The sequence below is a fragment of the Cryptomeria japonica genome, chromosome 2, assembly GCF_030272615.1.
Source record: "Cryptomeria japonica chromosome 2, Sugi_1.0, whole genome shotgun sequence".
NCBI lineage: Eukaryota > Viridiplantae > Streptophyta > Pinopsida > Cupressales > Cupressaceae > Cryptomeria > Cryptomeria japonica.
The window spans coordinates 520,039,635-520,111,723 of NC_081406.1; positions in this window are offsets into that span (position 1 = coordinate 520,039,635).

Sequence of the window (72,089 nt, forward strand, 5' to 3'; positions counted from 1 at the left end):
AGGGAAACTAGGTGATGGAATACAACTTCCTACACTGATTTATACAAGAGAGTGACTACAAACATTCTTTATACCATTTAAAAATTATAGATTCAAATGCACATCTAATTAAACATAAATAGATACAATGCATAATAAACTCATATCACAATATATACAAATGGGAAAATATTTCAAGAAAAAGCCCATACTTCAAGCACTCAACTTAATTGTATTAATGAACAAAAATACATAAAAAACAATCTTAGAGTTATTCTCTTTAGGACTCTTCACACTATTACAAGATTCTAAAATAATTTAAACAATATAACAATGTTTCTGAAAATATTCAACTTGTCATACAAAATGAGCTAAGGAACCAAAAAAATTATAGAGATCAAAATGAAGAGGTGGGTTTCCATGGTTTCTAAAACCAACTTCAATGCCTAAGAGGTAAGTTGTGTCAAAAATAACAAATTTTTATTCCCATGACATGTTGCACACAACAACTTCCAAAGCACTAACACTTATCTCATCCAAAATGGTTATCTTGCCTAATATCATGCATGTTCAACATATAAACTTCCATAAATAAGAATAGGTGCCTTCCTTACCTCATACAACTTGTCAAAAGTGAACTTCAACATAAATGTCAAGTGCTAAAATACAACACCAATCCATAATAAAAATTACAAAACAAGACTCTTTACTCAACATAGGGAATTGCCAAATTAATTTTCTCTCCAAAATGGGAATATATGAAAATATCCTCCCAAAATATGGTATATTCCAAAAGGGTTAGCAACTTCCTATAAAATAGGGAATATGCTATCTCACCACCTACCATGTGGCATCCCACCTCACCAAAAGGTCCCACAAAGATGAATGGAAACTTAGAAAGTCAATAACTTAGGATAAATCAATTATGTCATAACTAATCAAAGAAATGAGACTCAGACTTAGCTTGGACTCGGCAAGGCCGACTCAAACTAAGACTCGGGACTCAGAGTCAGACTTGGCTAGACTCGAGAAAGTGAAAAACTCAAGAAATTTAGACATTTTTAAATATTTAAAACTTGTTTCATGCACCCTTTATTTTATACACCTTAAAGACACAATAAAATCATCAAAATCAGCTCATTTGATTGCATACACAAGTATACATCAATCATATAAGCATAAATGCAAATCATAGTTGAAGGAAATAACAAACATATATATATATATATATTGTAAAATGTATACAATATTATAAAACTCATGGAATAAAAAATCCATGTCATCATATGATCATCATCAAATGTTCCATACAAATACCAAAGGTAAATACAACTACAAGCCTATGGCTCAGAGGAACGTGCACCCTCTGGCCCCGACCCCCTGTGAAGGCATCTAAGGTAGGTCCTAGATGATTCAGCAACCATACCTACTCTCTGTGACACCATGTCATGCTCACTAACATCAAGAACATTTGTGTCACTATCTGCTTCTGAATCTCATGTCTCTGCTTGTGTTCTCTACTCCTCCTCTGCCATGGCTATAGCCTCAGCCTCTATATCTACCTGGTCGATCCAATCAGTGTCATCATCATTAAAGACATCCATAGGATTTATCTCAGTGGCCCACTCTGCATCAGGATCAACCTCATCTAGAATGATAGGAGAGATGTCAGCCAATGCATTATTTCTCATTCTTAGGTGGAGGTTGTAGTGAACAAAGACAAGATCATTCATCTTCTCCATGGATAATATTTTGTGCCTCTTGGAGTGTATGTGCTCAAACATACTCCAATTGTGCTCACAACCAGATGCACTACATGGTTGGTTCAAGATGCGAATCGCCAACTTCTAAAGATTTGGTGTCATTGGGCCAAAAAATCTCCACCAATTATCTGAGTTTGAAATGAGAAAAATAAATAAAATCAGTCTCACTCAAAAAATCATATAATAATATACTATAAAACTAAAATTAATCCTTACAATTTATTTTTACCTAGCATCATAGTTGTCCTACTTTCTTTGGCGATAGGATGAGAGAAGGTCTCCCCTTATGCATTTGAAAACAATTGTATCTCTCGAATAAGCTTTGTCTGAGTAGAACCAGCATGTGCCATCTTCTTCATGATTGAGTATAGTCCATTAAGGACCTCCACATCAACCTTGAAAATAGGGCTAAAATGGAATGTCGGATTTAGATAACAGGTTGCTGCATGGATGGGTTGATGAAGTTGATGATGACATCTCCTATCAATGTTCTCCCAAATGGGACCATACTTTCTCTCATCTCCTTCATAGATAGATTTACTGCCCTCCTTTGCCCTATCCATGCACTCATATATGTAGCCCATCACGGGCTTTTCTCCATCCACAACTTGCAATAGAACCACCAAGGGCATAACAAAATGCAAAATTGAAAATATTGTGTAATTCAAAAAAATGAGCAAATAAGAGAATATGATGAATAAGTTATAAAATAAAAAATTAAATTGTAGAATTTATAAAAAAATTTACCTTCACTATCTCATCACAAGGGATCCAAAAGTCTCACTCATAAAAAATGCAGTCTGTCATATCTTTCCCTGCAGGGGTGACAACATAGGATGAGGAAGACCATTCCTCACCAACAATCATACATCTCAAGGCCAACTTACAATGAAGCATGGACTGCAATGTGATGAAGTTGTGGTAAATATTGTGAAACCTAGACGAGCTAACTCCTTCTGCTCTCTGTATTGTCTCATAAGAGACAACACCCATGAATGATTATATACAAATTTGCACACATTTCTCGCCCCTTCTACACATCTCTTGACCCATGGGAGTTTTCCAATATCCTCCAACATGAGGTCAATGAAATGGGTGGCACATGGAGTCCAAACTATAAATGGGTTCCTTTGCATCAATAGTCTACCTGCAACAACATAATTTGTTGCATTCGAATTAATGAAGTTACAAAATATTAATTAATTTGCAAACAAAATTAGTTTGTAATCAAAAGTTTACCTGCAACAACATTATTTGTTGCATTGTCGGTCACCACTTGTACCACATTCTCCTCACCCACCTCATCAATCACCTCCTCTATCTGCTCACATAGGTAGGTTGCATCCTTGCAATGGGTGGAGGCATCAATGGACTTGATGAAAATGGTTTACCCTAAAACAAAAAAATATACCAAGATCAATGATCATTCAATAAATCATTAAATGAAAAATAAAAAATTAATGACTAAATGAAACTAAAAGTAATCAATCACCTACGAAAGAAATGATAAAATTAAGGAGACTTCTATTTCTCCTATCCATCCAACCATCAGTCATGATGGTGCAACCTTTAGTGCTATATATTTGGCATTGTTTACCTAATTCCTTGCTCACATCATTAACCAATTGAGTCAAAATGGGTCCCCTCAAATCAGACTTAGAAGGGGCTTTGAACCCCGCCATGCATATGGTAAGGGCATCAACCATTTCTTACCAATAAGGAGACCTATCACAAATAAATTAAATGAGATAAGTTAAGTATGTACTATGTAATCTGTATGAGAAAAAATAAAATGAAGAATAAAGGTATAAAAATTAAAACAATCAAACATAAAACATTCACCTGGCTATAAAGAATGGAACACTTTCGTAGATCTAAAACCTATCAACTATCATTTTAGTGGCATCATGTACCTCCTTGTTCCAACCCATGCTCTCAAGTGACTGTTGGGACCCAGCAGTAGTGTGAGGTGCAAAAAAGGTATCCAACCTAGATTTACGAATTCTAGGTCCAATGCTAACACTCCCACTACCACTAACAATGCTAGGAACATGAGTAGTGGCACTTGTAGAAGAAGAAGCACTAGAACTAGCAATAGCATGGTGAGTGGGATGATATGGAGGCATGGAAGAAGACCCTCCAATACAACATAAATTTGTCCCACTTCCAATGGCTGCGAGATCATCCTTTTGCTTCTTTTTGTTTTCAATTGCTTCAACCATTACATAGCACTCACATATGGCCTCAATTGTTGCTTCAATGCATCGATTGGAATCATGCCCACACACACGAGCAATATGTTATTTCAATCTATATATGCCTCCATGGAATATTGTTTTACAAAAAAAATACTTTGTTTGCCCCTTTTTTTTCCCCTAGAAAACCCTCATGAAATTTCAAAGCAGGGTCCTTTCTAATTAGGGGTCTAGAATAAGGCATTGTATGATAGTTTTGTGAAACTTGATGCAAATAAGAAAGTGAAGGTTGTTGCAATAAGAGTCATAAGACATTACAAATACAAAAAAAAATTAATACATTCATTCTTTGTTGTGAATTCATTCTCATTGTACATTTTTTTCAAAAATACCAAGGCAGGGTTTGTAAATTTATTTATTTTTAAATGTAGGGTTTGATCAAAATTTCAAACCCTAATTTAAAAAAAAAAAAAATACAAACCCTACATACAACCCTACATAGTAACTGTTAGGCCCAATATGGAAAGCTAGTGTACTGAGAGGGGAGGGGTGAATCAGTACTTCAAATCCTTTTCCCAACAATATCTTTACTGTTATGCATAAACAGAATAGTGCAGTAACATAAAACAAAACTATAATCAATAGATAACATTCATACATGATTCACTCCATAACACAAATATTTTGGTCACGCAGAAACTCTTGGTTAGAGAGAAAAACTGCGGTGGGGATGGCACCCACAACTTCACTACTGCAATAATAAAGAGTGCTCAATTAGAGCTACATTTAGCTAAATCTGATAGCTTACCCTGTTAGGAGTATTAAGATCAGTTAGATCTACCTTACTAAAGGATTTATACAACACTATATAAGTGTAGCACCTGGTTAAAGGATTTACAATTTATAGACTTGGTTAGAGTCTTTTACCCTGTTAAAGGTTTCTCTTACAACTTCAAAATATTACAATATAATAATTACAAATATCTGCAACTTTACATCTGAAATGTTGTAGCAGATTCTATGTGCTCAAAATAAGATTACCTTGCCTATAGCATACCTCGGTAACTCATAAAGTAACTCAGTAAACCCTTCTGTTTACTCTGTTCCTTGACTGTTCTCTGATAACCTTCTCGGTGACCTTTGTGTCTCTGTAACGGTCATAATACTCTGTGATTTCTCATGTATCACATAAGTCTTGCTTCATACACATATGCACACACATTTCTCACATTCACACATGTTTCTAACCCTAAATTCATGTTGTATAAATAGACTTCTTATGTCGGTGATCTGATTCATTGCTTTGATCTTACAAACATGATTTCTCGAATAAATAACCATGCAAAATATTTCATTGGTTAGATGACCTCAAAATTATACAAAATCTGTATGTGCAATTTCCAATGTGATAACGGTTTTGTGTGCCTCGATCTTGTAACACATTTTCATATGTGTGTCCAGGTTCAATGAATCTGGTAACACGTTTCACTCGGTGTATATCAACTCGGTGTATATCTTTACTGCTCGGTAGACATGAAATAACACTCGATAGACAGCTTGGTGTATACTGGGCTTTGTGACTATTTTCCTTCTGTAACCAACTAGGCTGTTCATACCGACTAAATATTTTGGTAGTGGTAACCGACTAGAGTATATAGATTGACTTTGTATATAAAACTAATGGCAATTTGATAAGTAGTAACAAGTAACATACAAAAGCTTTTGGAAAAAAATGTAACTTTCAAAAGAAATGAATAGAAAATGAAATTTTTGCATACAAGAGACAAAAAAAGCTCAAAAAATCAATCTTACCTCTTACAACAAGCTTGAAATGAGCTATGAACTCTTCCTTTCCAACTCTTGATGCACCAAATCAAAGTATAATGCAGCCCCAATGTGATGAATAGATGAAACCTTGAGCTTCCTCCTTGTTGGTTTTTCTTCAATGAAACCTTGTTTCTCTTCACAACTCACTTTTCTCCTCCTATTTTGCCAAATGAATGAAATGAAGTTCACTTTTAGGGGCATAAGATAATAAAGAAAAAAGAAAAAAAAAATTTAAGAATGTGTTTTTTTGTTGCCTTTTTTCATGCCCAACGTGGGTGAGTCTGCACGACGGGACTCACTGAGTTTGGGCAAAATCGTTGAATTTGTGAGTTGGACGAGTTTGCCCCTTGACTTGGCCAAGTCCGAGTCCAAGTTTATTGGACTCGTGGGGGGTTACTCAGACTTGGGCTCGCCGAGTTTGGGTGATTTATGGCAATTTTTGTTTCTTTGCAACTAATGAAATTATTAAAAATATTACGAATATAAGGTTGTGACACCTTAATCCAAACAAACAAAATGCAAGGCGTAATTATGATATGATAATACTGAAGTGATAGTTACAATACCAAGGAGGAATTAAAGGAATTGCATGTTAGGAATAAAGGTAGTAATTGAAAGTGCGGGTTGCTCTCTTTTTTGGATTTGAAAAGTTGGATTGTATTTTTTTCTTTACATCTTCTTCTACATCTTCTTCTAGTTTAAACAAAAAATATTATATCAAGATGCTCTTGTTTTTGGATGGCCAATTATTTTGTGGGAGAGTGAATTGGAAGATATACCCTAAGTTGGAGTCCATACAAATTTATCATGGCTTGTTTACCTAGAACTCCTTCTAGGTTTGAGTTTCATTAGTAGTTATATGTGTTTTGCCATCAATGACAAAGGGGGAGGTTGTTAGAATTATATTTTTGGTTGTCATTGATTTCAAACCCGGTGATCTAGATTGGTCCGAAAATAGTGAGTTAGTGTACAAAGTAAAGGTGTTGTAGAGAAGTAGTATGTATAGGTGTTATAGAGAAGTGATATGTATGTATGAAGGTGTTGCAGAATAGTGAAAGATAGGTATGTATGCATGAAGATGAAGAATATTGTTGATATTTTGGGCTGCAGTTGTTGTAGATATTGTAAATGTGTTTTTAGGAAGGGAGTTGCTCCAGAAATGTGCATTGTTGGTATTTGGATATATTTTCCATGTTGATCTAGTATTGGATTTAGTTGTAGCAATTATTTTGGTACTCTGAGTGTTGTGCTTCGGGCATGTGTTCAGTAATGATGATGTTCGACAGTGAGTGCAATGTTCTACATTCCTTTGCATTTTGTTTTTTGGTGGTGATCTTTTGGAAATACATTATTCATTATATTCATTTCTTTATGTCAAGTTAGATTATGTTTTTGTTCTTCAAAAGCGTGCTTGCAGAAGTTAAAGGATATGTTCATTTTGGGTCTAGCTGACCTTGAATGTTTTTTTGTTCTCATTTTATTTCGGTGCTTGTAGTTTGTAATCTAACAGTATGTGTGTGTGTGTGTGTGTGTGTGTTATGATTTGATTGGTATGGTGTAGAGGTGTGTGAAAGTGTGAGAGTGCAAGTGAGAGTGTTTATGTGTTAAAGAAGAAAGAAGAATTGGTGCGATAGTGATTGGAGAAGGCAGATTGAGTTAGAGTTGCAAAGATTCTTGACCGGATCTATTGCAAGCAGTTGCTTGGATATCTAAGTTTATCAGGAACTAATCCCATGCATGTGTAGATGCCATTTTTCTCAGTTCATTTTTGCCTCTATTTTTTAGCAATGAGACTTCCGGCACTAAGTCATTGTATTCTAGGTAGTGAGCCTTGTAATCTTCATATAACTAACTATATTATCTTGAGAGTTAACCCTCTTTGTGGTTTATCCCATTTGGGTTTTCCACGTATAAAATTATGGTATCTCTCTTGTGGTTGTTTATTTATTTCATTTTAGTTATGTTACATGCATTCCTTTTGGGCTAAGGTTAATTAATAATAAATTAAGTTTTAGAAGTTTAGTTTTAAATTCTTATAAAGGGGAATATTGATTCACCCCCCTCTTAGTATTCCAGTCTGTTCAACAATTGGTATCAGAGCTTGGTCTCTCGTTTCTAGCTTAACCGCTTGAGGTGTTGGAAATTGACACTCATCCGGTGACTTCTGATGCTTGATTCATGGTTTAGGGTTGTCATTGATGGAAAATCTTCTTGAATATTTGATCTGGTGGTTGTGATTTCTCTTATCCGAAAGTAGGAGTTAACTGGTAGCTAGTTAACCAGTAAATTGGGATTATTCCAATGCAGTTTTGGTCTGGAAAGATTTTTGGTGATTGTGGTGATTTTGATGATTGATTTTCTGATCTCGGTGAATGGGAAGTTCCTTAGGAAGCATGTGATTATACTCTTTTGGTCAAGTGCTATGTCTTGTTAGAGATTGAAGCCGACTTGAAGCTAAACGTTACACTTTTTGATAGCCGACTTGGACAAGATTAGTTTTGTTAAGACTAGATATAAGATTGAATTGGCGATTAGTTTTTGGTGTATTACTATTTAGGTGATCCATTTTGGTGTGATTGAGCACAGTTTCATGTGTGCATTTGGTTCATAGATAATCAGGTAGCTGACTGAGATAGAAACAAAGTATTTGTAGAGCGAGTACAATCAAAGATCTAGTGCTTAGCCAAAACTCATTCATGCATTGTCAAATGCTACTTCAGAGTTCATTTCATTGTATTTAATTATTGTAATCAAATTGTAAGTCAATGACACTTCTCTGAGGGTTGTATCCTTTCGAGAAATTATATTTGAACAGTGAGCCTAAATGCAAGTGCATTCCCCATCTACGTAATATTTATGTACTCCTAGCCATAGTATATGAATATTGTGGGTTCCAACCCCACCATGGTTTTTCCCTTTCCGGGTTTCCACGTAAAAATTTTGGTGGTGTGGATCTATGGTTTATTTATTGGTTGATTATGTTCTTTACTATTATACATTGCTAACCAGTGGATAAATAATAAGTTTGTGAATTTGATTTCTGACAGATCATTGATTGACCCCCCCTCTCAGTGATCCTTGATTCTAACAATTGGTATCAGAGTCTAGTTCCTCTGAGGAAGCCTAACTTCTTAAGGAAGATCTAGGAGATTGATTCAATGGATTCTGGTTTTCAGAGATAACTTAGTGTGGCACTTGAGGATCTTGATGCAACTAGAAACGAGATATGTACCTTGAAGAAGAACTTGAATGTTGCTGATGATTTCATAAATGTCTCTAGAGAGAAGAGGAAGGAATTGATGGACAAATTTAAGGAAAAATAAGATCAGATCATGGAATACTAGGATAAAGTTGATGAAGTTAACAAGCTTGAAAGAGAGAATGTTTCTTTGAAGAATGAGATGCATATTGACTAAGGATATTGAGGACCAGAAGAATAATGAAGAAAATCTGGCACAATCATTGAAGAAAAGAGTTGATGATTGCTTCAGGCTTTCCTATGAGAATGATCAATTGAAGCTTGAGTTGACACAGTCAAGGAATAATGGACAAGAACTTGAGAGAGAGATTGCTACCTTAAGAGATGAACTTGCTACTTCTAATGAGTACAAAGACAAATTCAAAGCTAGCTCAGTAAATCTTGATGAGATGTTGGAAATTCAAAGACATGGAAAGGACATGCGAGGACTTGGATTTGAGAAAGGTGAATCCTTCGGATCTGGACAAGGAAATTGATGCAAAACCTGATTAGAAGAAGAGAAAGAATTCTCTAGTAAGACAACCTAATGATCATAAATTTAATGGTAGATGTTTTACTTGCAATAAATTTGGTCATATGGCAAGTCAGTGCAGAAGTAGGATGAACAATGGAATGATGAACAATAACAATATGATGAACAACATGAATAATGTTCCTACCTTTACCGATCAGTGTTTCATATACAACAACTTTGGTCATAAGTCAAATATGTACAGAGCAGTAATGAACAATTTTCAAAACAAGAGATGTTATGCTTATGGGATGTTTGGGCATATCTCTAATCAATGCAGGACAAGACCAAATTAGATGAACTTCAGACCTATGCAAAATAATATTGTTTGTCGAGCATGCAATAAAACTGGTCACATTGCAAAGTACTGCAGAAGAAAGAATAGTGCTCTGGTAGACAAGAAAAAATTAGATGAAAAGGGAAAGGAAAAGGTTGATGAGATTAGAGATCAACATAAGAAGATGTGGGTGAGAAAAGATGAAACCAAGGTAGATGGTGGATTTGTACCTGAATCTGGTGTAGAACCTTCATCCAATAACTATGGCTTTCAACATTAGGGGGAGGCAAACTCACGCAAATCTTGCAGTACCCCTTGATGAGATCTATAGTTGATGGATTACAGATGGCAGGAATTGAATTTCAATTGATATTTGGGATTTAGATGGTTGATTTTGGCATCCGGTAGCTAAACAAGGCATCCAATTGGATATCTGAGGTGCATTTATTTCAAAGTGAAATTAGGGTTTGCAAAGTTAAAAAGGGAAAATACGAGAGCTATTTTTCACTTTGTGAATAGTGTTTTCGAGCTGCAAAGCAAAGTTGACCAAGACTTGTTGGCGATTAGAGAGCTAGAAGTGATCTAGCAAGTGAACTAGGGCATTTGACAGTCAGTTGAGGTATTTCTTGGAGAGCATTTTTGAGTATGAATTTTTGAAAATTTGAAATGGTATCCTCTTCTTCCATTGCTACATCATTGGTTGTTGAGGTCAAAGATAAAACTCATCCTATATTTAAGAAGCATCCTTACAAATCCATGGAGGATGAACCAGTTGGAGCTTTCTCTTTTGTTCTACATGGAGTCTTGCACGTTGATGATATATGGGTGTATATTCACTATGAAATCAAATAGATCGATACTGAAGATATTTTAGATCTCTATACCGATAGTCTCATGGATGAAATTGGTAACCCTAAGCCGAAATATATGTAGTTGCAGAGAAAGGGTTTCACCCAATTCGTGAACTTTGTGTCATTCGAAGAGAAGGAATGGGTAAGATACGTGTTGAGAAGAATTCATCATGAGTTTATATGGCTAGATCAACCCTACAAGATAACTCCAGAGGCAATTAGGGCAGTTACATGCTTGAATCAAACCGGTGACAAGCCAAGGCTACAAAAAGTTACAAACCCTATGGTTAACAAGTTAACTAGTACGGAATTTGATGGAAGATCAATGAGGATTAGTACAATTAAAGATGATGATGTTAAGTTTTCTACAATGGTCATTGGATATAAGGTATATCAGTCTAATCAGCTAAATTCAGTATTTGATAGAGCCATCCATGTAGCTTACCAGATGGTAAAAGAAGATGCACACTATGATCTATGTAGTGTCATGTTGGAGGAGTTAATGATCAATTTGAAGAAAATTAAGCAAACCAAAAAACATGTTTTCTAATATTGTTCCTTGGTTAGTTGTTTGGCACTTTACTTTTTGAATTAGATCCCCAAAATTGGTAGAGTGCAGTGGGTATTTGATAGATAGGTGGCTCAATAGATCAAGTAGGGTCTTGATAGTCTTGGAAACAAAGACAACCAAAAAGCTGATTGTGGGTATTTTTCAAGAATTTTTAGGATAAGATGAAGCAGAGGGTCAGAATCCCTAAGGAGATTGTCAGTAAATGTGAAGGGACAATTTGTTTTATGGTGAACAAGGATGAATGTCTCATGGAGGCAGTTGAACCCCAGATGGTATGGATCATGCCTATGGGCTATGAGGTTGATGCAGGAACTCTAGATGCTTATGCACAACACTTGTTGAATACTCTAGTAGACACACAAGAAGAAAGGTTTGGAACTTGTAAGGAAAAATCCATGAAACTTCACACCAACTTCATTGAACCGGCAAGGAAAAGGAAAATTGCCAAGATGGTGGAGGAAATCATCGTGGAGGAAGGCCACTCTAGGAAGAAAGTAATAGTTGCGGTAGAAAAGGAAAAAAAACAAAAGAATGCATCAGCTCCTGCCAAAACTAAGGTGACAGGATCTTCTCCCGCTCTGGTGAAGACACCTCCAGCTCAGACTGAACCCTCTAGCTCATTAGCTAAGGGAAAGGGTGAACAGAGGAAGAAGCAAAAACCAGAGGGAATATGTGGAAGCTTCCCTGGTGGCATCTAAAACTGAGTCAAATGCATAGATTCAAAAGGCCCCCAAGAAAGGAGAATTTGCAAGAGTAATCTGTGTTGGTGTTATGGATGACTTTGTCATGTGTTGCATTGGTTTTTTCATTGATGTCAGCACTTGTCTTCTTGGAGGTTTACATTATGTTCACTGGTATGTGTTCACCAACAGATTATATTGTTCACCGACAACAATGATAACTTGGAGATCATTTGGTTATGTCTAAGACATGGATTGGAAGTTTGGTTTTGGTGTTTTTCTTATTGGTCTAATCGGGTTGATAGATTTGCCTTTACTAGCAGATAGGCCTAGGTTATGGACCAGTACATGTTATCTATTCTAGATCAGCATGACACATTATGGAGATTGTTTATTGATTGGTTATTGTGGTAAATGTATTGAGCCGACATGATGTATCACATCAAGACTTATTTGTAATTGATTTAATTGTAATATCTTTAGTGAGACAACCTATATATTTGGTCTTAGGTTTTGTATAAATGATTGTAAGATCTTGTTGAAGATCGGGATATAGGATATGGTATTCGGGTATTGAAGAGCGAAAAAAATCATATCCTTGTGTGAATCACGCAAACATTATTCGAAGGTTGAAGGAAGGTTATGAAGGTGTTTTGACACTCATGTTTAGAGCTTAACTGGTACTGAATCCAGCATTGGAGATGCTATTTTGAGCAGTACATTATTGGATTTAACCATCCAATTGTGTAGTCAATGTGACTCCTATTTTGTGATTGAGTAGTGAGCTCTAGGTAGTTGGCCTTTCTGCATGTGCAGACCCCTTTTTATACACATACTATCTACAGCAGTATCATCTGATTGTGGGTAAGGTTTCCCACTATGGTTTTTCCCTTACCGGGTTTCCAAATCAAAATCTATATGTTATGTGTTGTGGATATTTTTTATGTTTTTGTTTAATGCATTAAGTTAAATTGATGCTATATTTGTTAATCTGTTTTACCGACACCTAAGTTTGGTTTACCAACATTGTTTAAATTGAAATAACTTGCGTTTGGATTACAATTTAATGACATCTGGTTCACAATTGATTCACCCCCCCTCTCAGTTGTGCTTACTGGGACCTAACAATTGGTATCAGAGCTAAGTCCTCTTTTTGTAGAAGCCTAACAGCTTGAGGAGATCCTATGGAAACAAATATTTTTAGGAAGGATAGTCTGAAGCTTGATGGAACTAACTATGGCATATGGAAGATCAGAATGGAAACACATCTGAACTGCATTGGAAGAGATATATGGGAGGTTACAAAGAATGGCTATGTTGCTCCTATTCTGAATCAACCTCATCCACCAACATTGGCTAAGGATATGGACAATGATTGCAAATCAAGAGAAGCTCTTCTGAGTGCATTATCAAATTGATCTATTGCTAAAGAAATTTGGGATAAACTAGAGACACTGAATGAAGGAGATACCATTGTCAAAATTGCAAAACTAGAATGTTACTAAGTCAGGCATGAAAATTTGAAAATGGAAGAAGATGAAAGATTTTTTGCATTTATGGAAAGATTTAATGAAATTGTTTTAGGAATACAATGTTGTGGAGGATCCTTAAGTGAAGATGAAATTATGTCTAAAGTTTTAAGAGCATTGCCACTGGCTTACAAAATGAAAGTGGATGCTATTAATGAAATGAGAACAATGCCTAATACTTTGGTTTCTAGAGATACTTTGGTTGGAAAACTTTCAGCATTTGAACTTGAGGAATTTGGTCCTGTTGACTATAAAGACTGATTTAGCTTTCAAAGCATCATCAACATCAACATCATCTGAAAAAACTGATTGGAAAGCACTTTATGCAAAAGAACTTGAAGATATGAGGAGAGAAAATAAAGAACTTGAAGCACTATTTGCAAGGAAAATGCCTAAAGGTCCGGCAGGAAGTAAGTATGAAGGTAAAGCACCTTTCAAATATTTTAATTGCAATAAAGTTGTTCATATGGCATCTAGATGTCCTGATAGACATGCAAGATTAAGGGAGGAAGCAAAAAGATTATATAAGCCTAGCCTTGAATATCAGAGATATACATTCAAGAAAAACAAAGATAAGTCTTGTTACTATACAGATAAAGGTGTTACAGATGACTCATATTAAGGTCCAATAGATAACGGATGGGCTTTTATTGCAATAAAAGAAGATCAACTGGAACCTATTGTCAAATCGGTAGAGCAGGCACTAGCAGCGAAAATTGAAGAAAAAGATGAATGGATTATAGATAGTGGATGCTCGCATCATATGACTGGTGATAAAAGTAAATTCTTATCTTTTCAAGAAATTCATGGAGGTCTAATAAGGTTTGGAGATGATAAAGCTTGTTTAATCAAAGGAAAAGGCACTATATCTTTGGATGGTAAGCATAACACTGACAATGTTTATTATGTAGAAGGTTTAAAGCATAATCTTTTGAGTGTTGGTCAATTAGTGGAAAAAGGATTTTAGTTACAATTCAAGAATGGAAAATGCAAAATCATAAATAGAACTAGATTGGAGATTGCAACCGGTAATCAGACTAAAGGTAATATCTTTCACTTGAATACTAGTGATAAAACATGTTTGATTGCACACATTAATGAAAGTTAGTTATAGCATAAAAGACTTTGTCATGTGAATTTTGATTGCATTATAAATATCAGTTCAACTAAGGTAGTTGGGATTTACCTAAGATTGTGAAACCTCATAATCCGGTATATAAGGAATGTCAAATGGGAAAGTAAGTTAGAACAACATTTAAGAGCATTATTGAGAAATCAAATAGTATTCTTGATTTAATTCATACTGATTTATGTGGTCCTGCAAGAACAAGAAGTCTACAAGGAGATAGATACTTTATGCTAATAAATGATGATGATTCTAGAATGTGTTGGGTTACTTTTCTCAAGGAGAAATCAGAAGCTTTTGGAAGATTCAAGATATTCAAGGCAATGGTAGAGAATGAAACCGACAAGAAAATCAAATGTTTAAGATCAGATCAAGGAGGAGAATTTGCATCAAGGGAATTTAATGCATTCTATGAAGTGAATGGAATCCAAAGACAACTATCAATACACCAGACACCTCAGTAGAATGGAGTTGTGGAAAGAAAGAACAAAACTATTTTGGGTGTAGCAAGAACAATGTTAATGGAAGAAAATATACCTCATGTGTACTGGAGAGAAGCAATGAATACTTCGGTTTATACTTTCAATAGATTTCACATCAAAAGTGAAACCGGTAAGACCCCTTATGAACTATGGTTTGGTCATATTCCTACTCTTGAGTATTTCAGAATATTTGGAAGCAAATGTTATATTAGAAGAGATGAGTATATTGGTAAATTTGATCCTAGAAGTGATGAAGGAATATTCCTTGGTTATTCATCTGAAAGCAAGGCATATAGATGTTACAATAAAAGGTTACAAAAATTCATTGAGAGTAATAATGTGAAGATAGATGAACACTTTAGAGGAGATTCAAGATCTGTTGAACTGACGGTTGAAATGATTATAAATGAACTGACGCAAATTGTACCGATATAGAATGAAGACCCAGTCACAATGGCATCATCAGAAAACTCAACAGTGATTGAAGAACAACAGCCTATGAATGTTAATCAGAACAAACCCAGGTATGTAAGATTGAATCATTTAGAGAATCAAATAATTGGAAACAAGAATCAAGGTGTTATGACTAGAGGAAGACTGAAAAATGAAGAGGTATGTTTAATTTCTCAAGTTGAACCACCATATGTTATTGAAGCATGTAAGGGTGAACATTGGATAAAAGCAATGGAAGATGAATTAGAACAAAACCCTAATTCCATCATCGATTAGGATTGACGATGTCCAAAATGAAATTGAATTGACGATGTCAAAATATGACAAATGAGCATGCACATTGATGCGACAGGATAAGATCGACCAAAATCATGACTGAAGATTGTTATTGACAAGACCAAATTCGATAGCGAGACAAATGAAGAATGCAAAAGAAGGACTCAATGCACGCAAATGATAAAGACCAAGTGCGCAACATAGGAGAAATGTTAATGTGATGCAAAAACCCTAAAATAAGGCAATGCGCAAATGTTAAAGTATGACTCCGCAAGCGTTGACCATTTTTAGACGTCTACATTATATTGCAAATGACCATTTTTAGACATCTAGCATAAGGGTACTAGAAGCGTGATTGATTCGACCTTTTGATTGAAGAAATTCATCCAATTTATAGACAAATTGGAGAAAAGACAATATTAGCATGAATTTGATTTGAATGGAAATTTCAAATCAAGAATGACAAATATGACAAATTATGACAAATTGACACTTTCTATGCGAAATTGATTGATTGATAATTATGACAAACTACTATGTCAAAATTGATTGATTGACAATTATGACAAATTATGACAAATTTGCTATGTCATTCCCATGAAATTAGGAGAAAATTAGGAGAAAATTGAAAATTAGATGAATTAGAAATTAGGAAATTAGAAAATTGATGAAAATTAGAAGATTAGGAAGTAGGAGAAATTAGTAAATTGGAAAATTAGGTAAATTAATTAATAATTTTTCGTTCATTAATTAATTCACAAAAAGGGAGGAATTAGTTAACCAATTAAATAAACATTTAATTGTGACAAGAAAACTTAGGATAAATAAACTATTTAACCTAGAGGGAGAAATGACAAACAAGGTTAAATGAATAAATCATAAAACCCTAGAAGATAAATTAGAAATGCAAGGAAGATAATTGATGTCGATTCGATCATGATTCTGATTAACAAAGGACCAATGCTAACAAACAATTTGATTGATAAATGCACCAATTGATGAGGAACAATGACAAATTGATCCAAATTGACATGATTGAGAAGGATGACGATCGATGACAAATCGATCGCAAGATTGAAAATGACAACGATCGATGACAAATCGATTGCAAAACGACAAGATTGAAAATGACAATGATCGATGACAAATCAATCACAAAATGATAAGATTGATAAGAGGACAAAACCCTAATTCCATCATCGATTAGGATTGACGATGTCCTAAATGAAATCGAATTGACAATGTCAAAATATGACAAATGAGCACGCACATTGATGTGACAGGATAAGATCAACCAAAATCATGACTAAAGATTGTTATTGACAAGACCAAATTCGATAGCGAGACAAATGAAGAATGCAGAAGAAGGACTTGATGCTCACAAATGATAAAGACCAAGTGCGCAACATAGGATAAATGTTAATGCGACGCAAAAAACCCTAAAATAAGGCAATGCACCAATGTTAAAGTATGATTCCGCAAGCGTTGACCATTTTTATACGTCTACATTTTGCCCCTCTTTGAGACAATGTGATTCTAAGCGTTGTTTCAAAGAACAATACTGAAAATGCCCCAGACAATAACAATGACATATGCATGCCCCCTCAAGGAATTGGCCAGAAATATCTAGAAAAGAGGCCAATTGATCGATAAGAATGATAGAAAATGATAGGATCGAACGGACTGCCAAGACTGATGGAAGAAATGTTAGTAAGAAGAAATTAGACAGAGGACAGTTAGAGATGAAGGAAAACTTGCTTTCACAAATGCACATAAGTAGGCGAGAACCTTTATTTAATGTAGCAAAGCGGATGCAGAGCATCATGGCATTGAAGGCCAGAGCTAGAATGGAACCCCTTTTGCAAAAGATAGACACATCGCACACAAGGAATGAGTGAAGCATCCTAGGGTGCATACATCAAGGGTCGAGGTATGTGCAGTGTTCACAAAGAGAACATACTTATCACAGACACCCAATGATATAGTTGCCCCAGTTTGTGACAAACATTCCACAAACAACAAACACAACCAAAAAAAAGGAAAGGGACCATGAACCATCCCGGTCACTCTAAATCACTCAGTGACATCATCGAGCAACATAGGAACATGATCAAAGCCAAAGATAAATCAGTAAAAAGATAAGACGCACAAATTCAACCAAGTCAAACAAACATTTTGATCGTCATTGTCAAAAGTGAAAAACAGGAATGATCATGATGTCTAGTTTCAGGGAATGCGGTACCTCGTCTAAGATAGGACACAGTCTAGTTTCAAGTATACTACACCCTGTCTAAGACCCATGATAATAGTGACAAGGACAAATGATATTGATGTTGATTGATTGATACGACAATTGTGATCAGTTTGAATGTCTGGTTTGATTGAAAAAGTTCATCTGTTAACGCATGATTTCATTAAAGCACAATGTGTGATTGCGTGTCGTTGGAGGGATGCTCAGTGATCTGTCTTATGCACAAAGGGGATATTTTTTGTTTTGCTTTTCGATTTTTTACAATTTTTTTGTGTTCATTTTATTAGGACTTTATTTGATGTTTAGGGATTTTTTTAGGACATTTTTTCAGTTTTTTTGATTTTTTGCAGGACATTTTTCAATTTTTATGATTTTTTTCAGGACATTATTTGATTTTTAGGGATTTTTTTAGAACATTTTATGATTTTTTTAGGGATTTTTTTTTCAGGACATTATTTGAATGTTTTTGAATTATTTTAGGACATTTTTCAAATTTTTATGATTTTGCCCCCAGTGTCTAGCAAGGAAAGGAATATGACAGGTGAATAAATAGGCTTGCTAAAATGTTGGTGGATAGAGGGAAGACAAAGGCCTTTTTATTATGGAGACCATGCAGATGCAATTTTCAATGGCTATTGCATGATGGGACAAGAGACTGGATATGACAATGTAAAGCAGGAAGATGGCATGAGGGACATGTCAAGAGGTTTTTGAATCCATATTTAAATTTTGCATCCTTACATCAGATCAAGATCAAGGAATGAAAAAGAGTGTATGGATAGTGATAAGATATAGATAGGATAAGCAAGACCAAGAATGGATAAGGGACATGGACTGAAGGTCGGGGTAGGCTAAGGGATAGTGGTAGAAAGTTGCAATAAGCTAGGGAATATGGATGAAAAGTTATAATAAGCAAATGGATAAAGACCAAAAGCTATGATGGACTAAAAGCTGCAAACAAGATGCATGATGCTCATGACGATCCTCAACCTTGTCAAGATCAAAGGTGGAAAGAGGAAATGGACCTGAGGGACAATAGGATAATGGAGGAGTACGACATGGGTTCGATAGAATAATGGAACAATGAAGGACAAAAGGATATGATAGGATAAAACCTGTCCCCAAGTATGGTATGCAATAAGTTCATAGATTACGCATGATGCTTGTTTGTCAGGTTTTCATCATGGTACTTTCCTAAGGTGCCTGTTTGCCAGGTTTTCACCAGTGGACAAATTATTTTTGCTTTACTTTTTTTTTTCTTTTTCTTTTTTTTTTAATGTATTTTGACTTTTTCAATAGAAGATGGACACATGATAGGGGATGGAAGAAGGACTCAAGCATCTTTTTTTTTTGGATAGTAGCCTTGAAAAAAATGGACCATGACCTTTAAAAGTATGCTCAAAGACGTTGGTAGGATAAGGACATGGAAAAAAGATGAAATTAAGACAAGGATTTATGCAAAGGATGGGATCAAAGGGATCGAAAGATGAAAAATATGCATTGGATAATGGATAGGGTATTGGAAGAATTGGGCTTTAGTGGATAGAAATGTTGGCAAGATCAACATTGGCACACACCTTGAGGGGTGATGGACTGATGGAGGAAAGATGTATTTTGGATATTGAGATTTGGATGGAGGAATAGCTTGGGATTTTGGGATATAAGGGCCCAAAATGGATGAAGAAGGTGATGAAGGAATAGATTTGAGAGGTTTGGATGGAGGAATAGCAATTTTAGATGCCAATTTTGATGTTTCTTTAGGCTTTTGTGCTTCAAGGAGCCACTTAGGGATCCACATGGTTTTTTATTTTTCATGCTTTTGTGGTTCCTTGGAGTGCATTGCCAACACAAGGGATTTAGGAACCCATATATATTTTGACTTTGCTTCATTTTGCTCAGTGGGCCTTTGTGGCCTTTTGGATATTTCTTTTTCTTTATAGATCATATTGTTCTTTGTTTTGACATGTCGATTATATTGGACATGTTGATCCTTGAATACATGTGGATTGCTAGACTTATGACTTTTATACTTGGCATCCAAATTTCTTGGAGGGGGAAATGAATGCATGGATGGATATGAATGAAATGGAGTTCTTTTGGATTGATGAAATTTACTCAAGGATGTGTGCCTTTGCTGACCTTGCATAGAGGACAAAGGGATATAAGGACCTAAGATGGATGGAAGGTATGATGGGGAAGGTGTATGTTTTGATTTTGATGGAGGGATACCAACGTCTTGAGAGTGAGTTGTGTAGACATGACCCTTAACATTTTCTCTAATATGGAGGGGTTCTTTCTCATGAAGGTCTACCCATTTGCCTTTATGAATATTTTGACTTGTAGGATACTCTTTTCTTTGGGAAGAAGATGCGAGTCCATTATGAGGTGGATATGATATGAGAGAAATAATGAGATCTTGAAGTAGATCAGATTTTACCATAGAGGAAGAACCCATTGTTAATGTCAGGGGTTCATGAACATCTTGCACCATGTTAGAATCATGAGGAGGATTAGGATCATGAGGGGGACTAGGATTGTGTAGTGGACATGGTTCAATGACAGGTTCTTCAAGAGATGGAATGGGAGAAATAATGGGATCATCAAAAGAAATACGATCTTGGAGTGTATATGGAGCATTAAGACAAAGAGATGGAGGAACAAAAGGATTTTGTGGAGGATTTAAAGGAATAATTTGATCTTGACAAGGAGGAAGATCATTGGAATCCTCTTTAAAGGTGGTTTGCTCTTGACTTTTAATGGGATCATCAGAAAGGATGGAAGGGATATCTTGATCTTTCTTAGGAAGTGGAATGTCAATGGGATTTGAAAGGACATTGTGTTCTTGGATAGAATTGACAAGAATAAGTGAATCATTGCGAGTGTCTAGGGAAATGGGATCCTGGTCAACAATTGGATGGGATGATAAGGTTTCAGGATCTTAATCTTGATCTGTTTCAAGACACATTTCTTCATGCTCTAAATTATCCTCTTGACATGGGGTTGGACTTTGAATATGCATGGGGGATTCTGACAAGGGATCAATGTTTTGGCATGAAGGAAATACACTTTGAACATTTGTGATGGATTCTGGCAAGGAATCAATGCTTGAACATGAGGAAGAGGGACTTCGAATGTGGTCCTCTAAAATAGGTAATGGCAATAAAGTGCATGGTGGCATTGGGTCTTGTATTTCTGAAACATGAAAAGGATGTGCATCATGAATTGGATTATTTTGGCAATCAATTATGGATAGCCCTTGGATAATTGCATCGTTGGGTGTATTGTTTGATGAGGACAATATGGAAGGTTCTTGTGAAACTTCTAAAGGTGTAGGGATAGATGCCTCTGGAGAGTCAATTTGTTTGCGGGGGAATGAGGCATTGCTAGACATCAGTGTATTATTTTGATCTTCCTCAAAGAACTTGCTTGGTAGTTTCCTTAAGATCATTGCAATAAAGCCACCTTTCTTTCGAGGTTTTGACATAGTTGTATCTAGAATTTGAACTTGTTTGGCAAGGAGTTGGTTCTAATCTGATGTCATGTTTTGATATTGGACTTGGTTCAATTGTTCTGACATGTTTGAAACTTGGGTTGGTGTGTGCTGCAACCTTTGTTTTTGAATGTTTGGTTGTGGTTGTTGACATTGATATTCCACCATTGGTTGAACCATTTGTGGACATTGTATAGTTGGTTGGATATATTGTTGAAATTGGACCATTGGTTGTATTGGTTGTATATGTTGAACAATTGGTTGAACCATTGGTTGTATTGGTTGAAAATCTGGTTGATAGTAAACACCTTCTTGTTCTTGTTGTGGAGGCACATAATGTTGAAATTGATGTTGTCTCTTTTCTTGAAATTGTTTCATCATCTCTATTTGGGAGAGGAGAGCTGGTATGTCTGATCATTCAAGAAGAGATCTTACATCAATTGGCTCAATGTTTGGATTTTGGCTTGGAAATATTTGAAATATTTTGGACATTTGTGATCTATTCTTCTCAATGTTTTTCACTTTTTGTTCCAAAATCTCATTTTCTTGAGCTAGCTTCTCCTCTAGTTTTTGTATTTGGAGACTTGTTTCATCATAAAAAGTTTGATCGATATTGCCTTGTTGTTGGGTTGGATATAATTGTGATTGCCTTGGATTAAAATTCATTTGCATTGTCAGTTGATACGTCAAACTTTGTTGCATCATTGGTGCTTGGAACCTTGTTTCAATAGACATGTCACTATGCGACTGCAATATTTTTGGAATTTTTCAAGGATAATAAATGATATGCAAAATAGATGAAAATGCAATCTATGGCAAGAATGCAACCTATGTTTTTGTTGTTTTTTCAAGATTTTGACAAACTCATGAATGCAATTCTAAAAAAGAGACCCTTAGGAAATTGAAATGATGTATAGACCTCAAAGGACAAAAGGACCAAGTGACAAAAGGACAAAATGACAATGTCTCCAAGCATATAGGGGAGACATTGTCCTCTTATCAATCTTATCATTTTGTGATTGATTTGTCGTCGATCGTTGTCATTTTCAATCTTGTCATTTTGCAATCGATTTGTCATCGATCGTTGTCATTTTCAATCTTGTCATCTTGCGATCGATTTGTCATCGATCGTTGTCATTTTCAATCTTGTCATCTCGTGATTGATTTGTTATCAATCGTTGTCATTTTCAATCTAGGGATCGATTTGTCATCGATCATCGTCCTTCTCAATCATGTCAATTTGGATCAATTTGTCATTGTTCCTTGTCAATTGGCGCATTTATCAATCAAATTGTTTGTCAGCATTGGTCCTTTGTTAATCAGAATCATCATCAAATCGAAATCAATTATCTTCCTTGCATTTCTAATTCATCTTCTAGGGTTTTATGATTTATTCATTTAACCTTGTTTGTCATTTCTCCCTCTAGGTTAAATAGTTTATTTATCCTAAGTCTTTCACAATTAAATATTTATTTAATTGGTTAACTAATTCCTCCCTTTTTGTGAATTAATTAATGAATGAAAAATTATTAATTAATTTACCTAATTTTCCAATTTACTAATTTCTCCTAATTCCTAATTTTCTAATTTTCATCAATTTTCTAATTTCCTAATTTCTAATTCATCTAATTTTCAATTTTCTCCTAATTTTATGGGAATGACATAGCAAATTTGTCATAATTGTCAATCAATCAATTTTGACATAGTAATTTGTCATAATTATCAATCAATCAATTTCACATAGAAAGTGTCAATTTGTCATATTTGTCATTCTTGATTTGAAATTTTGATTCAAATCAAATTCATGCTAATCTTGTCTTTTCTCCAATTTGTCTATAAATTGGATGAATTTCTTCAATCAAAAGGTCGAATCAATCACGCTTCTAGTACCCTTATGTTGTCGTCTCGTCTTGTCAATCTTTCTTTCAAATTATACTTATGCACTTGAAGGTGAGATCCACAAAACAAAGCAATTTGAAGGAGAAAGAAGGACAATGGAGATTTCTGGAGGAGACATTCACATTTGCGATGGTTTGCATTTGAATTGAATGTCTTGTTTTTTTTATGCATCTCTATTGAATGTAATTAGGATTTGTCACTGCATTTTAGTTTTCATGATTGAGCTAGTCCAATTTGCCATTTGCTTTGATGATTTCCAGATTCCTAGCTACACCTTGGTTATTCATCTAAAAGCAAGGCATATAGATGTTACAATAAAAGGTTACAAAAAATCATTGAGAGTAATAATGTGAAGATAGATGAACACTTTAGAGGAGATTCAAGATCTGTTGAACTGATGGTTGAAATGATTATAAATGAACCGACGCAGATTGTACTGGTATAGAATGAAGACCCAGTCACAATGACATCATCAGAATACTCAATAGTGACTGAAGAACAATAGCCTGTGAATATTAATCAGAACAAACCTAGGTATGTAAGATTGAATCATTCATAGAATCAGATAATTAGAAACAAGAATCAAGGTGTTATGACTAGAGGAAGACTAAAAAATGAAGAGGTATGTTTAATTTCTCAAGTTGAACCACCATATGTTATTGAAGCATGTAAGGATGAACATTGGATAAAAGAAATGGAAGATGAATTAGAACAAATTGAAAAGAACAACACTTGGAGATTGGTTCCCCGACCTAAAGACAAAAATGTAATTGGAACTAAATGGGTATTTAGGAATAAACTTATTGAAGATGGAGAAGTAATCAGGGACAAATAAAGATTAGTTTGTAAAGGTTATCCACAAAAAGAAGGAATTAATTATAATGAAACCTTTGCACCAGTAGCGAGAATTGAGGCAGTTAGACTATTTCTTGCATTTGCAGCTCATAAGAACTATAAAGTTTATCAAATGGATGTAAAATGTGCATTTTTTAATGGATATCTTGAGGATGAAGTTTACATTGAACAACCTGATGGATTTTGTTTGACAGATAATATGGATATGGTTTGCAGGTTAAGGAAAGCTTCCATCCAGAGCTTGGTATGCTATATTGGATAAATATCTTTTGAAGCTTGGTTACACAAAAGGTAATGCTAACAAAAATTTGTATTACAAAGTTACCAATGATGATATTTAGGTTATTGAAGCCTTTGTGGATGATATCCTTTTTGGAGGTGAAGATGGATTATGTAAGGAATTTACTAATTAGATGCAAAAAGAATTTGAAATGTCTATGATTGGAGAGATAAAATTCTTTCTAGGTTTGCAGATTTCACAAATAGATAAAGGTATATTCATATGTCAAACAAATTACTTGAAGGAAATTTTGAAGAAATTTGGTATGGAAAATTCCAAACCGGTAAGTACTCCTATGACTACAACTGATAAATTGATATTGAAGGATGATTCAACTCCTATTAATCCGACAAGGTACAAATCTATGATTGGAGGTTTACTGTATTTGACATAAACAAGACCTAATATAATGAATGCAGTATGTATTGTATCTACATTTCAAAACAATCCTAAAGAAAATCATGAATCGACAGTTAAAAGGATTTTCCGGTACCTACAAGGCACAACAAATCTTGGTTTATGGTATTCTAGATATGAAAATTTTGATTTATGTGCATACACTTATGCAAATTGGGCAGGAGATGTAGATGACATAAAGAGTACCACTAGCAATGCATTCTTTCTTGGTAGTAGATTGATTTCATGGATCAGCAAGAAGCATACTTGTACATGATTATCAACAGCAAAATAAGAATATGTTGTAGAAACAACTAATTGTACTTAGGTATTATGGATTAAGAAAATGTTGAAGGCTATAAAGGTAAAATGCAAAGAACCAATAATCATTTATTGTGATAATTCAAAAACAATTGATATATCAAAGAATCTAGTATTTCACTCTAAGACAAAGCATGTTTCTATTAAGTATAATATTTTGAAAGAGAAAGTTGAAGCAAATGAAATGAAATTGGTTTATGTGAATACTAAAGAGAAAATTGCAGATATCTTTACAAAGCCTTTGTTTAAGGAAACATGTGAATATCTCAGAGAGAAGCTTGGGGTAATTTCCCCACCAGCAAAGACTTAGATGTTGAAGGTTGGCATCAAACCAGTAGGAACTAACAGAAAAATATTTTTCCAACTTTGATGGAGGAGAGCTACTTCTCAGGGGGAGTAGTTGGTAGAATGTTGTGTTATAAATTCTTAGTTGCTTTGGCATTTTATCTCAAAGGGGGAGAGATATCTATGGGAAAATATTATTCCTTGGGGGAGAGATTATTCATTGAGGGAGAGATATACTCTTTGGATATATGTATTTTTGGTTTTGGTTTTTGTTTATGTTACAGAACTTTGTATTGATCTATCTTTGGGAGATTGATTGGTTTACTGGTTTTGGCATTCTATTTTTGGCACTTAGATGTTTTTCCATCTAGTGTTGCCATCAATACCGAAGGGGGATATTATTGGTATTATGGATGACTTTTTCATGTGTTGCATTGGTTTTGTCATTGATGTCAACACTTGTCTTCTTGGAGGTTTACATTATGCTCACCAGTATGGTTAGTGGCTTATGCATAGTCATTGATATGTGTTCACCAACAGGTTATATTGTTTACCAACGGCGATGATAACTTGGAGATCATTTGGTTATGTCAAAGACTTGGATTGGAAGTTTCGTTTTGGTGTTTTGCTTATTGGTCTAATAGGGTTGACAGATTTGCCTTTACCGGTAGATAGGTCTAGGTTATGGACTGGTACATGTTATCTATTCCAGATCAGCACGACATGTTATGGAGATTGTTTATTGATTGGTTATTATGGTAAATGTATTGAGCCGACATGATGTATTGCATCAAGACTTATTTGTAACTAATTTAATTGCAATATCTTTAGTGAGCCAACCTATACATTTGGTCTTAGGTTTTGTATAAATGATTGTAAGATCTTGTTGAAGATCGCGATATAGGATATGGTATTCAGGTATTGAAGAGAAAAAATAAGTAGATCCTTGTGCGAATCATGCAGACATTATTCGAAGGTTGAAGGAAGGTTATGAAGGTGTTTTGACACTCATGTTCAGAGCTTAACCAATACTGAATCAAGCATTGGAGGTGCTATTTTGAGCAGTACATTATCATTGGATTTAACCATCCAATTGTGTAGTTAGTGTGACTCCTATTTTATGATTGAGTAGTGAGCTCTAGGTAGTTGGCCTTTCTGCATGTGCAGACCCCATTTGGATGCACATACTATCTATAGTAGTATCATCTAATTGTGGGTAAGGTTTCCCACCATGTTTTTTCCCTTACCGGGTTTCCACGTCAAAATCTTTGTGTTATGTGTTGTGGATATTGTTTCTATTTCTATTTCATGCATTAAGTTAAACTGGTACTGCTATATTTGTTAATCTGTTTTACTGGCACTTAATTTTGGTTTACTAGCATTAAGTTTAAATTAGAATAACTTGCATTTGGATTAAATTTATTGACATCTGGTTCACAACTAATTCAGCCCCCCCTCTCAGATATCCTTCTCAGGACCTAACTGTGAGAGTTGAGAAATACAACACAACAGGAGCCCAAATGATCTCTGCAAGCTGAATAAACATGTTACAAGGAGAAGAAAGGAAGCAATAATAGAAAAACAAATACACAAAAAATATGCTAAAAAAGATGAGAGCTCAATATTCACAAAATGTGTAATGTGATAATGATACAAAGAAAAGAAAATTAACGTCTAATAGGTCAAGAAACCCTAAAAGGGAAAACCTAGGCTTGCACATAATAATTAATAAAAGAATTAATTATTATGCACCTAATGTTAGCTTAAGTGTAAAAAGAGATAAAGGGAACTTAAATAATTAAACAAATGTTGTTTAATTAATCAGGTAAAGACACGATTACTCTAACAACCCTCCTTAAGCTAGAATTAGGGAGAAGCTAAAACCTAGAATAGCTACTAAAAGAACATGTTGAATGAAGAAGAAGGAAGGAAGGCCTCATAAAGACCTCCCAAGGACAACTTCCTTCACCCCAAGCATAGAGCGCAAATAAAGATAGCGCGGTGATGCAAAAGGTTTTGTGAAGATGTCTACAACTTGCTCGGTAGTGGGAATGTACTCTAGAATGAGAGAACCATCCTGAATTAACTGGCAAATAAAATGCATGTGAAGCTCAATGTGCTTCATCCATTGATGCTCTATCGGGTTGCAAGAAATATGAATAGCACTCTGATTGTTAGACTAAAGAACAATGGGACTATCAGGAGGAAAACCAAACTCAGTCATAAACTATCAAAGCCATAAGATCTCCTGACTGGCAAGCACAACAGCTTGATACTTAGCCTCTATAGATGATAATGCATGATTAGTTTGCTTCTTGCAAGACCATGTGATAGGACCAAAACCAAGACTAAAAACAAAGCCAGAAGTAGACTTCAGATAAGTGACATCACCAACCCAATCTGAGTTAGTGTAGTCAACAATGTGATGTTCCCTTGAGGTGTACTGAATGCCATGAGAAATAGAGCCCTGAATGTACTGCAAAATATGCTTGGCAGCTTGCTAATGACTCTCATGAGGATCATGGGAGAATCGAGAGACAAGGCCAACCACGAAGGAAAGATCGGAATGAGTGTGTGTTAGGTACAACAAACTGCCAACCAACTGCCTGCAAAGTGTAGAATCTACTGAAGGAGTGGGACAAGTAGTAATCAAAACAACCCCTAACTGAAAAGGAGTGGGAGCAGGCTTGCAATCAAGAATGCCAAAGTGCCGAAGCATGTCAAGAGCATACTTCTACTAGAAAATGTATATCCCATCATAAGACTAAATCACCTGAAGACCAATGAAATAGTGCAGAAGACTGAGATTTGTCATCTCAAACTTGTCTATCAAAGCTCGCTGAATATGTTGAGTCATAGAGGATGAGCTACCTGTGATGAGGAGATCATCAACATATAGCACAAGAATCGAGATCTCACCCTCAAGAAGTTGAATGTACATTATGTGATCGGAATGATTGCGAGTGAAACTAGTGGAGAGCAAGAAAGAATCCATCTTCTCATACCAAGCCCAAGGGGCCTGTTTGAGACCATACAATGAACGCTGAAGTCTACAAACCAAAGAACTATCCTTCACAAATCCTTGAGGCTGCTCCATATAGATTTCCTCCTGGAGGTCCCCATGCAAGAGAGCACTCTTCGCATCCATTTGAAAAATGGGCCATCCTCGAGAAGCTGCAAGAGATAGTACAAAGCAAATAGAGTTCATCTTAGCGACAGGGGCAAATGTCTTGGAGTAATCAATACCCTCAACTTGCAAGAAACACTTCGCAACAAGATGTGATTTGTACTTATAAATCAAACCATCAGCAGCATACTTAGTGCGATAAAACTAGCGGCACCTAACCATCTTTCCACCCTTAGGAAGAGGACAAAGATCCCAAGTATGATTCCTCATCAAAGAAGAATACTCCTCCTCCATAGAACAATCCCACTCAAGGTGTCCCATACCCTCTGAAAACTTCTCAGGATCATCTGAAATGGAATGACTCAAAAGACTAGAACCCATAATATGAGAATGGGTGAGACGAGTATCTGAAGGATCATCGGCCATAGAGCCTGCTGCCTCAATAGTAAAGTGAGCCCACTTGGGCATCTGAGGTGGAGAAGGTGGAGGTGGGAATGGGGGATCATCAACAGCATCATTAGGATCATCCTCAAAATAATCTTGAAGAGATGCAGTGGGAGGAGTAGGAAAAGGAGTAGACACTGGAGACAGGGTATCCACTGTGGGAAGGCGCTCATCAAACTGAACATCCCATCGAAACATGACCTCTCTGGAATCAGGATTAAACAACTTGCATGCCTTAACATCCTCACAGTAGCCAACAAAAATGAGGGTTTGACTCTTCCGCTCCATTGATTTTCTCTGAGCATCAGGAATAAAAGCCCATGTCTCATTTCCAAACACTCAAAAAAAGAAACATCAAGCTTGTTATGAGACCAAGCCTCCTCAGGAGTCATATGTCAAATCGCCTTGTCAGGCATTTGATTCTAAATATAGTTGGCACAATTGACTACCTCAGCCCAAAAAGATGAATCCATGGACCTGGACTGAATCATGCAATTCACCATCTCCCGTAAAGTTTTGTTCTTGTGCTCAGCAAGACCATTCTACTGAGGGGTGTAGGGAATGATAAACTGATGTTGCAAACCATACTCAGTGCAAAAATCTCTAAAATCCCGATTCACATACACTCCCATTATTTGTATGTATCCACTGAATAGAACAACCAAACTAATTCTCTACAAATGTCTTGAAGATTCAAAATGAATCAAAGACATCAGACTTGTACTTAAGAAATTACACCCATGTGCATCTGGAGAAGTCATTAATAAAAGTGAGTATATACTTGGCCCTAGAAAAAGGAGTAGGAAATGACATGAGATCACTGTGAATCAACTCCAAGGGTGCTAAAGCATGAGGGGCTCTTCCCTTAGGAAAGGGATCCCTGTAATGCTTGCCAAGCACACAACCATGACAAACACCATCAGTGTAGGAAATCTGTGGGATCCCAAGAACAAGTGCCCGTGTACTCATTTATTGAAGATATCTATGATTGACATGGCCCAAGTGCTCATACCAAAGCTTACTCGTTGAATCTTCATGTTCTATAAGAGATGAACTGACACCCGTAGAGGGCTCAAATCCATAAAATCTATAAAGATGAGATGCAGTATCAACACTCCCAGTAGCCACAACCAAATTAGAGTCATGGAGGTCCCGAATAACCACATCATGTGGTTAGAACTCAACTGTCTTACCAGAGCCAGAATGACGAATCTAATAAATGGACAGGAGGTTCTTTGAGATGTCAGGGACAACTAGAACATCCTATAGAGTACCCCCATCCAAAGAGATAGAACCTGAACCCAAGACTGAAAGATGAACTAAGTCACCCATTGCAATCTGTAAAGTACCACAAGAGGCAAGAGAAGTAACCAACTATTGAGTTTGAGTCATATGGTGAGAAGCACCAGAATCTAATATCCAAGTGGACCCATAGGTCAAAGCTCAAGTAGTGAGAGCATGACCTTTCCCTATGGAAGGAGAATATGCCTGAGGTGAGGAGATGTGATGCTGCTGCATGGCTTCCTTTAAAGCCTCTAAGCATTTCCAACACCTAGAAACTGGATGTCCTTCCTTGCCATAAAAACTACAAGTGTCTCCTGATTTCTTCTTAGTCTTAGAGGAAGACTCACCAGACTATGAAGATTTCCCATGTTTCAGAGGAAATGGTGGTTTAGAATCAGACTTAAGAGGGGGATTGGAGGAATGCTCATTGCCTGCTGAATTCTTCTATGGCTTTAGTTTCTGCTTTTGCTTCTCCTTAGAGGACTGAGCAACCAATGTTTTTTTCTTGGACCCTCAGAGCATGTCCAGTTGAGAAAGATGAGACTGCTCATGAGATAAACACTCACAAAACACATCAAAGGTAGGCATCATGAAACGAGCACCCAAGCTATCCATGGTGGAGTAGAAAGCAAAGGCAAAAAAATGAAAATGACCCCGAAGCTTAGAAAGAATCAAGTGAATGCACTCTGGGTCTATCTTGATCTTGCCACATCCCTAGAGAACAGATCTGGTAGTCTTGAACTTGTTCCAAAAATCCTCAATGGTGGGAAAGGAATCAGGTGACAAGGAAACCAACTCTGCCTCAGTCTGTAATGCTTGAATTTCATTAACCCTCCCGAAGAGAGACTCAAAATTCAACCACATAGCATGGGGAGTGAGCAACCCATCAAGGTGAAACAAAAGACTGTCAGAGACATGAAAAGAGAGCAAACGCATGGCCTCATCCATCTTATTTTTGTGCTGAAGGAGCTCACAAGGATGTTGCAATAGAGGCTGAACCTCATCCAAACAAGACCACAAACCTCATGCCTAGAGAATCCTCATGATGTGAGGCTTCCAAGTGTGATAGTTGTGTGAAGTCAATAACAACTGAAGGATCTACCATGAAACTCTGCACCTGCACTTGCTTGTGGTTTTTTTATTATGTGATCTTTTAGAATAGACAAAAGATGCATAAGGGTTTGTTTATTTTGAGAGTTTTGGTGTTCTATATTTCTGATATAAATGACAAAAAGTGAGAAAAAAACACCCCCCATAATAGATAAACCCAAACCCTAGGACATACTAATGAGAAGGAAGTAGTGCAGAAGCAAAAAAACTTCAAACTAAAATCTCATGTACATGATGATAAATATGAGAAACAAGATCACATATCTGAATAGAGAATGTTGAGATCTTTCCGACACCTATTCATTTTCAAAAAACAGAGTCCGTTTGCCCGTTCTATGGCCCCGAAAGTGCAAAAAAGAGACCCCACTTTGATTAGCAAAAAGTATAGTCAAACAAAAAATTTGGAAAAAAAAATCCAACACCACAAGGTCCGGCTCGGAACCATCTTTCCAATGCCCATGCGTTTTCAAAAAAATGACTACATATGCTCAAGATATGGCCAAAAAATGAACCCAACCTTAAAGAGGCAAGAGTGTGGAGGTCCGGTGGAAGGGCTTGGCAGCAGTAGCGCTACGGTGGTGCTCCAGTGGTGCTCCTGGGTGGAGTGGTGGAGTGGGGCGGCAAGGAGGCAGCAGCGGTGGGGAGTGGCGGGTAGGTGGCCGATGGGGGTCATCGGAGGGAATGGTGGCCAATAGGGGTTGGGGTTGGAGGGGCTGACAAGAGCTAAAGGCCGACAGTCGGTGGGCGGGGCTTGCTCTAACAGGGCTGGCACCAAACTAGGAGGCTGGTGGCTAGACTGTTAGTCCGGTAGGGTACGGGGACCATGCGCCCAAAAATGATTTTTTTTTTTTTAAAACAAAAAACTTTGCGCCTTTGTACATGATTTTTTATTTTTTATTTTTTCTTTTTTTCTTTTTTTTTTTTTAAATCAAAAAATCGGCCTGCATGCCGTAAAAAGGCAAAAAAAAAAAAATTAATTTTTTTTCTCGAACTGCATGTCAAGGTCGTACGGCCTGGTACTAAAGAAAAAATACCCTTAGAGGCTTAGGAGTCAAAACTAGGCAAGTTTTATATGACCATAGGGGTTTTGGGGCCTTCTGAGGACAATGGTGAGGTCCGTTTAGGCCCAAAGTGCTTGAAAAAAAGGCCTATCCCTAGGTGCATGAAAAAACTTCCTGAAACCCCAGATATGCTTCCAATGTCAAATACTCAAAACAAGAGTAGATAGCTGTAGATCTAAGGCTCTGATACCATGTGAGAGTTGAGAAATACAGCACCAAAGGAGCCCAAATGATCTCTGCAAGTTGAATAAACCTGTTACAAGGAGAAACAAGGAAGCAATAACAAAAAAACAAATACACAAAAATATTGTCAAAAAGATGAGAGCTCAATATTCACAAAATGTGTAATGTGATAATGATACAAAGAAAAGAAAATTAATGTCTAATAGGTCAAGAAACCCTAAAAGGGAAAACCTAGGCTTGCACATAATAATTAATAAAAGAATTAATTATTATGCACCTAATGTTAGCTTAAGTGTAAAAAGAGATCAAGGGAGCTTAAATAATTAAACAAATGTTGTTTAATTAATCAAGTAAAGACTCGATTACTCTAACACTAGCAATCTCAAAGCCTCAATCCGGTGAAGAGAAGAAAGGGCAGAAGGAGAAGAAAGAAAAATATGATCATGTTCCAGCCAACAGGCCTAAGTGAAGGAGAATCAAATCTGACTTGGAAGAGGCGATTGAATCTGGTAAGATTGAGACCGCTAAAACCAAGTATCATATTATTCCTTCCTTATTCATTCAAGAGTTAATAGATGAAATAATTAAAGATGGGAATTTGAAAAATATCTCTGTACATTATGAAAAATTGGATGACAATGATAAAAGGCAGATTCAAGAGGTTGTAGTATTACATTTGGATGTATTTAGCAAAAATTTAATTGAATTAGAAAGATATCTTCTGAAAAATCTGTACACTCTAATTGATGGTAGAAAAAAATTTGCAATTCAAATGGATAAAGAGGTGAAGGAAAGTGAACCGGTCAATCAGTGCACCAATATCACTATTGAAGAAATTGATAGGTTGATTTTACTAGCAAATAAAAAGGAATTTAGAAGCAAACATAGAGTAAACAACCTGATGGTAGGAAGAGTAGAGGAAATAAGGAGAGAAACTATTGAAATTTGGAAGAAGTTTCTCACTAAGAACTGGCTACCTATGAATTCCCCTCCGAAAGTGGATTCACAAGATGCAGCCACTCAGACAGAGAATCCTCCAGTGCATGATGCAAATAAGATGGAGGACACTCAAGATGTTGCAAGACATCAAATTTTGGATTCTGCAGAAGTTGAGGCAGATAAGGTATAGGAAACATCAATTGAGGCTGAGGTTAGTGCACCAAGTGGTGACACCAGTGCACAGGAGGCACCCATAAAAGATAAAATTAATGCAGGGTAGGAGGCAGAGAAAAAGGAAGAGGAAAAATAGGAGAAATAGATCAAAGGGAAAGATAAAGTAACAACAACTTCAATCCTAATGGCAATTGACACTTCAAAAATACAAAGCCAAGGGAGTTTTCCTCAATTTAACATCAGTTTTGACAAAGCCTTTCAATCAAATGTCTCCAGTTGAAAGGATTATTGTTGTTGCTCCTCTCCAAGATCAAGCTAGTCAAGAGTTAGCCCAATCTGAGTTAGAAGAAAAGAATCTTATTGAGAAATATGTTAAAGTTTTAGAACATGTAGTTTCGAAATTGCAACTTGATGCTAATGTCAGTTCATCTAGTAAGCTTCAACACTTGGTAGATCATGTATCTACTCAATTTGATTCTTTGACCAATGCATCAACTAGGAAAGCTTTGGAGGAATTCAAAGATACAAGAATACAAACATTTTTGCAAATGATTGATAGTGATAAGGCCCAGCTTGACAAAGAACTAAAATTAATTGATGAGACCTTAATGGAAGGTGGTAAGATTTATAAGTCTTGTCTAACTTTGACAAATTTTTATACCAAAATAGACAAGCAGATAGATAATTGTAGAGGTCAGTTAGCTTAGATTTCTCAAGCTTATGACCCTCTGGTAAACTTAACCGACAGTATTGAAGGTCAAATTTTGACAATCATGGAATAGATTGGGAATTTTGAGAAGGAGAAGGAAAAATTGGTAAGGCAGGAAAGTGAACTCTAGAACCTAATTGGTCCTCGGTTAGATATTTTGGTGTGCCATAAGATGGACTATATTTAGAATATGTCTCAAGAGACTCCAACTGGGTTACATGCAATAGAATTTCATGCTTATGTTTTGAACGGTTTTGTTTCAATTTTGGAGAAATTGCGGGTAGGGTGGAACACCTATTTTGGGTTCCTTAAGGTTGCATATGTATATGTACTTAAGTATGTATAGATCTGATCATCCAGTATGTGTATATATGTACAGGGAATTTTTCTTCACACCCTATCTTTTGCATTGCTATCAAAGGGGGAGAGATAAGGTAAAAAATGTACAAATTGGTTGCATATGGAGTGTACAGTTCGATGATGCATTTTTTGGGGTTTTTGATCTAAGGGGGAGCCTTCGAATTCTTTCATTCTTGATCCGTAGTATAGGTCTCAGGTTTCATCAATGCCAAAGGGGGAGATTGTTGGTAATTGACACTCATCCGATAAATTCTGATGCTTGATTCATGGTTTAGGGTTGTCATTGATGGCAAATCTTCTTGTGAATTTGATATGGTGGTTGTGATTTCTCTTATCCAAAAGAAAGAGTTAATCAGTAAATCAAGATTATTCCAATGCAATTTTAGTTCGATAAGAATTCTGGTGATTGCGGTGATTTTGGTGATTGATTTTGTGATCTCGGTGAATGGGAAGATCCTTAGGAAGCATGTGATTATACTCTTTTGGTCCAATGCTATTTCTTGTTAGAGATTGAAATCGACTTGAAGCTACACGTTACACTTTTTGATAGCCAACTGGGAGGAGATTATTTTTGTTAAGATTGAATTGGTGATTGGTTTTTGGTGTATTACTATTGAGGTGATCCATTTTGGTGCAATTGAGCATAGTTTCGCATGCACATTTGGTTCACTAAGATAGAAATAGAAACAAATTATTTGCAAAGCGAGTACAGTCAGAGATCTAGTGCTTAACTGAAACTCATTCATGCATTGTCAGATGCCATTTCAGAGTTCATTTCACTGTATTTCATTATTTTAATCAAATTGTAAGTTAGTGATACTTCCCTAAGGGTTGTACCCTTCCTCACAATTGTATTTGAGTAGTGAGCTCTATGGAGTGAGCTTGAATGCAAGTGCATTCCCCATCTATGTAATATTTATGTACTCCTGGTCATAGTATATGAATATTGTGGGTTCCAACCCCACCGTGGTTTTTCCCTTTCTGGGTTTTCACATAAAAATTTTGGTGTTGTGGATCTGTGGTTTATTTATTGCTTCTCTATGTTGTTTACTGTTATACATTGCTAACCAATGGATAAAGAATAAGTTTATGAATTTGGTTTTTGGCAGATCACTGACTCACCCCCCCCTCTCAGTGGTCCCTAAATCTAACATGAGGGAGATCTTATTTGAACAAATGGTTCCTATTGATATGGTAGGAGAATACTATTTGGATAAAGAGTTGAAGACAACACTTGAAGATCTGGAGAGTGTGGAATCTGAGAATAAATAATTGAAAGAGAATGTCAAGGTAGCGAATGAATGTGTCAAGAATTTGAGAGATCATATCCGAAAGTTTAATGCAATCCATAAAGAAGTTAACAAAGAGTTGAGATAAGCAAATGAGACTGTTGTGAGTTTGAAGTTGCAGATTGAATAGAGCAAGAAAGTGGACAAAATTTTGAAGGACAAAATAAATCAAAAGACATAAGAATGTGGAAAGATAAAACAAGAAATCATGAAGCTGAAGTTAGAAGAAAAAGTCATTGAAAGCAATGCATTATTGGATAAAATATTGGAAATGCATAAATCTTATAAAAACAAAGAAGGATTAGGTTTTCAATCCGATGAATGCTCAAATCAGAATGACAAAGGCAAAGGCAAAGAAGAGAAGGTGGAAGCTGAAAAGAAACCCGAAGATGCAAACAAGGTCCAGAATCAATTACCTACTACAAATAGACCATCAGTCTATCAACCAAATGCCCAAAGGTACCCATCATTCAATGGTAATTGTTTTCACTAAAAATGTTTTGGACATAATGCTATAGAATACAAGCGTAAAGTAAATTAGAATAATCAATGCTTTAATTGTAAGAGTTTTGGACATGAGGCTAATAATTGTAGTAATCAAGGTATGAATAGAAGCTATAGACAGTTTGTGAATGAATTAAATGGATCACTTATGAACATGATGAATAAGATCTTTCATGGTTATTTTCATATATGTTATGGTTTTTTTTATAAAGTAAATCAGTGCAGATCTAGAACAACTTCAGTGAATTCAGGACATAGGAATATCAAGAGTCGCAATTGCAACATGTTTGGACATTTTACTAATAAGTGCAAGAATGTGATAGCTCTAGAAAAATTAGATGAATCTAAGATTTAAAGACTACTATGATTTGGAGAAAAAAGGAAGATAATGTATTTTTTGTACTTGAATCCAACATAGGTGCATCATCCTTCGAAAATTGATTCAGTAGTATTGGCTTAGGGGGGGTCTTAAAGAAAAATCTATTTATCCCCCCCTCACAAAGAGTTACATGTTATGGGTTTGTCATGTTGGTGTTGATATTGACATTGATGTTGGTAATATTGTGTGCTCTAGTAGATTGTGTATGCAAAGTGCAGTTGATGGTGTCATTATGATAATATATTTTTTAGTAGGAAAACCCTAGGCATATCAAGCAAATTAAATATCAAATTTTATGATCATTTTGGCATTTCATGTTGAAGAGTTTGAAGAGGAAGAGTAGTTGAAGCATAGAAGAAAAATAAAAGCAGGGTTAGAAAAAGAGGTATTTATTTCATTTATTTTCTATGAAATCCAAAATGATAGTGACAAAAGAATTAGTAGTGGAGATTTTGGGAAATCGACAAAGGCTCAATTAGATGAGTTTGATAATAAGAAAATCATGAATCTTGAAATTTCTTTCACAAATGAATAATCTCAGAGAATTGGAGTATTAGGGTATAAAGGTTTGGTATTTCGAATGAGTTTTTGTGTTTTGTCGATGAGGATTCAATCAAGTTTTTTTTTTATGATGTTGGGTAATGTTAGACAATTTAGATAACTAGAAGAGAATTGAGAGGGGGGGTGAATCAGTGTCATACATTACCGAAAGTATTATCAATTCAAAACAATAATACCAGAATAGCAGTTAATCCAATTAAGCATAAACAATAATCACATAATAAAAGACATCCACATAACACCAAGATTTGTACGTGGAAAACCTGATAAAGGGAAAAACCATGGTGGGAAGCCTACCCACAGCTAGATAATACTTCTGGAGTAAGTATGTGAATTTACAATGAAGGGGCCTGCACTTGCAGGAAGACCAACAACCTAGAGCACAATGCTCTTCACAAAAGGAGTCTCACTGACTACATACAAATTCATACTACAATCCAGAAAAGTGTTGAACTACAAAATATAGCATCTCCTATGCCTAAGTACAGTTCCGATTAAGCTCAATACCGAAGGACCAAATCCTCTTACAAACCCAATTTGATCTCCATTTTTAGAGAAACTCCTCTTTCTGAATGATATTATAATATTCACACACTACATTCCTTGACCATGACCTCTTACAATAACCATGATGATCTACAATGAGATCTTACATCTTATTTATACAAACCCTCGATCATAAACAATCAGGTTGGCTACCAGACAATAAACCTAATTACATTATTACAAACCATGTCATCCTTAGACCAAAAAAAATAATATCCAACACATAAGACATCCCGGAGATACAACAATAATTCATGTCCACACGTTACATTAATACTGGTCCATAACCTAGACCAACTGGGACCAAGAATAGGGCCACACGCTTCAGCAATGATCTCCAAATGCCAAGTCTCGAACAAGATTACCAATAACATCATGAAACTCCATCACAAGTTGCACCAACACCAGTTATGCAATGCATCAAATATATCCACCAAAAGATCTATCGGTGAAACCCTCGCCAGAACCAGAAACTGATCTTTTGTGTAAGAAGGATAGCATCCAATCACCAGACCGAAACCAACTGACCAAAAATGAGTATAGGAATTATTAAAAAGTTGATGGTATGATGAAAGAATAAGTATCCAATAGATTACTGAGAGGAGTGAATCAGTAAACTAAAAAACTGATACAAACTTCCCAATCTCAAATTCAAACTCACAAAGTAAACTTTCACTATCAAGATCAATACTCATAAGAATACTCAACATCAACCAGTTAACTATTATAATAACTTAACAGTAAACAACTTCAATCTTGTAAACATCGAGAATGCTTAATCGTATATCAACATACTTCATCTCTCAATGCTTCCAGTTATCATGCCTTATCAGAATAGTTAAGTAGTCAATCAAATCAACAAATAAGATCATAACCACAAAAACATTCACCACTTGAAACAAATGTTTATACGTGGAAAACCCAAATAGGTAAAAACCATGGTGAGATGAGACTCACAAGATAGCTATCTGAACTTTTGAAGTTTGCCCTATTAGGAGCCAAGCCTGTTAAAGCTTTTACAATAAATCCTATTAAGAACTGATCTTGTTAGGAATCACCCGATTAAGGGATTTACAATATAGCTTGATGAAAAGAAAAATACCCTATTAGGAGTAACCTCGATAGAGGATTTGAGAATCCAATCTAATGGATCACCTTGTTAGAGGATTTAAGAAGTAACCAAGCTTGTTAGAGCTTAACCGGTTAGGGGATTTCACTTCTGCTGTAATTGTTAGAAAACAATAGGTTTTCTTGATCTATCTGAATAGCACTACATTTTCTTGATCAGATCCTTTTAAACTTCAATCTACCTTTACTCAAACTACAAATCCATTCTCCAGTTAGGCAACCACACACTCAACTAATTTCAGCCAACACTTTGCCAACAACTTTACAAACAATTTCATCGACCTTAAATACAAATCAATTAGGTTGGTAACACAACAAAAACCTAATTCTCTCATAGAGATTACAAAAAAAATTAGTTCAAGTGTGACCGTTAGATTTACATAACAATCTATACACATTCTTCAATAAAATTCCAACCGCTCCATGATCACCGCTTCATCAAACTTTGTAACTCATCACGCGCTATGCATTAGATGCAATCCACTTTGCTCATTCCCTAGATAATCAAACAAATGCGCCAAAAATAATCTGAACTAATCATCATTCAGTGATCACATGTGTCATCATCATTACCAATCATCATTATATCTTAAACCAACAAACTTGATCGGTTAGGGTTTAACAAAAACAACTGGTAGGGTTCACCGGTTACATTGCATAGAAAATGGTTTAACCTTATACACCGGTTTACCGGTTCAACTCACAAACTAACATATCGGTTTACAACATCTTCCTCAAGGCTCTTCCTACCGGTTACAAGAAAATATCAATAACAACAATATCAGAAATATCATAAATACCATTACCAATTCAATTGACATCAATGACAACATAACATATCATTAATGCAATCTTCATGCAAATGCCAACAATCTCCCCTTTTAGCATTGATGGAAATACAAATATCAATGCCTCTAAATGCTATTGTGATTGGTGAATAGGATTCCTAGTTTACATTACCATGCTCTATCTATCTTCAACCTGTCACTGGTTTCCCTTTGTCAGTCACATAATTCTTCTCCTAATCATATAATTCTTCTCCCCCTTTGACAACAATGCCAAATTGAAAGTAAAACATCTAATATCAAAATTTCACTATGCATCAACAACATACTGCAACTTGATGCTCCCCTTGTGGAATACATCCACTTCTTCATCAATCCATGTAAAAAAATTGCAAGTGATTCAGGGACCGATGCAATCAGCATCATACTCAACTAACTTCATGAAGAGGGACAACCCCCAATTGAATTCTAAGATACTCAAAAGTGGTCTTAGGTAGAGGTTTGGTAAAGATATCTGCAAGTTGCTCCTTGGTAGAAACATGCTCTAAGATAACATCTTTACTTTTAACTTTTTCCCTCAAGAAGTGATACTTCAATTCAATGTGCCTGGTGTGAGCGTGCAAAACAAGATTCTTAGAAATATTTATGGCACTGGCATTATCACATAAAATCTTTATAGGTTTTGAGATCTTCATCTTAAAACCTTCCAAAATGTGCCTCATCCATATAGCTTATGTGCAATTCATATAAGCTACAACATACTCAACTTCAGTAGTAGATTGTGAAGTACAACTCTGCTTCTTACTACTCCATGAAACTAGCCTTCCTCCTAGAAAGAATGCTCCATCGGTAGTACTTTTCCAGTCATCAACATTTCCTGCCCAATCAACATCCTATGTATGCCTTCAAATCAAATTTTCCTCTATATGGATACCATAATCCATAGTCAACTGTACCTTTCAAATACCTAAAAATTCTCTTGGTTGCAATCAGGTGTGCTTCCTTTGGATTCTTTTGAAATTTTGCAACTATACCAACCGCATGGGCAATATCCGGTTTGCTATGAACAACATAGTGTAATTTACCAATCATTGACCTATATTCCTTTTCATCAACAGACTTAGATTCATCTTCCTTGGATAACTTACAACCTATAACCATTGGTGTGCCAACTGGTTTACAGTCACTCATGCCAAAAGTCTTCAAAACCTCTTTCACATACTTAGATTGAGTAATGAAAATACCATTCTTCATTTGTTGTATCTGCAAGCCTATGAAATTTTTTATTTCCCCTACTAAAGACATTTCAAACTTATTTTTCATTTCCTCTGCAAAACTGTTGCTAATGACATCATTACTCCAAAAATAATATCATCAACAAATACTTCACTGACCAGTATTTAATCTCCTTCATACTCGAGATAAATATTACTATCATCACTGGTTCTTGCAAAGCCTATCTTCATTAGATGTGTATGAAGTTGTTCATACCATGATTTGGGTGCCTGCTTTAATCCATACAAAGCTTTAAGCAATTTGCATACCATGTCTTTCTCATCAGTCAATGCATAACCATCTGGCTGCTCTATGTATATCTCTTCTTCCAATATCCCATTCAAAAATGCAGACTTAATATCCATCTGGTATACCTTGAATTTCTTATGGGCTGCAAATGCAAGTAAAGTTCTGACACCTTCCAATCTTGCTACTGGTGCAAAAAATTTTCCATAATTTTCACCTTCTTCTTGAGCATAACCCTTGCAAACTAATCTTGCCTTGTTGCGAACTACAACACCATCTTCATTTAACTTGTCTCTGAATACCCATTTAGTACCTATAACATTCATATTTACTGGTCGAGGTACCAGGGTCTAAGTGTTGTTCTTCTCAATTTGATCTAATTCCTCCTCCATAGCTTTAACCCAATAATCATCACCAAATGCCTCCTTAGCACTTCTCGGTTCAATGGTGGAGATCATGCAATATTTCTCTCTTATTTTCCTTCTAGTTAGTACTCCAGCATCTTTATCCCCAATAATCTGCTCAGGACTGTGGTTCAGTCTCACATACCTAGGAATAACATGATCATTCTCTTCAGGTTCAGCTTCTTCATTATCATCTTCTTTTTAATTTATTTGTTCCGATTGAACAAGTACATCAGGATTTTCTTTACCGGTTTCTAATTTAATAGTTTCAGGTTCCAAAAGAAAAATGCAAGGATCTTCATCCTTTTTCTCTGAATTGGTTCCTTCTGAGACTTCAGTACATTCATCTACATGAACATCAACACTCTCACAAATTCTATGTGCCCAGTTGTTGAAGCATTTCTAGGCCTTACAATTGGTGGAATAGCCAAGAAATATGCCTTAATCACTCTTAGCTTCAAACTTGCTAATATAATCACCTCTTTTAATAAAACACTTTCTACCAAATATCTAAAAATAGCTAACATCAGGTGATCTTTCATACCAATATTCATCAGGGGTCTTGTCCTTACCTCTTTTCATCAGAACTCAGTTCATTGTGCAGACAGTTGTACTTACAACTTCTTTCCAAAAAAAATTCACTACATTTCCTTGTATCAACATTGTCCTAGCATCTTCAACCATTGACAGGTTGTTCCTCTCTACTAAACCATTCTGTTGTGGTGTCCTTGGTGCAAAAAGTTGCCATTTGATATCATTCTCATTACAGTTCTTAGTGAATTTCTTAGAAGTAAATTCCGCCTTGATCTATTCTCAAACATTTTATCTTTTTGCCACTCTCTTTCTCAGCTAAGGCCCTGAATGCCTTGAATTTACCAAAATATTCATTCTTATCCTTCAAGAATGTGACCCACATCATCCTTGAATAATCATCGGTAAAGATAATGAAATATCTATCACCTTGAATTCTTCTGGTTCTTTTTGGTCCACATAGATCTGTATGAACCAAATCTAACAAGTTCTCTGCTGAGAAGGACTTGATCTTGAAAGTTGCTAAAGTCATCTTTCCTAACTGACATTCTTTACAAAGAGCATTAACCAGTTTGTCTAGCTGAGAAAAACCTCTTACTATCTTGGACTTCCTCACTTTGACAATGTTATCAAAGTTTATATGAAAAAAATATTCTATGCCAAAGCCATCTACCATCTATCTTTGCAATCAAATAGTTGTTAACTTTAAGATTAAGATAAAATAGATTACCTTTGGTTTGTTTCCCAATTGCAATCAATTCACCTTTGTTGTCAAAGATTTTGCACATACCATTTCTAAACTCAAGTGGATATCCTATGTCATTAAGTTGTACCACACTCACGAGATTGTGCTTTAGGCCTTCAACCCAATAGACATCATCAATAATGCTCCTCCCATTAAGAGAAATAACTCCCTTGCCTTTAACCATACAAGGTGAGTCATTGCCAAATCTGACAAGACCACCATCAAATTCCTTCAAGGAAAGAAATTTGCTCCGATCACCAGTCATGTGATGTGAACAACCACTATCAACGATCCAATCATCAGAGTTATCCATCCTGGACACTAGTGCCTTCTGATCTGATATCTCTTCCTTAATAGCTACAAACACAATATCTTCACTAGCATCATCATCATATTCTTCATCAGTAATACCACTATCAATAGCAATAAGACAATCTCTCTTGCCTTTGCCCTTATACTTCTTGAATTTGTCTCTCTTGTATTCATTTTCACCATTAGGATAGTTAGCTGCTATATGACCAATCTTGTTGTATGCAAAACATTTTAAAGTTAGTTTACCTCTATATTTACCAATATCTCTGGGCAGTCATTTTGCCAACAATGCTTCAAGATCCACTAAGTTGTCTTCATCATCAACATCTCTGCTGGATCTAGATTCATAACCATGACAAGTATCTCTAATTTTTCTCACATATGGGTTAGAGACAAGCTCCGAATGCAGATTCTAATTTCTGTACACTACCATCATAGCCATTTAATTCAAAAGCAGTAATTTTGCCAATGATAGAGTCAAGAGTAACCTTAGTTTTGTAAATGGACTTTAGCTCCTGAATAGTTGCAACTCGGATAGCATAGACTGGTAGCAAGGTTCTCAGTACCTTACTGGTGACTATGGCATCTTCCACTTTCCCTCCTGCACTCTTTATTTCACCAACTATCTCTTTTACCCTTTGACCATACTGCTGGATATTCTCACCTTCGGACATTCTCATGTCATCAAACTTTCCTATTAGGCTCTCCTCTTTAGCAATCTTAACATGTTCATCATCACTATAAATCTCTTCAAGTTTTTTCCATACCTCATATACAGTTTCAAGACCATGAACATCTACATATTCAACATCAGACAGGGAACTGATAATAGCCTCCAATGCTTGATGATTTTCTTGTTGTTCTTTCTTCTGATCAATAGTCAGAATTCCAATAGGTGTAACATATAGAGTTTCTACATGACCCCAATACTAACTTCCCAGACTCTTAATGTAAATCTTCATTTTGTTGCTCCATATCCTATAGTTATCTGTGTTGAACTTCGGACCTTCCTTCTTCATCATGATCTACAAGATCTTTTCCTCAAGTGGTTAGGCTTTTAGGTTAAATAGGACCTGAGATGCTCTGATACCAATTGATGGTGTGATGAAAGAATAAGTATCTGGTAGATTATTGAGAGGGGGAGTTAATTAGTAGATTGAAAAACTGATACAAACTTCCCAATCTCAAATTCAAACTCACAAAGTAAACTTTCATTATCAAGATCAATACTCATAAGAATACTCAACATCAACCGGTTAATTGTTATAATAACTTAATAGTAAACAACTTCAATCTTGTAAACATCAAAATGCTTAATCATATATCAACATACTTCATCTCTCAATGCTTCCAGTTATCATTCTTTATCAGAATAGTTAAGTAGTCAGTCAAATCAACAAATAAGATCATAACCACAAAAACATTCACCACTTGACACAAATGTTTATACATGGAAAACCCAAATAGGTAAAAACCATGGTGAGATGAGACTCACAAGATATCTATCTGAACTCTTCTAAATTTCACCCTATTGGGAGCCAAGCCTGTTAAAGATTTTACAATAAGACTTGTTAAGAACTGATCCTGTTAGGAATCACCCAGTTACGAGATTCACAAAATGCATTGATGAAAAGAAAAATACCCTGTTAGGAGTAACCTCGGTAGAGGATTTGAGAATCCAAGCTAATGGATCACCTTGTTAGAGGATTTAAGAAGTAACCAAGCTTGTTAGAGCTTACACATTTAGGGGATTTCACTTCTGCTATAATTGTTAGAAAACAACAGGTTTTTTTTATCTGTCTGAATAGCACTACATTTGCTTGATCAGATCCTTTTAAGCTTCAATTTGCCTTTACTCAAATTGCAGATCCATTCTCTGATTAGACAACCACACACTCAATTGATTTCAACCAACACTTTGCCAACAACTTTACAAACAACTTCATCAACCTTAAATACAAATCAATTAGGTCGGTAACACAACAAAAACCTAATTCTCTCATAGAGATTACAAACAAATCACTTCAAGTGTGACAGTTGGATTTACATAGCAATCTATACACATTCTTCAAGAAAATTCCAACCGCTCAATGATCACCGCTTCATCGAACTTTGTAACTCATCATGCGCTATGCATTAGATGCAATCCACTTTGCTCATTTCCTAGACAATCAAACAAATATGGCAAAAATAGTGAACTAATCCTCATTCAATGATCACATGTGTCACCATAATTACTTCTCATCATTAGATCTTAAACCAACAAACTTGATCAGTTAGGGTTTAATAAAACCAACTGGTAGGGTTTACCGGTTACATTGAAAATAAAATGGTTTAACCTTATACACCGGTTTACTGGTTCAACTCACAAACTAACATATCGGTTTACAACATCTTCCTCAAAGATCTTCCTACTAGTTACAAGACAATATCAATAACCACAATATCAACAATATCGACAATATCATAAATACCATTACTAGTTCAATTGACATCAATGACAACATAACATATCATTAATGCAATCTTCATGCAAATGCCAACACAAGCCAATTCCATCAATGGATTATACCAGAGTTAACCAGATCATGTCGGATCCAAGTTAACCAAAAACCACTCATCCTGCTGGGACTACACGTGTGTCGATAAATCACCCAAATAGCTAGTGTTTACATCAATGTAACACATAATCAATTCCATCAAATGGCCAACAGGGAAAACCCTATCAGATTTCAAAGGAAGCTATATCAACGATTTTTGGTCTTTGTGGTGCTGAAAATATTTCAATGAAGAAATTAGTCAAGAACAAAGAAGTCAAATCCATAACAGACATTACAGGAGATCAAAGGGCATTTCTAATTGATACAATCTTTGATATGTTGGTGAGGTATGTTGCTTATGGTATTTCTTACAAGACTTATTTATGAAATAGAAAAAGATATACTTTTTCTATAGCTATGTATGTTGCATATTAGATGGTAAAAGAAGGTAAGGATTTCAATTTGTGTGAGTTATTATTGATGCAATTAATAGAGAATATCACTATGACAAAAAAGAATGGTTATCCTTTTCATTTTGGCTCTTTAATCATGTGTTTGATGCTTTATTTCTTGAGATCTTTACCTTTGAAGGAGAATGTTGTATGAAAGTCAAATATCCCAGTTCGAAAGCAAATGTATAGGTATCTACGTTGTCTAGAAGACAAAGATAAGGCATACAAAGATCATTTCATAAATCTTCAAAAGATGTGGTGTTCTGGTTTGGATTTCGGTATTGTCAGTTCTTTTGAGGAGTCATTCCTCTGGCATAAGAAGGCTGAAAAGATCAGTTGTATTTTTCCCTCTAGAATCAAAGAAGATGAATAGAAGAAATGATTGTTAGGATTCCCAAAGATACTGAGAGGGGGGGTGAATCAGTATCTAACCGGTTAATGGATTTTCTTAACTTATTAAATGAATTGTATCTCAGAACAATATACCGGTAAACAAGAATTAATGCAATAAATAAGAACAATAACCAAAACATAGAAAGAACACCATAACACAATATTTGTAATGAGGAAACCTGGTGTGGGAAAAACCTCGGTGGGAGTTTTAACCCACAATATTCACTCACTGCCTAATAAGTGAATATTACTGATACAATAGGGGCCTGCACATGCAGGAAGGCCAATTGTCTAAAGCTCACTACTTAAATATAAAGAGAGAAGTCTAACTAACTTACAAAAGCGGATTAAGTAAATCCAATATCATGTATTGCTTCGGATCAGCATCTGCTATGCCAGGTTCAGTACCGGTTTAAGCTCTTGCTATAATCATAAACCTTATTCCACAATCTACCTTAATATTCGCATAGATTATCCATCTCGCATATTCCTCATTTAAAAATGTTCTACAAGATCTCATACTTATATGAGTCCTAATACAATTCTCCTTGTCGTCTTACAAAAAGATTTTACAATTAAATACAAAATACAATAAACAAAATCTTGTAGGCCATGGTGTTGGTGAACATCTTTGTCATTGTTGCTGCCAGTGTCTGTGCCTGTGCCGGTGTCTATCGATGCCATAGGATTGTAAGGTTGCCATCAATGAAAATATCTTCAATCACCTACAATTTCTCATTGGAGTGTGCATTTTCCAACAATCTCCCCCTTTGGCATTGATGGCAACACTCATGAGAAAAAGCCAAAATGTATATCCAAAAATGTTGTCCAAAATTGTCTTACCAAAACCGTCAAAATTGTGTGCTCCCCTTGAGCAAATGATCTCTTCTGTCATACATTTTTCTCATCCTTATTCCTTTTTCTCATCTTATACTACTCTCCCTTTGGCATCAATGACAAAGGTTGTCATTTAATGTCAATTGAGTGTAATTAATGTTATGATCCTTGGTGGGTTTACAAAAGAATCATTCAGACTGTTGTAGAATCTCTCACTATCCTTTAGTGTTGCTTCAGTCCTCAGGATTGTATTGGTGAGAAAGTGCATTTGCTCTTCTGGTGTCTTAAGTCCTAGAATGAGAGCCTTAGAAATCTCTTTTCTCAAAGAGATGAGGATATCCAATTTAGGACTTAGTCTGCACTTAAGTTCTTTTTCTTTAAACTTTAACCTTTCATTATCTTTTTCAAGTTTTTCTATTTTCTCTTCAAATCCTGCAATTTCCTATTCTACTACCACTAATGAATCTGATGAACCTATTAAATTGTTAGCAATATCATTGATTTCCTTCTGAGCTATGCTGATCTCTTTATCTATATCTTTTGTCAAATTGTTTGTTTTGCATGTATCTTTGTACATTTTCTTGAATTCCAAAATTGTCTTGCCTAGTACCGGTAATAAGGTATCCATATGTTCCTTATTTTTCTTTATTGTTTCCACAAATAATTTTTCCTTCTCTTTATTCATTTTCTCTTTGAATTTCTCCTCATTGATTTGATCAATTGTTAAAAGATTGTCGGTTATGTACTTAGACAATGTGTTTAATTGGCCTAAAGAATCTTTATTCTCTATGTTACACTTCGGTGCAATCATCTTCAAAATTGGTATGGTGTCATCAATAGCCTTATATGCTAGTGCATTACAATATGTTATTTTTTTTATTGAATCTAGCAATACCTCTGTCACATTGGTTGGTCTAAATTCAGTCATAGAGGCTCCGGATGACTGTCCAACTACCTTCATAATTTCTAATCCGTCAGTGGTAGTAATAGCATTGCTTTCCTCTTTCTCTGGAGGGTCAGTTTGTGTTTGCATTTCAGCTACCAAAGGTTTAGATTTTTCAGTTGTAGCTAGTGGTACTGTTTCTATATGTACCTATGAATCCTGTTGCTCTACATGTTTCCCTATACTCTTTATTGATGGTTTCTCTGATGGTGCCTCTAATGATTTTTCAGTGGTGTCCACTACCAGTTTTTATGTTTGTGACTTTGTTTTACTACTGGTTTCTCTGTGCTTACTCTTGAAATGTCTACAACCAATGTCTCAATAGATTTTTTATTACTATCAGTTGTCAGTTGCTCAATAGATACATTATTATGTACACTAGTGCTATTTGCTTTTCCTGTATCCATTGTCTATTCAGTTTATTTCTCACTCCCAATTTCAATGTCTCCAATTGTATCTTTAACATTTGTCTCAATTGATGTGTCTTCTACCGGTGGCTCAGTTGCCACATCTCTTTTCTCACTTGATTCCTTATCTACCACAATGTTTACTTCCTGTGTGTTGATATTTATTATGTACAACACTTTTGAATTAGGATTTGTATCTTCATGTGTTGTCTCCATACTCTCTATTGCCGATGGAGTATCAAAGGAAGGCGGGGGTAAGTTATATGTCACCTTTATGCTCAGAGGTCCACCTACCTTGCCTTTCCCTTATCCTTTTCTTTTTGATAGACTTTAAAAGTCTTTGGTCTCTTAAGCTCTTCTTGTTTTTCTTTTTCAACAAAGAATATATCCCACTTATCTCCAGTTTCTTCTAATATATCATTAACTCTTCATACCATGAGTGCTACATGTCGGTGACTGGTTGAGAATACTATCCAGTTTGCCTCACTTATTAATTCATCTATCTCTTGTGTTGAGTTGACTGGGTGAACTACAAGTAGTTTTTCTATTTTGATCTTTTTATCCAATTCAACAATTTCTACCCTTGTTGCTTCTAACCTTCTATATAATTCATTGGGTATATCATCTACAACTTCCATCAAAAATTTCTTATAGATATCAAGGTGTAAAATAACACTATTTTCTATACTTTCTTTTTCATCATTTGATAGTGTGTTATACAACTTGCTGATGTTTGACAATTTTCCATCTTCAGTTATCTCAATCAAAAGTTTATCAAGTGGAGGAACAACTTGTTTTTGTTTCCTCTTCTTTGGTGTCAACTTTCTTTCCAGAGGCCTAACGGCCTATTGTTTTTGTCTTGTTCTTTCGGTGTAGGAGCAAGTGCCAATGAGGGTTTTCTTTTTCTCTCTACCCTTTTGAACTCTATTCGTATTTCACTGTCAGAGGAGGTACCAACTGATGAGAGATGTGTTTCTAGTTGTAGTCCTTCCAAGTCACTCTCCTTAATACCAGTTTTATTCAATACATCTTCCTTGATTGCTTTTGCATGCCTTGTTCCTTTTCTAACTATCTGTTCAATTTTCTTTATTCTTTTCTGTGATTGAATTTTGTTTTCAATTGTTTCTGCATTTCCAAATAATTCTTCAGTTGGTTCTTTAGGAGCTTCTAGGAGGGCTTTTGCATAAGTTTCAATTATGTTCTCATTTGCCTCATATCCCATTTCTATAACCCAAGTAGTCCTTGGGACCACTGCCTCCATCCAGATTTCATCTTTCTTAATTACAAAGTATATCTCCTTTTGATATTTGTCAACAATAGCTTGAGATAGCCTTATCCTACTTTTCATTCTAGCCTTTAGTGTTTGAAAATGTTCATTTATATTATTTTCTCTATTATCTCCCATGTTGTTGAGTATGTCTAGAAGTTGTTTTCCTACCGGTATGTCAAAACCAAAATCCTTTCTTCCAATACCAGGAAGTTGCTTGGTAATATATAACATTAAACATACAAGTAGGTTGCCAAATCTGAATGTACCTTTCTTTATCTTCCCCAGATTGTCTATCGGTTCATCTTTCAACCATTCACAAATATCAATTTTTGCATTGTTGTTTACCATGTCATAGGAACTTTTGATACATAAGTTGGAAACATAGTTTAATCTGTTGGCATGTGTAACCTTGTATCCAAGAATCATGCTTATGAACCTTACATTGATATCCTTAACATCATTTACTCTTAGGGATCTTTTATCAAAGGTTGCGCCGGTTAGGGTTATTACAGTATCATTTGGAATTTTTTTAGTCTTTTCAAGCCTGCTACTGGTGGAAGGTAAGCATGTCACTGCCCTAACTGATTCTTTGGATATCTTATGAATTGAATCCAACCAAAAGAACTCTCCATGTACTCTTCTTAGCACAATCCTTATAACATCCTTCGGAAAATCAAGGATACTAAGAATTTCCACAAAACCTAGGGTTTTAATTATATTGTGTTTCGGTTTAACATTTCCATTTTTATCACATATAACAGTCTTGTACATCTTAATCTCATCATCTCCTAGTTCATCTATATGACAATGTTTGTAGATTCTAGGATCCTCAACATAAGCAACTCCTTTGGGTATTTGTGAGAATGCTCCTAGGGTGTCATCTTTCTTCGCAATTTCGGGAATGATTTTAAATACAGGCCTAGGGCACTTAACAACTTCAATTACAGTAGGGTTTGCAATGAATTCAGGTGCAGAGGAGGAAACCATTGTTATAAATACCTTAATCTGCCTTTAGGTATGAGTGCTTGAATGATTTGCTTCACTTCTCACTATGGATTCCTTTGCTCGAGATTTTTGCGCTCTTAGGAAATTTGAATGCTCGGTGAATGAAAAAAGAGACAAAACACTTGCTTTATAGTGTCATTTCCTTCAACTACCACATTTAATGTCTGTCGATTAAGTGAAAACTTAACTCATCTGCCAGTAAATAAGTATTTCAACTTCTCACCATCAACCAAGGGTAAGCTAGCATGTTTTACATTTGTTGTCATACCCCCAAAAGATTTCTTTTTAGTTAGATGAAGAATCTCCTGCCGGTGGAGTGACACTCTATTCTACCGGTGAAGGGACAACTTCATTAAAATTCATATATGACTTTTTGATCTATTGTTTTGAAAATTATTGCTTTACTTCTTCAACCTTTTCTTTACCTTTCAAACTGGATCCTTTGTTATTTGCCGGTGATGCCTTACTTCTACAAAATTTTGCAATATGTCCAATCTTGTTACAAGCATAACAAGTCACATTGTTTTTTGAATTGCTTTTCCATATCCTATGTCGGTATGTGTTCTACATTGATTAGATAAGTGTCCAAATCTTCCACAAACATAACATCTTACATTCATTTTGCAATTTTCTGAGTTATGACCAACTTTATTGCATTTAGAACATTGATCGGTGGGTGCATTAGTGTTCTGATAGTTTCTAGATCTAAATTGATTTTCTCTATGACCATACTTGATACAGTTAAAGCATTTTTTTATTAAATTTATAAGAATTAGGTTGTCTTACCAGTTTGTTGTGATCATGTTTGTTTTTAGTGCCGGAGCTTTCACCAACTTCAAAGCCAAGTCCATTAATATCTCCATTAGGTTTCTGATTTTTCAGCATGTCATCAAGTTCTTCTAAACTTTTCTTGAACTTCTCCTTGTGTTGATTTGCAGTAGCCAACTCATTTTCCAAAAAAATCCTTTTGTCTCATGAGTTCAGTTTTATCATGTTCCAAGTGAATCATATATGTTTTTAACATATCATTCTCATGATTGAGTCTTAGATTTTCATTTGCAGCATCATTGATTCTTCTAGCCAAATCATTTTCATTCTTCTTTCTGTTTTCAGTGTCTTTACAAAATCTCATGGTCATGTCTTGCATCTCATTTCTCAAAGACATATTCTCTTGTTTCAGTTTGCTTACCAGATCATTAAGAGTCTCTTTTTCATCATCATCACTCTGTAGTTTCTCATGAAGTTCTCTTATTTTATTCCTAGCAATAGTGAGATTTCCTTGAAGTCCCTGAATGATTTCCTGTGAAGCCTTCAGATCATCTTCAAGTTTCATATTTTTCAACTTTTCTGCATCATAATCTACAAGAGATGTTTCCAGTTGCTTTCTCAAATTTTCCATCTTTGTCGGTGTCAGAATCTTCCTCAAGCTGTTAAGCTTTTGAAAATAGAGGACCACGCTCTGATACCAATTGTTAGGATTCCCAAAGATACTAAGAGGGGGGGGGGGGGGGGGGGGGGTGAATCAATATCTAACCAGTTAATGGATTTTCTTAACTTATTAAATGAATTGTATCTCAAAATAGTATACCAGTAAACAAGAATTAATGTAGTAAACAAGAATAATAACCACAACATAGAAAGCACACCATAACACAATATTTTTAACGAGGAAACTTGGTGTGGGAAAAAACTCGGTGGGATTTGTGACCCACAATATTTGCTCACTGGCCAATAAGTGAATATTACTGATACAATAGGGGCCTGCACATGCAGGAAGGCCAACTGCCTAAAGCTCACTGCTTAAATACAAAGAGAGAAGTCTCACTGACTTACAAAAGTGGATTAAGTAAATCCAATATCATGTACTGCTTCAGATTAGCATCTGTTATGCTAGGTTCAGTACTAGTTTAAGCTCTTGCTATAATCATAAACCTTATTCCACAATCTGCCTTAATATTTGCACATATTATCCATCTCGCACATTACTCATTTACAAATGTTCTACAAGATCTCATACTTATATGAGTCCTAATACAATTCTCCTTGTCGGCTTACAAAAATATTTTACAATTAAATACAAAATATAATAAACAAAATCTTGTCGGCCATGGTGTTGGTGAACATCTTTGTCATTGTCGGTGTCGGTGTCTGTGCTTGTGTCGATGCCATAGGATTGTAAGGTTGCCATCAATGACAATACCTTCGATCACCTACAATATCTCATTGGAGTGTGCATTTTCCAACAATGATAAGAAAGAAATTATTAACCTTGATAATTCAGAACCTCCTAGAGAAGCTGAAGGAAAGAAGGCTAAAATTGAAAAACAAGTCAGTATGGATGAAGATGACCCTTGTAGAACATAAAATATTTTAGCTATGCTTGAAGAAGAAGATGGTATGAAGAAGATTGGTAATTTGTGGCTTTCACATCCATCCTATGATCAAGATAGAATTGAAGAAGCCTTAGTTTATTAGCTACTCCAAAAGAATATTTGTTTGAATAATCTGGTAGATATTTTACTAGATGTCATAATTGAGCTACTTGAAGATGTTAGAAGTACGGTTGTCGTTGCACCAAAATATTGACTTTTTAATGCTTGATACAATCACTAGACTTATAGAATCCATAGGAGGTTGTTAATACATGTCACAAACCTAAGAACTACACTACACAACACAAGGAGACCAAGGGTGCACACCTTGCAACAATCCCCTCAGTGTAAGTGAGGGGGTTTTAACCTATGACCCAAGCTCAAATACCACTTGTTAGAAGTATGGGTGTCATTGCACCAAAAGATCGACTTGTTAAATCCTGATACAACCAATAGACTTATATAATCCATAGGAGGTAGTTAAGCCATGTCACAAACCCAAGTGCTGCACTACACACACAAGCAGACCAAGGGCACATACCTTGCAACAAAAGATCATTTGAAGAAGTCTCCTATTATTTGGAAAAGATGAAGTTAAGGAATCTATTAGTGCATAAAGTAAATTATCAGAAAGCATAAAGGAAATGAGAGATTGTGTTGAAGATATGGCTAGAGTATATAATTATTGTCTCTGGTGGCCTGCTACTATTTAAAATAAATTAGAACTAAAACTGACTCCATTGAGTCCGAGTTGAACTCTCTTGGTAAAACATTTGACATTTTCAGTGATAAAGATGGTGAACAGAGAAAAAGGATAATTTTTTTGTAGTCGGAGCTTTTATTTATTCTAAGGCAGAGAGAAGATGTAGTAAAAACTTTCTAGAAAGTGAAGGAGATGGTTGAAGTTAAATTGGAGGATTTCTCTAATCTCCTTGTTGAAGCTGAAAAGTGTGTGCATAATCCTTTCGTACCTGATTCTTTATTTGATGCTATTTATTTGTTGGTAGAGAATGAAACTTGGTGTGTGAACCTCAGAATGGCAGTGAACTCTTGGGAGATATTTCTTTTGAAACTTAAAGAGAGGTATCTAAGAATTTTTAAGGCAAAGCGCAATTGAAACACTTTTTTGAGGGAAATACAATTTTGTGGTAACTTTTTGTTGTTACCCTTTTTCCTTGATGTCAAAGGGGGAGAAATAGAGAAATTTTCTAAAGGGGAGAGATATGGAGAGATATGGAGATTACAAAATATGTTTATAAGGGGGAGAAAACTAGTTATATGTGGATATTGTTAGAATTATATGTTTGGTTGTTATTGATGTCAAACCCAATGATTTGAATTGGTCTAGAAATAGTGAGTTAGTGTACAAAGTAAAGGTATTATAGAGAAGTGATATGTATGTATGAAGGTGTTGCAAAAAAGTGGAAGATAGGTATGTATGCATGAAGGTGAAGAATCTTGTTGATATGTTAGGTTGTAGTTGTGTTGCAGTTGTTGCAATTCTTGCTAATATTACAAATATGTTTTCCAGCGGGGTGTTTCTCTAGAAACGTGTGTTGTCAGTATGTGGATATGTTTTCCATGTTGATCCAGTATTGGATTTAGTTGTAGAAATTATTTTGGTACTCTAGGTGTTGTGCTCCTAAAGTGTGTTCAGTGATGATGATGTTCGATAGTGAGTGCAATGCTCCACATTCCTGCACATTTTGATTTTTGGTGATGATCTTTTGGAAATACTTTGTTCATGATATTAATTTATTTATGTCAAGTTGGATTATGTTTTTATTCTTTGTAAGCGTTCTTGCGGAATTTTGAGGATATGTCCATTTCGGGTCTAGCCGACCTTGAATGTTTTTTTGGTCTTGTTTTGTTTTGATGCTTGTAATGTGTAATCTGACCATTGGAATATTCTTGAAGGAAATCATGTAAAATACCTATGAAGGATTATTCTTGGGTAAATTTTTCTTGAGGCCAACTTGATCCATATAATGGTGGTATACATATGTTATGATTTGATTGGTATGGTGTTGTGGTGTGTGAAAGTGTGAGAGTGCAAGTGAGAGTGTTTGTGTGTTAAAGGAGAAAACAAAATTTGCATGACAATGATTAGAGAAGGAAGATTGAGTTACAATTGTAGAGATTATTGACTGGATCTATTGCAAGTAGTTACATTTGGATATTTGAGCTTATCGGCAATTGATCCCATGAATGTGTAGATGCAGTTTTTCTCAGTTCATTTTTGTATCTATTTCTTGGTAGTGAACCTTCCGACAGTAAGCCAATGTATTCTGGGCAGTGAACCCTCTGATAATGAGCCTTGTAATCTTCATATAACTAGTTATATAATCTTGAGAGTCAACCCTCTCTGTGGTTTTTTCCCATTTGGGTTTTACACGTATAAAATTCTAGTGTCTCTTATGGTTGTGTATTTCTTTCATTCCAATTATGTTGCATGCATTCCTTTTGGGATAAGGTTAATTAATAATAAGTTAAGTTTCAGAAGTTGATTTTTAATTTCTTATAAAGGGGAATATTGATTCACCCCCCCTCTCAGTATTCTGGTCTGTTTAATAGAATCCTACATTGCAAAACTTCCTCTATGTCAAAAATTTTGGTTTATTTTAATAATGATAAAGAATGAATCATTTTCAAACTTTTGCATCACATATTACTATCAGGGATAACTTTAAGAAACCACCCCCCGAGCAAAAGTCTAAAATCCTGACAAATCAAACATTATTTTTTGGGAGAAATTTTCATATTGATGGCAAAAAAAAATTTCAAAATAGGAAAAAATATTATTTTGTATTGGCGATTTTTTTTAGGGTACAAAAATTCCATAAAATTCTGGTGAATAATACCTTGTTATGTGGGGAAAATATATATTGTAGGAGGCAAATATTTTTTTCATTTAAAGGAACAAATATATAATTGTATGGGTGAAAATATTTACTCCGAAGGAAAAATTATTTAAGTGTATTGGCGATTTTTATCCACCGCTTGAATATTATTAAATTTGTTTGGCAAATATTTTGTTATTTATGGAAAAATATATATTTTATTAGCGATTTCATGAATTCATTGTCATTAATAGACAAGGCACATCACATCACATCAATGCATCACATTGAGTCCAGACTCTCCATGATGTATCGATAAGTGTGACCTCTTTGACATGTGAAGGGTGACACGTACCTAAAATCCATCAATGATTTTAAACCGTTCGATGATCATAGATCAATGGCTGAAGTTTTATTTCAGCCAAAATTTGTGAAGAGAGTGTAGCTCACCAGAAAGTGCCCAGAATGGAATTGGATTCAAAAGACACGTATCAAATGTCATGGTCAATAATGTTGGTCATTTAATATATGTCTAGTCACTAACTGCAATCCACTCTATCCCCACGACTTCCAATGTGGTACTTGGTATTGGTTTATAGTTGTTTCCAATTTCGCACACTAGTGCATTTATGGGAAAGATTTTACAAAAATTAAAGGAATTAATATGGTTAGAGAAGGAATTATTACAATCAAGAGCTTCAACTATTTATAGATAAACTCTGCTTCTTTCATCTTCAATTATCCTTTGGTAGATAAATCGTCGGAGCTCACGGTATTTAAATTATATCTCTGGTTTAGGTCTATAGGCTCAAGTTGTATAATTTAGTATTCTGATTTCTCAAGATGGACACTCCTATTTGCTTGAGAAGCATTTTTGCGGAGGACCAGAGGACCTTTTTGGTCTCTGTTAGAGACCCAACCCTCCAATCAGTTTGTAAGGAGGTTAGGATGTTCACTAATGAGGTTGTGAGGAAGGTGCTAGGTAGAGATTTTCTACGTAATGAAAATAGCTACTGTGTTAACATGGACGTTACATCCCGGTTCTTGGCATCTCTTCTGGACCTCGAAGGAGACAAGGTGGATATGTTGATGTTGTTAAGGAAGGTGTTAAAAGAAGACTTCCTTGGAGATAACGTTATTGTTGTCGTCTTTGCAGAAGTAGGGGCGGGGATCCCTTAGATGAATGAATTAACCAAGCTTCTCCTCCCTGACCAAATATTGCCAATGGCCAGGCAGCTATTTCTTTTGAACCTAAATGCGGAGTAGTTGATGCATCATAGGAAATGGGTGCAAATTGGTAGGGACTTTCTCCAGAAATGGTTCCTCCTGGATGAATTTCCAAACTATAGTTGGCTTGAAGAATTCTCATAACTTATAATGTCTGAATAATTCTACATGGAGGGAGGGCGAGATTCTTAGGATAAACCATGAATGTGCCCACTACCTGTGCCCTAGCCTCGACCCCCTAGTAGTTTTTTTTTTTGGCTATTTCCTCGTAACCTCACAGGCTCACTCATTTTGGCTTTAAATTTTTTGAGGGACTTTGACATGTAAAAATTGTAAATTTGTGAAACATATATATTAATGATAATTTTGCAAATTCCAGTTCGTTTCAATTTTCCTCTTATGGATATAAAAATGCTTTCTATTTCATTTTATTATTTTTTGTTGTCATCATTCCATGGAAGGATACTTAGCATAATCATTATGTTTTAAAATAGCTTAAATAGATATTAATTTATGTGGATATAAGATTTAATTTTCACCATAAAAAAATAGCAGGTCTATTAAAGTTTCTTCTCTAAACTTAAAGAATAAACTCAGTGTCACTTCTGAGACGACCTTTTCTAAAAGATATTTGAAGTGCTTGATAGAGAAGTATTTGAAAAAATATAATGTCAAGGATTGGCTACAAGTGATATCATCCAATAAGGATTGCAATGTCTATGAGCTACGCTTTTTTTTGTCTATGAGCTACGTTATTTCAAGATTTTGTTAAACAATGGAAATAAATTTAATACTGTGATCTTTTTTATGTAATGTTTCTTCTTCTATATTTGGTATATAAAAAAAAAATCCAATTCATTTCATTAATTATTTGTACATTGATTATCATTGATTATAATTTTATAAATATATTAAAAAAAAGATGTTTATCTTGCGAAAAACAAGTGAATTAAAAGTCCAACTTACTTGTCATTTTTTCTGCATAATTTCAATATAAAAAAAGTCCAACTAACTAGATACATGTACATTGAACACCGAAGATACATGTACATTGAACACAAACATGAAATAAAGGCTATGGCCAATGGGACAATGACACGTTCGGTGACGTGGCATTTGAGTGGCAGAAATCCTATGTATAATGGGACCCACGGGAACTAACATTGGATATGCACTGATATTGCCTTATGGACCTATGGTACACACATCATTGTCATGAAAGTGAATGGTTAAGATTTAGCCTTTATGCGGCTTTAATGTCGGCTTGTACGTACAAATTATGGAGTTGAACTGCTGAACTAGTGCATGTGGAGGAATGATTGCAGAGTTTGTGATTATTACCGACAACCACCATCGTTGGATGTTAGAAATTAGAATTGAGTGAGAGGTGTTTAAATCTTGGGTGGATTGAAAGTCTTAGTATCATACTAGCTACACTTGCATCATTTGTCATTGTCTTGGGTTTCTTAAGCAACATGGAAGCCAATTTATCCTTACATACTGATAAGAAATTAGTCCCGTTTCTCGGATGATTTACGGACAGGAGGTCAAAAGGTTTGTTCATGTTTAAGGATGAGCGGTTGTACGAGAGTGTGGAAATATTGTTGGGAGAGGAAATTGTCCATGTAGGTCATCGCTATAGGACAAACATGGAGGAATATTCATTGATTGCCACTTGGGGTTTCCAATTTGAGGACGAAGTGGACAAGGTAAAAAATGCCCTGAGAGTTGTAATTGATGGGCACTATTTGTTAAATATGGATAGTGTGTGTGCTCATGTGGTCTCAAAGGTGGGTAGTGTTCCTGAGGTAGGGGTGGCTGGTCTGGTGGCACCGCTACCACTCATTTGATGGGTTGATGATGATTTTAAGGAAAGATGTAGAACTCTTGCTTGGCATGGGTGGAAGGCCTTCAAAATGTTTGCAAGGTTGATGTAGTGTGATGAGGTTTTAACGGTCCTTCATGAAGTGGAACGTGCAGAGGTGGGTCGAGAGTTCTGACCGAGACCCAAGACTACCCAAGCAATGAAGCAACTCTTAGAATTCTATGATGAGCTGAAGTACAAGCTATTTCTAGGTTAATCTATTGGTATCTTTTTGTTCCATGTTTATTTTCTCCCCAGGCCCAACTTTGTATGTATGGGGGATGTCTGCTACAAATTTCGGTATGCCAAATTAGAATTCTGGGGTTTTTACATGTAGTGGGATTTATTTTTTTGGGGGGAATGGTGGTTTTGGCCCTTGGGGGTGTTTTTTATAGTGGTAGAACTCTAGTGGCTTTACTATACCACCTATACTTGCATATTTGTAATATTTTGTTTCCAAGTAATACAATACAAAAATTATCGATAAAAAAAAATGAAATATCATGCAAGTTTTGAAATTACATATTTAAATTGTATATTTAATTCATTATAAAGTTATATATTGTCGTCCATTGGATGAGCACAAATCAACAACATGAGGTGTATTTCGGGCCGAATGCAGGAACGATGAGCATTTTTTCCAAACTTCTAATGTAATACTTCCATAAATAATAAATATTTAATTAAGTATAGTTAAATTCTAAATTTGCAATTGTATACATAATTAAATTTAATAAGCTCTATTTTGGGCAAAAGTTGAAAAGGATTAAAAGTCTTCAAAACCATTGTCAAAAAGTGACTTGTGTCTGTTGACATGGCTGAAAAATGGCAAAAGTCTTGGGACCCACAACAACTAACAATAGATACCATCATCCGTTGGATGAGCACAGATCAACGACTTAGGGTGGATTTTGGCCCGAATGTGGGAAGTAAACACATTTGTGAGAACTTCACCCGAAATTGAACATTTTACATTTAATTAATTATAATTAAGTCTATAAAGCTCTATTTTGGGTGAAAGTTGAAAAGGATTAAAAAGACTTTAAAATAGTCCAGAAAAGTGACTCGAGTCTGGTGATGTGCCCGAAAAATGGCAAAAGTCATGGGACCCATGACAACTGACAACATATACCATCATCTGTTGGATGAGCATAGATCAATGACTTAGGGTGGATTTCAGCCCGAATGTGGGAAGTAAACATATTTTTGATAACTTGACCTGGAATTGAACGTTTTATATTTAATTATCTATAATTAAGCTCTATTTTGGGTAGAAGTTGAAAAAGATTAAAAATACTTCAAAAATAGACTGGAAATTGTCACTCAAGTCTGGTGACATGTCCACTATCCTCATAATTTAGACTGAAGCAATGAATGTTTTGTCCTTTGGCAACGAATAGATATTAATAATAATTTATAAAATTACAATAGGATTCTAGAAATTTTGCCCTTTAGGTATTACTTTTGTACTTTTCAGTGTTTTCAAAATAAGTGACTCATAATCGTATTTCATTTCATGGACAAACCAGTAAATCCAGGGAGATTTAGAAATGACTACTAGATTGAGGAATGCAAGTTGCAACAGAGTTTGTCTGCGCCAATCTAGTGAAATAAAATTTTTGGGTAAAATCTAGAACACCTACATCCTGCATTTTTTACTTTTTTTAATCTCATGGTTCAATTTGAGGGTTAGCATTTCCAGGCTTGTATCTAGCATTATTTTGAATTATTAACAATAAAAGTGATCGGAAAACCAGGAAGCCAATTGAAAAAAAAAATAGACCCAACCGAACTAGTTAAAACACCAGGTTTCATTGATGAATACCATGATATTTATGACCCTTCTATCCAAAATGAAAAGCGTATCATAGATATTAGAAGATATGCATTGTCTAATAAGGTGACAGATCCAAGCAAGACAAATTTTACTGTTTCCAACAAAATGTTAAAACAAAGAACAAATAAAATCACATCGTCGGATTCTGGATTGGGAAGCATGGTGTTACCTGAAGTATTCCCTTGCCCTGAATTTGTCATGGTCTGCACCGAAAATTATGATGAAGATAAAAAAGAAATTGTCAATAAAAATACAAAAGAGAAAATTCTATCCATAAATGTGGGAGAATTTGCTTGTTTGTTGAACCTAGGGTTTGAAGTACAAAACTCAAATGTCCACATTGACCTAGGAAAGCTGGCAGAGAAATATGAGAGTCTCGATCCAAGTCATATAGATTCATTTATTAGAGCTCTAATAATGTGTGATACTCTGTTGGATTAGAATCATAAGCCTCCTTATGATTATAACATATTTATTCCATGGGTTCATGATAATATTTCCTTGTTGACATTTTGCCTGGGATTGGAAAGTAATAGGGAAGTGGGTGCTAGCCCTATTGAAATGATTTTTAATATCCATTGTGTATGTCAACCAGTAAGATATAATTTTTTTGAGCACATTGTTAAATCCATGCAAAAACAATTACTAATGATAAAAAAAGGTTCATGTAAGACATTTAGGTTCTCATCCTACTTGTGCCATCTTCTTCTATCCAAGTATCATGCAATATTTGAGACCAACAATTTGTTAGAATCAATGACAGTCCCCAAGACACTAAGAGTGGGGGGTGAATCAGTGTCTAACCGGTTAGCAGAATATTTATACTTATTAAGAATTTTGCATCTCAAAACAGTATACCGGTAAATAAGAATTAATGAGCAAATAAGAATAACAGAGACAACATAAAGAACACACCATAACACAAGATATTTAACGAGGAAACCTAGTGTGCAAAAAACCTCAGTGGGATTTGTGACCCACAATATTCACTCACTGGCCAATGAATAAATATTACTTGCAATGAGGGGCCTGCACATGTAGGAAGGCTAGTATCCTAGAGCTTACTGCTCAACTACAAAATAGAATTCTCACTAACTTGCAAAAATGGATTATCAAAATCCAATACAATGTACTACTTCAAATCAGCATCAACTATGCCAGGTTCAGTACCAGTTTAAGCTCAGTCTATAAACAAAACCTTCGTTGTCAACTATATCACCTTATACAAAATTGTCTTATGCTTCTCATCTATCTTCTACCTCACATGTCAAAATGACCTATAAGATCTCATACATATATGAGTCTTTTACAATATGCCATGTCGGCTTTTACAGGAGATAATTACTTTATAAAACAATAAGAAAAAGTTTATTCCATGTCGGCTTGAGTGTTGGTATGCATTGTTGCCACTATAGGTGAAGTGCTTGCCAGTGTATGTAGAAGTCTATTGCCGGTGCCGATAACTGTTGGTAGGTTGCCAGATGATTTCTAGTTGGTTTCTCATCAATGACAACATCAACTTTTCTCATAAGAGTGTATAATGCCAACAATCTCCCCCTTTGGCATTGATGGAAATACTCATGAGAAAAATCCAAAAACTGTTCCAAAAACTGAAGTCCAAAAAGTTTCCAAAAATATGTGCTCCCCCTTAGCAAATGATCTCCTTTGTATAAGTATTTTTCTCTCCACTACTCCCCCTTTGACATCAATGACAAAGGTTGTCAAAAATAGTCAAACGAGTGCAAAAATTTCACCTCAAAGGCTGTAACTGATTGGTTACAATCTGAAAAATATCTGCCAAAACTAGATTTAGACTCTGCATAAACCTTTTGTTGTCATTCAAGGTTACCTCAGTCTATTGGATCATGCCAGTGAGATATTGCATGTGTTCTTCCAGTGATCGCTCTCCTTGAAGTAATGCCTTAGTTATTTCAATTCTTTGAGAGATAAGATTGTCCAACTTGGGACCAAGTTTATTTTTAAGTTCCCGAGCATTTGACCTTACCTTCTCTTTTTCAAGTTTCTCTAATTTCTCCTCAAAACCTGCCATTTCCTACTCAAAAACTGATATATGTCTGGATGAACCAATTATATTATCAGCTATGTCATCTATTTCTTTTTGTGTTTTACTGATCTCCTTATCTATGTCCGCTGTCAAAAGGTGAGGTTTGCATGTTTCCTTATATAGCTCTTTGTACTCCAAAATTGTAGAGTTAAGTACCGGTAATAATGTATTCAACTAGTTTGTACACTTCTTTATGGTGTCTTCAAAGAATTTGTTTTTCTCTTTTTCAACTCTCTCCTTAATTGTGTCCACATTCACCTTGTCAATAGTTATTATATTGTCAGCAATAAATTTGGGTAATGTGTCCAATTTACCTAAAGAATCCTTAATATGATCTATGTTACAATTTGATGCAATCAATTTGAGAATAGGTACAGTGTTATCAATTGCCTTGTAGGCCAATGCATTGCAATCTGTTATCTTCTTGATTGAATCGAAAAGTACCTCTGTAACATTGGTAGGTTTGAATTCACCTGTAGATGTGTCAGATGTCTAACCAATTATCTTTATTACCTCTGTGCTTCCATCAGGTATAACCACTTTGCTTGCATTTTACTCCGGTGGATCTGTCTAGGTTTGCATCTCAACCTGCAAAGGTTTCTCAGACTGTTTAATGTCTTTGTGATTGTCGGTTTCTATGTCTCAGTGTGTACCTCTGCCTCAGTTTGTTTTTTTGAAAGTTCAACTGTCAGTATCTCTGTCTCTGGTGGCCCTGTGCCAGCATCTTTACCTTCAGTAGGTTTTATCAGTTTCTGACGGTTTCTCTGTTTGGGTTGGGATCTCTACTTCAACAGTTTCTACCAATTTCTCTGCCATGTTGCCACTATTAACATTGTTTGCCTTAACCTCTGAATTATCCTTATCCACAATAATATTTACTTCTTGAGTATCCACATTCATGGTAAAGAGTATCTCTAATTCAGGATTTGTGTCATCATGTGTAATACCTTTAGTGTCAATAATCGGTGGATCTTCTGAGTGTATCGGTGCATTATCCAAAGGTGGCGGTAGATTGTCAATAATTTTGATGTTTGGAACTCCACCAATTTTTCCTTTTCCCTTGTCCTTGTCGTTCTGATACACTTTAAATGTCTTTTTAGGTCGGTTCATTTCCTCTTGTTTTTCCTTCTCCACAAAAAATGTATCCCAATTATCTGCAGTCTCATCTGTGATCTCTTTTAATCTTCCTGCCATTAAGCTTACTTGTTGGTGCCCACTAGCAAAAATAGATCAGTTAGCCTCATAAATCAATTCATCAATTTCTTCTTTTGAATTAACAGGATGTACAACTAGAAGTTTTTCAATTTTTAGTTTCTTGTCTAATTCCATCACTGCTATCCTTTTTGCTTCCAATCTTCTATAAATTTCATTAGGTAAGTCATCCACAACTTCAATTAGAACCTTCTTATATATGTCCAAGTGTAAAATAATACCATTCTCAATGCTTTCCCTGTCATAATCATTAAATGTATTATACAGTTTGTGTACATTAGCCAAATTGTCATCATCAGTTATTTCATTCAACAAATCATTCAAAGAAGGGGTAACTGGTTGTTTTTTTTCTTTGGTGTTAGTTTCTTGGGCGGTTTCCTTACTGCCTGTTATTTCTTTCTCAAAGTCCTTGTTCTCTTAGGTAAAGGAGAGGGTACCGGTGAAGGTTTTCTCTTCTTTCAACTCTTTTAAATTATGTTGCCTTCTCACTGTCAGTTCTAGAAGATGTGTCAACCAATGAAATGTGTGCCTCTAGTTGAAGTCCTCCAAGCTCACTAGCCAATATGTCACTAAGGTTCATGACATTTTCTTTGATTTCCTTTACTTTCTTCAAAGCATCTCTAATGTATTTTTCTATTTTCTTTCTTTTCTTCAATAGATTTACATTACTTTCAATAGTCTCAGCACTACCAAAGACCCGTTCTGATGGTTCTCTTGGTGCATCCAGTAAAGCTTTAGCATATGTTTCCAGAATAGTAAGATCTACTTCATATCCCATCTCGATGACCCAGGTAGTCCTAGGGAGTATTGCCTCCATCCATGCCTCATCTCTTTTGATAACAAAACAAATTTCTTTATCATATTTATCTACTATACTCTATGGTAACCTTTCTCTAGCTCTCATCTTAGCTTGGAAATTTTTGAAGTAATCTGTTATGTTGTTGTCTCTAGAAGTTCCCATGTCGGTAAAAGCTTCATGCAGTTGTTTTCCTACCGGTATATCATAGCCAAAGTCTTTGGGTCAGTACCGGGGATCTCTTTGGTGAAATATAACATTAAACATACCAACATATTTCCAAAATGGAATGTGCCTCTCTTGTCTCCCTTAATCTTTTTCAAATTGTCAATAAGCTCATCTTTTAACCATTCACACACATCTATCACTGCATTGTTGTTTACCATCTCATAAGCACTGTTATACAAAGACTAGAAATAGAGTTGAGTCTGTTAGCATGTGTGGCCTTGTAACCTAGCACCATACTTACAAATCTCACATTGATGTCCTTAATATCATTAACTCTAAGTGATCTATTATCAGATGTTGCTCTGGTTAAGCTTATCACTTTGTTGTTGGGAATCTTCTTTGTCTTATCAGGTCTACTGTTAGTTGAGGGTAAACCAGTAACTTCCTTAATTGCTTGTCGGGTTATCTTGCAAACAAAATCCAACCATAAGAATTCTCCATGTGCTCTACTCAATACAATCCTTACCACTTCCTCTGGAAATTGAGGGATATTCAGTATCTCCACAAAACCTAGAGCTTCCACAATCTTGTGTTCAGGTTTAACAACACCATGTTCATCACAAATGACCTTAGTAAACATTTTCATTAATTCCTCAGAACCTAGTTCTTCTATATTGCAATGTATATAAATCCTAGGGTCTTCTACAAATGCTACACCTTTAGAAATTTTTGAGAATGCCCCTACAAAGTCATCTTGCTTTGCAATTTCAGGAATTATCTTAACACGGGCCTAGGGCATTTCACATTTTCCACAATGGTAGGGTTCGGAATAAATTAGGGAGAAGAAGAAGAGGCCATTGAAAAATACCTTTTACTACTTGTAAATATTCTAAATGTCTGAAGAAATCACTTCGCACCTTTGCCTTGAATGCCTTCACTTAGTTTTCACTCTCTCTAATAATTTGAATGCTCGGTGAGTCAAAAAATAGGGAAAACAACTAATTTATAATTACATATCTTTCACCAACTACATTAAATGCTCATTGGTTAAGTGAAAACTTAACACATTTGTCGATAAAGAAGAAATATATCTTCTCACCATCAACCGAGGGTAATCTGCATGATTTTCAACTTGCTGCAATACCCCCAAAAGGTTACTTCTCAGTTGGATGAAGAATCTCCTATCGGTGGAGGATTACTCTGTTCTACTGGTGCAGAGATAGTTTCATCAACTTTCTGATCTCTCTTCTTAATCCATTGTTTTGAAAATTCTTGCTTTACTTCATCTATCTTTTCTTTTCCTTTCAAACTGGATCCTTTATTGTTTGTCAATGAAGTCTTGCTTCTACAAAATTTTGCAATATGTCCAATTTTTTTACAAGCATAACAAGTCACATTATTCCTCTGAATAGCCTTTCCATATCCTATGTTGGTTTGTGTTCTGTATTGATTAGATAAATGTCCATATCTTCTACAAACATAGCATTTCACATTCATTCTGCAATTTTTTGAATTATGACCAACTTTGTTGCTTTTGGAACATTGACCGGTGGGTGCATTAATATTCTGATTATTTCTAAATCTACACTGATTTTCTCTATGACCATATTTGTTGCAATTGAAACATTTGCCATTAAACTTATAAGCATTAGGTTGTCTTACCGGTTTGTTCTGATCTAGATTGTTTGCAGTACCAGAACTTTCTCCAACTTTAAATCCAAGTCCATTAGTATCTCCATTAGGTTTCTGACTTTTCATAATGTCATCAAGCTCCTTTGAACTTTTCTTGAATTTGTCTTTGTGTTTATTTGCAGTATCCAACTCATTTTCCAGAATTCCCATTTGTCTCATAGGCTCAGTTTTATCATGTTGCATGTGAATCAAATCTGTCTTCAGCATATCATTTTCATGACTAAGTCTTAGATTTTCATTTCCAACATCATTGATTCTCCTAGTCAAGTCTTCTTCATTCTTCTTCTTATCTTTAATGTCTTTACATAACCTCATAGTCATATCTTGCATTTCATTCTTCATATTATTGTTTTCTTGTCTCAGCTTGTTTGCAAGTTCTCTAAGAGTTTCTTTTTCTTCATCATCTTTTTGCATCTTCTCATGAAGTTCTTTTATTTTATTTTGTGCTTAGAAAAGTTCTCTTGAAGTCCTTTAATGAATTCCTGTGTAGTCCTTAGATCATCTTCAAGTTTGATATTCTTCAATTTCTCTACATCATAATCTACAAGAGCTCCTTCCAATTGTTTTCTTAAGTTCTCCATCTGTACCGGTGTCAAAATCTTCCTCAAGTTGTTAGGCCTCTGAAAATAGAGGACTAGGCTCTGATACCAATTGTTAGAATCAATGATAGTCCCAAAGACACTGAGAGGAGGGGGGTGTGAATCAGTGTCTAACCGGTTAGAAGAATATTTATACTTATTAAGAATTTTACATCTCAAAACAGTATACCGATAAATAAGAATTAATGCAGCAAATAAGAATAACAAAGACAACATAGAGAACACACCATAACACAAGATATTTAACAAGGAAACCCGGTGTGGGAAAAACCTCGGTGTGATTTGTGACCCACAATATTCACTCACTAGCCAATGAATAAATATTACTTACAATGAGGGGCCTGCACATGCAGGAAGGCTAGCAGCCTAGAGCTCACTACTCAACTACAAAATAGAAGCCTCACTAACTTGCAAAAATGGATTATCAAAATCCAATACAATGTACTGCTTCAAATCAGCATCAACTATGCCAGGTTCAGTATCGATTTAAGCTCGGTCTATAACCAAAACCTTCGTTGTCAAATATATCACCTTATACAAAATTGCCTTATGCTTCTCATCTATCTTCTACCTCACATGTCAAAATGACCTATAAGATCTCATACATATATGAGTCTTTTACAATATGCCATGTCATCTTTTACAAGAGATAATTACTTTATAAAACAATAAGAAAATTTTTATTCCATGTCGACTTGAGTGTCAGTATGCATTGTTGTTGTTGCCAGTGAAGTGCCTACCGGTGTATGTAGAAGTCTATTGCTGGTGTCGGTAACTGTCGGTAGGTTGCCAAATGATTTTCAGTTGGTTGCCATCAATGACAACATCAACTATCCTCATAAGAGTGTAGAATGCCAACACAATCTTCACATTGTGAACTATAAGATTGATGAGAAGACTCTAAATAGAACAGAGTGTCCAATATATGAATGGACACCAAAGATAAGGATATGTGATAACATAAAGAACTACAACCATTTTGTAGACTTCTTTTAGGCACCAATGTATAATAAAATTACAAGCACTCCAATTCCTAGATTTCTTATGTCTTGTAGAGATTGCATTCAACTCAGAAGCCAAACACAATTGGTTGACTGGTTCTTCATGGAAGAATACATTGTGTTAAGGTTTTACAGATTACTAGTAAAACCCTACAGACTTCCAATACATGTGGCAGAGAAGGTATTTGCATTGGAATATGTACGATTGTTGGAGAGCACAGATAGGCACTTTCATGGTCAACAAAAGAAGAGAATATTTCCTTCCTTGCTTTTCTCATGTGGAGGGTTCACATTTGAGAGAAAAACATTCAATGTGGCACATGATTTTTTGATAGTTTTTAGCTTTGGTGATGAGGGTCTCTAGTAGTATGATCCAATTGGTGTAGTTCAAGCAAGGCTTAAGAAAAATGGGAACTCTTCAGCATTATGCCAACATGAAAGTAAACCATTCCTAGAAAAGCTTAGAAACATGGATTCCTGGGATGAGGTAAAAAAAGAGATAGAGAAAATTGTGGCTGACAATAACATTTCAATAGAAGAATTGTCATCACAAATTATGGCATTGCACACATAGAGGACAATAGAGGAGGGCATCCAAAATAGGAGGTCCTATAATTTCTACCAAAAATCTGGTAATCCATCTAATAAATCTATTCCCAAAATAAATGATTTTTGGACTATGAGGAAGAATCTCGGTGAACCAAAGACCAGTGTAGAATTTGAGTCCATCGACAAGGATGTAGAGTTTAGCAAATTGTGGAATATGAGGTATCCCACAATAACATATGGCATGAGTGATGATGAAAATGAGTATGAGGTTTAGCCCACTCCAACGACTACTACAGTCCTAAAAATATTAGGTGGATTCAATGAGTCCATGAAAGAAAAATATAGCAAAGGGGTAAACATTGTGGAAAAAATGGGTTTTGAAGGTGGTGGTATAGGTCCCAGAGGAGAAGGCATTTGGTATCCACTTGAGGTACAACTTCCATCAAATTCAAAATCAAAATATCCTGTTAAACTAGTCATTGGAATTGATTCGTCAGATTCATCATGGAAAGGTACTACTCATTACCCTCAAGGTCCACCTACATTTGTTATAGGTTCAAATCTATAACCACCACCACATCATGGCATTCCCATTGGTGGTGAATCAAGTGCCACTACCACTGGTGGGGAATCTAGGGATAGCATTCCTATTAGTGTTCAGTCAAGTGCCACTACGATTGGTGGGGTTGGCATGGGTACTACTACTAATACTAGTTATCTTTGTGTTGGACAAGTGCAACAACAAAATATCTCTCGCAAGAGGCCACTAGTGGTAAATACTCATACTATTTAGAATCCTATATCAAGTGTCACTGCCACTACAAATATCTCATTTGCAGCTTCAGAATAGACCCCTCAAAAGACTATAAAAACTACACATGCAAGTGACAATGGGACAGGATCAGGAATGGTTGTTGGTACTCCTTGCAATGCATTAGTTAAAACCATAGGCATAGGTAGAACTGGAGCCTCTGTTATTTCACCTTTAAATATTCAATTTCTTCAGTAAGCCCAGATTTTCAATTTCATGATTACTATGAAAAATTTGAACACACAAAAAGTGCAAATAAAGAAAAAAATAGAGCATTGCATAGGGTTGCCCTGACTGAAGTTTTAGACAAACAACCTACAAGGAACAGGGTATTTCCAACATATGAACCACACAAAGATATGAAGGAGTTAATGGTTGTTATGCCCCCAAATAAAGATAAAAATCCACCACACGGTCAGATAGATCCCTATGAATTTCATGTTAGCACCCTCCAAATAGATTTTTCCAAAGTACAAAATGTGGACAAAATTAGTGTGTCAAAAAGGAATAATGAAGTGGTCTACACTTCACTACTAAAGGTGGAGAGAGAAAAAAATAAAATGGAGAAACTATTGTAGGAGCACCCTTCTAAGGTCTTCCCCCTTTTGGTTTTTGTTGGTGTTTTGCTTCTTTAAGAAGCCATTGTAAATGTAATAAGAGCCATGAGCTCATTAGTCTTAATTAGGTCCTAGTTTAGGTCCTAGGTTCTCATTTCTTGTGGAGGAGAGGTTATGTGTGCCATTGATGAGTTTGGGACCCTTTTAGCATGGTGGTGTCCATAGGATAGCCCAATGTAGGCCTAGGAGTCAAGAAAAGCAACTTTACAAAAGTTGCTCAAAAGCTGCAAAAAGTTGCATGACAACTTTTCAAATTTGTCAAGCAACTTTTCCACCTAATAGGTCAAAAAACTTAGTTTAGCATGGAGAACCCTAATTTTGGCACATAGACTGAGGAAAGGATACTATATATAGTTACAAACCCTAAAATGATGGGTTGGATGTTAGTTTTGTATGGCCCAAGAAAAGAGACCTTGACTGTGACTGTAATTTTGGTTGCCAGTCAGCCCAAATGGAGCATCAAAGAGTGATAATGGATTGTTTTGCAGACTAAACTATGTTGAAAGCTTTGTGTTGTGTTTACTCTTCCATTTTGAGCAATTATCTTTAGTGTGTTGTGTAGGTTTTGAGTCTTTTGTAAATATCTTGTAAAACACTTTTTCATTGTCTAGTTTTGGATTGTTTTGTGTCAATGGGTTAACAACTCCTATCCCCATTGTGGAATCACCATGAAACCATGGGAAATAGGAGTGAAGACCCTATACATTACTTTAGAGAAAGCAGGGCCCTTGAAGATGCAGGGAAGCCATCCAAAGACCCACTCCTAGGCAAGACTGGACAGTGCCCGACTAGGAAGGGTTAAGGTTGCAGAGGTCCATGAGAGCAAGGAAGGTCAGAGGAGGATGCACCCTTTGGAGGAGTTGTAGAGGGGTGTGTGGAGCACCATTGGTGAGAAGGAGGAGCTTCCACCAATCCAGACAAGGTGGTAAAAACACTAAAC